This window comes from Phaseolus vulgaris, chromosome 2, assembly GCF_051622355.1.
Source record: "Phaseolus vulgaris cultivar YP4 chromosome 2, ASM5162235v1, whole genome shotgun sequence".
Lineage (NCBI taxonomy): Eukaryota > Viridiplantae > Streptophyta > Magnoliopsida > Fabales > Fabaceae > Phaseolus > Phaseolus vulgaris.
This window is the reverse complement of record NC_143499.1, coordinates 30,967,225-31,018,524: the sequence shown is the minus strand read 5'-3', so window position 1 is coordinate 31,018,524 and position 51,300 is coordinate 30,967,225. Positions and strand designations below refer to the sequence as shown.

The following is a 51,300-nucleotide window of genomic DNA, read 5'->3' as shown; positions in this document are numbered from 1 at the left end:
AATATACGATTCAAAAAACATCCTAATGTCCTCCATAACCTCCAACACATGTATGGTCATCTGCTCGTGTACGTAGTACAGTCATCGCAGTTCAAACACAACAAGAAAAGCAAGGGTAAGCTAATGAAAAAAAAATTCATATCTTATCCATTTTTTTGCAAAAAGAACCAATCAAACAAATCATTTATAAATATTTCTTTAGTCATATAAAATTTCAATATCAATTTCATCATTGACCACACATGGATCTATTTTCAATCACAATCATTGGATTTCATTTCAATCCCACTTCATCTTCCGAAAGACTCATTAAGTATGCCCCTACCAGAGACTAACACCTGATCCAAAGATTACCAGCGGATCTAATAAAAAAGATCAGGTAAGTTCAAACATCCAATACTGAGTGTCTACAGTGGGACCCGGTGTGTATGAACTCCCTTTCGGCTTCTCACCACATGATATCTTAGTCTACATTACTTAGATCATCAGTGAAGTCAGAGGATTTCCGTTAAACATAGGCTTTTTATACTTAATGTACCATCAAATAACAACTCATACATTATCCCAAATGTATGACATCAATTTCATACGATTTTCATCATACAATATCATTCAAAAAGTGATCCACAACATTCAAAAGTCTATTTGACATAAAAAAATAACTCTTTAATACTAAATCATCAAAACCTAACATTTCCACAAATTTAAATAATATATAAACAAACAACCCATTATATAAACACACAACATCCCTGCAAGAGAAATTGAATATTGGGATCACGTCCCCTCCGAATTCAGATCTTCTATCCTAGGGTGCTATTAAAAAATAAATTTAGCTTCCCTTACCTCAATTGTTTGCTTTCCAAGCAACTTTTAGAATTTTATTCCTTACAGTCTGGATAAACTTCAAGATTTACGGACCTAAAGCAAGTTATCCAAACAGAACACAAATTCAATATATAGTAGAATAAGTTGAGAGGATTAAACTTCTCAACTGACCCATCAAGATTGATGACTAAATCCTAAGAAAAAACAGAGAACAAAGGATCTTTAGAGTAAAAATGAACTTACTCTGTTTAAAAATTTGATCGGGTAGAAATGTTCCTTAACTCCTCAGCTACAGCGTGGTATGATCAGATTCTAAAATAGATGAGGTATGAAGTGAAAAATTAAGAGAGAAGGGAGAGAAGAGAATATGGAGAGAGAGAGAGAGAGAGAAAGCAAAAAGAAAGAAAAATGACCCGTGGTGGTGGGGGCGGCTTTCTCTGCACCTTTATTCTTTCTTTTTTTTTTAACATTCTTACATTATCTCCAACTACAAAAAATTTTGTCCTCGAAAATGAACTTACCAATATAGAGATTAGGGTATGATGCTCGTATCTCCTCTTCAATTTTCCAAGTTAAATCTCTAGAGATGAGATCCCATAATACTTTCACCATGGGAATACTTCTTCCACGAAGTTGTTTCACTTGTGAATCTAAAATTCTTATTGGCTTCACTTCAAACGACAAATTTTCTTTCACCTGGATGGATTTAGACTCAAGAATGTGGTTGGGATCAGGTACATACTTTCTTAGCAGGAATACATGGAAAATATTGTGAATGTTAGCTAAAGGAGGAGGCAAAGCAATTTCATAAGCCACATGGCCTATTCTCCTGAGAATTTGATAAGGTCCCGTGAACTTAGGAGTCAATTTCTTGGATTTGAGTGTTCTTGGATTTGGGTCTTCCACTGCTATAAGATTGAGGTCTGAAATAAGGTTTCTTTCTATCTTCATATTTTGGTATGCTTTTAGAAGGTCCTCCCACTTGAGGCTTAACAAGTCAGCTACTATTTTTCAAACTCTCCACTACTTTTGCTTTCTCCACTAGAGCAGGGAAATCTCTAATGGATATAGGAATCACCACTTCTTTAAGTTCTTGCTTCAACCCAAACTCAAATTTTCTACATCTCCAAGCCTCAGTCATGGTCTGGGTGTAGAATCTAGATAGGTGTTTGAACTTAGTAGCATATCCAATGACTGAAAGATTTCCTTGTTCCAGCTGCATGAATTCAATTTCTTTTGCATACCTGACACTATCAGGAAAATACTCCTCTAGAAATCTTACTTTGAAGTTCTCCCAAGTAGCATCTTCACCTTTGTCTTCCATCATTTGCTTCATGCCTATCCACCAAAACTCAGCTTCTTCAATAAGCATATTGATGGCATAAGATAACTTTCTCTCTTCAGGGCATTGAGTAGCTTCAAAGATTCTTTTTATGTCTCTCACCCACTGGTCTGCTCCATCTGGATTTACCTTGCCATTAAATTTGGGTGGACTGTGTCTCAAAAAATCCTCCAGACTAAAGGTATGAGGTTGTTGATAAAGCTGAGATGCTTATGCTGCTAATCTAGCTGTTTCTAATTGATGAAGGGCGACGTGATGTTGTTGTGCCATAGTAGCACTCTGTTGTTGCAAGGCTGTTGCCATCATCTCTATTGCCCGAGCTAAGTTGGGCATATCTACTGGTGGAGGAGGAGTAGGTGGTCTACGTGCCATCTTCTAAGCACATATAGAATTGGATTGGAAATTACTAAAAATTTCCAACTACATATTTAAGACGAAATAACTTCAAGGAATTAATCATACGAAACAAGTAAAAACCAATAAAAACTTATCTCTAAAATGTATTTTAGCTACTTAGAATTAAGATAGAAAATAATCTTGATCAAGTCAAGAGTGTGCACCCTCACCACTCTATCAAGATTCTTTTCATTCTTAATACTTTCATATTTATTCATAACAATTAACTTGACTCGAACACAAATAAGATTTCAAGAAAAGAAACTTTGTCAAACATCTTGTTAGAAACTTTTTACTAAGTCTTGAGGCTAGACTTAAACAAAAATCTACATGCATGAGAAACAGAATAAACCCACTACCCTCAGGTTATCCTAAGGATGAACTACTCTGATACCATTAAATGTAACACCCCATAATTTACATATAACTATTACAATAAAAGTTCTACCAGTTTCTATACAAACTTGGAGTTTTTCAAAACATTCCTAATACATTATTAGGATTTATAGAAATACAAATATTTACATATCCATAGCTCAAAATAAAACTCTGAAACCTCTAAGGCACTCCTGCACCTGTATGGTCATCTGCTCGTGTACATAGTATAGTCATTGCAGTTCAAACACAGCAAGAAAAGCAAGGGTAAGCTAGTGAAAATAGAATTTTATAATATAAACACTTAAATCCAAAGAGAAAACCAAATTACATGATCAATTTCTCAAATTATTCAATTTTCTTCAAATCTCTACAATAAAACAATCACATAGATCTCATATGGATCTACACATCCAGAATATTCAACAAACAACATCTTCCAGAAGACCCGTATTGAGTAAGTCCTACCAGAGACTAACATCTGATCCAAAGATTACCAGCGAATCCAACAGAAAGGATCAGGGTAAGTTCAATACAACCCAAGCCGTGCATCTCATATGTCACTGTGTGCATGAACTCCCTCATCAGCTTCTCACCACCTGATATCTTAGTCTATGTGGCTTAGATCATCAGTGAAACTCGGAGATCTCTGTTACCACATAGGCATCAATACATAATACACAACAACATCAGTCCAAACATTATCCCAAATGTATGAATTCAATTCCATACCATTTTGTCATACAATATCATTCAAAAAGTGATCCACAATATCCAAAAGTCTATTTGACATAAAAAAAAAATAACACTTTAATAATTAATCATCAAAACCTAATATTTCCACAAATTTAAATGATATATAAACAAACAACCCAATATATATAAACACACAACATCCCTGCCAGAGAAATTGAATATTGGGACCATGTCCCTTCCACATCTAGATCTTCTAGCATAGCGTTCTATTAAAAAATAAATTTAGCTTCCATTACCTCAATTGCTTGCTTTCCAAGCAACTTCTAGAATTTTATTTTCCACAGTCTGGATAAGCTTCAAAATTTACGGGCCTAATGCAAATTATTCAAACAGAACAAAAGTTCAGTATATAATAGAATAAGTTGAGAGGATTAAACTTCTCAACTGACCCTACCAAGATTGATGACTAAATCCTAAGGAAGAACATAGAACAAATGATATTTAGAGTAAAAATGAACTTACGTTGTTTGAAAATCTGATCGGGTAGAAATGTTCCTTAACTCGTCAGCTATAACGTGGTCCGATCAGATTCTAAAATAGATGAAGATTGGGAGAGAAAATTAAGAGAGAAGGGAGAGAAGAGAATATGGAGAGAGAAAGAAAAAGAAAAAGAAAAATGAAGGCACATGGAGTCTGTAGCTTTTTTTTTAGAAAAAACGCTATTACAAATTTGATATAATTTTATCTTTTAATTACTTAAATAAATAACTTTTTAAAATTATTAAAATAGTTAAATTTTTTCATTTTAAAAAATTAATTAAAATTTAGTTATATTAAAAATTATATTATTTAGTATCACTTCAGTTCAAATATATTGAAATTATGTTAGTTGAACATAATTTTTTCATAATAAAAATATATCACTTTAACATAATTTATTTATTTTGATAATTTTAAAAAAATCTATATATTTTAATAATTAAAAAATAAAATTACACAATATCAATATCTAGGATACTTTTGTAAGAAATATACCTTTTAATTTCTATTATTTTAAACAAAAACCATGTAGAAATAATAAACTTCCACCTCTTTTCTTAAGAATAAAACAATTTAATTCCTTAAGACATCATATTTTAAAAAGTACTCAAGAACATGTATTTTCATAACAACTAATAAACGCAAACATATTTATTTTTACCTTCCCATTCTCAGGAATAAAAAATTTAAACAATCACTCTTATAACTAAAAATTTAAGTGAAAGAATGGTTAGGAGTTAATATAACACCTCATATAATATATTTTAACTATACGTTACATATTCATCTAAATTAAAGTTATTATACTTAAATATTTAACATTTAAGTATCAATATAAAGTATAATTACTCTAACACAAGCTCACAACACGTAAATATATATATATATATATATATATATAAAACACAAGTTAATATAATAAAGTAAGTTCTTATATTAATCTAAATTCATCTCTTAATAATGTAATCTTTTTATGTAACATCTATAATAACAATAAAAAAATAATAAGTTATTTAACATTAGAGTTAATATAGAATATAGTTATATTCATCACAAATTAAACAAACTCTTTATATTACTACATATATCAATTTACAATGAATCTAAGAACAAATTTATACAAAATAAAAAATATATTTTTAATACCTATACTAATCATGACTTATTATAAATTAATATGTGAACCAAAACATTTATATCCATAAGTAGATATGAAGAATCAATAATTATACAGTAAACAAATTTATTAAATAAAAATTAATTTACCGTATTGGTTTTGTTTATTTCTTTATATTTTTATTATTTTAATTTCTTATAATATAACGATCCATATATAATATTAAGGAAATAATAATTATCAAATTAAAATTATACGCAATTATTGTATGCAATATTATACGATATTGTACGATATTATACCCAATTATATGCAATTAATTTAAATTTAATAATGATAGAATGTCATGATGAGTGGATCTGCCTAATTAGGTTGTAATTTGAAAAGAAAGAGAGTCTCATATATTTCCTATATATGAAGTTATACACATAAGAGAATAAAACATCTTCTGTCTTTGTACATACAATTTTCTTATGTATAATTATTTAAAAAATTTGCTTTAATTTTTATTTTGTTTTATTTTATACTGTTTAAAATATATATTTTTTTAACTCAAAGAAATATATAAAGTAATAATAAAAAAAAGTAAAAGTAATTATTATCTTTTTAATAAATTTGGATGAAAGAAAGTCACCTATTATTATTATTTTTATATAATTTTTGTATTCATTTCAATGGTGTGTATATATCTGAATCGGATGTCATCATGTGATTTTTGAAAGTGTCAATTCGTTGCATTGAGTTCAGATCATATTAATATGAGTTTTTGTGTATCTGGGACGTCACAAGTTGGTACATTGAGGGTGAGAGGCAAATACCGAGTGTGGTCTAAGGAAGTTACCAAGTAGGCGAATATATGGCTAGTTTAGAATAGCATATCTGATTAAGATATTCATAAGACAAAGTTGAGATTCTTCAATACCTATTTAACTTCGCTAAGTAGGTGAATATCTTTTTATTCGCAGATTACCAAAGTTTTCAAAAAAATAATAATTATGATTATACCAATGTAGGTATATATGGAAAGTCAATATCTAATCTTGGATATGTGGATAAGTTTCTAGAACTACAAGTCAACCTATATTTAAAATACAGAACACCACCTTAAATGAATGAGTTTGTGTGTCTTTCTATTTGCATTTTTTTTATCTCATTAATGATGTGTTTGGATTCAATAGGAGATTTGAGAGAGTTGATTTTGAGTGATTTGAAAAGAAAGTGAAGTTGTTTGAATTAGAGTATGTTAGTGTAGATTTGTGAAGAAAGTTTATTAAAGTTTGTGAATGATGTGATAGTTGTATGAAAATTGGTTAGTGAATTGATATAGATATAATAAATTTAAAATAATTATAAAAAAAATTAATATAAAAAATTTAAAAATTAATAAATAATAATAAAAATACATATTAATAATTAATTTTTAAATTAATTTTTATTTATTATTTTAATTATTCATTTTATTATAATATATATATATATATATTAAGTAGTATACTTATATTTATATTAAAATATAACTTTTATATATAATCAATTTATATATAATAATTTTAAAAAAAAAAACAACTTTCTTTCCAAATATCTTCACTTCACTAAAGAAATTTTGAAAAAAATAAAAATGCATTTTTTTTTCGTGATTTGCTATATTTTTTTTCTTTTTTTTTCAACTTTCCTTCAATACTCCTATTCATCCCTTTTCTTTACCTTTCTCTTCCTAAAAACAAACACACCCTAAATGTGGAACTCCTAACTATTCCCTTAATTCCTCACCAATTAAAAATTAAATGATGCCGGATATATATTTGCAAAAACCAAAATGTATAAAATTTATAATATAGGTCAGATAAGTCGAATTATAGCAATAAAAGAACTGATTTTTTACTAGTTATAGATACAATAATATGTGTATGTTTATAAAAGCAAAAAAGACAGAAGAGAGAACCATTGGCAACAAAATAACACTTGGACATTACAAACTGATAACTTTGCAAAACGGTGCCCAATGGGGAACACATTTACCATATGGAAGCAAATATGAAGACTAAGAAAGAAGAAGGAAAAAAAATAATACATGTATTTTACCATTGTACACATTAATTTATTCGTAATGATATGTGTTTGGTTTCTGCAACTATACAATGCAGAATACAAGATATGAGAATTAGCTTTTCTGGATACTCTTAAGATTCCGTACAGTCATGACAAGCTTTTGTCTTTCACCTTCTACCTCCGCAAAATTGAGGCTCATTTCTAAGTATCTCTCTTGCATCTCTTTGAGTTCGCTTTCCATTGATTTGTTTCTTTCCTTCAACAATGTTAGCTCAGTTAATATGTCACCATGGCTGCTATCTGCAGCATCGTTTATGCAGATTCCTGCTTCTTTCTTCTCTGACAACTTTTCCTCACTGCCATGGCCAGAAAATAATCAATAACTAAACTATTCAATGGGTTGAATTCATGAAATTTCAATTTTCAAGAGTAACGTAGACAAAACTGAGAAGGTAAAATAGTAGTCAAACCTCTTGAATAACAATTTAGCAGCATTGAGATGCTCAACTGTACTCCTTAAGTCTCCAGATATCTCACTGGAAGTAGTAATACTTGTATCCTGAACAACCTGTTTGAAGAATTCAATAGCTTCATAAATCAAGAATTCAATGATGAAAGTCTAATGTCGATGCCATTATTTGTATTTCAGACTTCGTGAAAAGAAACAGTTTTGTTCAATGAGAAATGAAGAAATGAAACTTCTCCAAAAATATAGTTAGACTGTACAAATGAGTATACCTTCTGCAAATCAATACTTCGGTTGAACTCCTCTACTTTGTTCTCCAGCTCCTCAATTTTGGTCTGGAGTTCCTTTTCCTTCTCCAAAAATGAAGTTTTTGAAGTTTTCAATGTTGTTTCCTTTGTCTGTATCAAGCCCTGCAATAAACAACCCCACCTCAATTACCACAAGTAAATTAATTTTCTCCCTAGAAAGCAATTAAACAAGAGTTTAAAAATGGATAGAAGATGAAATTTTGGGCATGAAGCATTTGAAATTTTACCTCAAGCGTTTTTATTTTCTCCCTCAGACTGGCTATTTCCTTTGAATTCTGAGTAACTGAAGCAGTTTTTTTGTTCTTTAGAATATTTGTAGTTCCATCGGTAAGTGTTGCGCGTGCATTACTTTCCCTAAACCTCTTATCGGAGCTGATTAAAGCATCATCTTTCTTCTTCAATTCACCCTTTAGCTGGAAAACTTGCTTTAGCAGTTTTTCTTTCTCCACTTCGTCCTTAGAAAAAGAGAGTTTCAGGTCATTGTACTGAGCTCTAATGGCCTGCAACTCTGACTGCAAGACTCTGACCTCAGTTTCTTTTTCATCCTTGATATGTATCATTCTGTTTAGCTCATTAAGTGACCCTTCTGCTTCCTTCTTCAGCAATTTAATTGTTCCCAACAGTTCATTTCTTTCCACAGTTCCTTTCTGTAAAAGTGTCTCAAATTCGTCAACTGATTTCTTCGTAAGTTCCAAGTCAGTTCTTAAAATTTCTTTATCTTGTACTTGCTCAAGTAAGCATGAAATCTCCATGTTAAGCTTTCCAATCTCAGCTTTTAGTAATCCGATCTCATTAGAGAAATCCTTACTAACTTGTTCCTCGTGCTTCTTCTGATTTTCAAGCTGTTTGGACTTGTCCTCAATTTCCAACAACATCTGTTGTATCTGCACTTTCATCATATCTATTTGGTTGGAAAGTTGGTTCAGTTTCACCTCATACTCAGCAGTAGTTGACTCAAGTTCTTCTTTCACTTTATGCAGCTGTTCCTCCTGTACACTTCTCTGTGCACGCACTTCACTCGCTTCTGTCAATGCTTTCATGGTGGCCTTCTCGTTCGCATCGAATGTGGTGGTCATTTGTGTAGAGAGCCTTCGGAATTCTTCTTGAAGCCTCTCAGCAGTTTGAGCATTTTTCAGTCTGGTCTTTCGCAAAGTTTCCTCGGCTTGAATAGCTCTTTGTTCTTGTTCAACTTTTTCACGCGTCACTGCTTCTAGATCAGCTTCAAATCCTTGAGCTTGCTTCTCCATTTCCTCTTCTAAATTTCTGATATGGGTTTCAAGTGCCTTGATGGTAGCTAGAGAATTTGTGAAATCTTCTGATTGTTCCTTTAGTTGATTTTCCAGATTCTTGATGTGAGTTTCAATGTCATTCATTGAAGAAGGAGAAGATGAACATTCATACTGCATTTTTAGCTGTTCTTGCAGTTCGCTTTGCTCCAGCTTATGTGCAAGGCCATGGTTTTCCTGCTTCAATATCTCATAGTCCAGTGCAAGCTGTTCCATCTGCATCTCTAACTCGTCTTTGTCTCTCCTGTACATATCTATTTCACCGTAGAGGTCTACTATTTTCTTCTCAAGTAAGTGTGTCTCCTTGGCTTCCGTGTGTTCCTTAACCAGCTCCTCCAATGCTTTCTGTTCTTCATCATCATCATCATCCGTTTCACATTTAGAGAGGTTTATCTTTTTCTCCGGGGAATTTTTATCCCGCTCGTTTGCACAGGAATGGTTACACTTACACATATCACTATTTTTCTGCTCCAACATTTCATCCAGGTCCTGCACAGCAAGAACTAGTTCGGCATTAGATTCTTGCATCTTCTTTAACTGTAACCGGAGATTTGCATTTAGGCCCTTCTCATAATCCAATTCTTGTCTTATTTCTTCTACAAGAGCATGAAGGTCTCCACCTTCCAATTGTGACCTGTTTCTCACTTGGGCCTCTTCCATGCGTTTCTGGAAAGACCTTAGACTCTCACATTCTTTCTTGAATGCATCCCTTTCCCCTTTCAAGGCAACAATTTCCTTTGTAAGATCCTGCCCTCTTTTGCATTCCTTCACAATTTGCTTCCTAAGGGTCTGTAATTCCAAGTCCGAAACATCCACCTGCCTGGCCAAAGCAGATACTTCAGCGTTGAGACTCTCAATCTCTAAAGGGGAAGGTTGTTGGGAGCGTTCCTTCAGAGGAGAATTATGATATGTTGCATCATCTATACTTAGCCTGTGCTCCGACCCGGCTGACCAGTCCCAGTGTGATCTCTGATGTACATCATCCATTGATGTTGAGGCACTGCGAGCAAGGTTTTGAGGTTCTGAAGCATGGTGGAGAACTGGATCTGGGAGAAACCCTTTGGTGTTGAGGTGAATGTTCTTTTTTCTTGGTCCAATTTCGCGGGGTGTATCAAGTCCAGAGCTGTCATCAGAACTTGACAATGTGATATCAGAGCCACTGGATGTTCTGTAATTAGAACTCAATTCAGTTCTATTCATAATTGCTTTGGCAGAGACATCCTGTGAAACAACAAAAGACATGGATACATTTGTACGAAAGGCCATGTCAGAGAAAAGTTATCATATAGGGTGAGACATAAAAGAGTGACAATAATTGTTTAGCCCAAGAGGGTGAAATTCTTACTTCTGAAGAATAACTTTTGCTGGTTTCATCCGTATCGCCATTGTTCAATTGGCTCCTTGAGCTCCTATCATCGGATTTCAGATTGGAAACTTGGCATTCATCTTCCTCTCTGCGAATTTTATTGAACAAGAAGAAACCGCATCATCAAAAACTGAGCTCAGGCAAACTCTTTAACCTGAAAGGTAAAAATAATAACATAGCAAAGCAACTCCCTCCTTGTACCTTCGAACACCGTTTTCTTGCAGCCTCTGAATGGATACCTGTTTTTTAAGCACCAAATAAAATTTACCTAGATCAACATTGCTTTGACTTATGGTTTACTCAAGTTTTTCATTAGCTTTTCCCTGAATTTTCAAGTAACTTTAACTCTGGACCACAACTCGTTTGGGAAAAAACAATCTGAAAATAAGAGAGTGAATACTAACATGCAAAACAGCATCGCAATGAGAAATCCTGATGGGAAGAGAGACAGATGAGGGCTTTGTGGCTTCCGCATAATTAGCAAAGTTTATAGAAACCTCCCCAATGGAACTAGCTTTTGGTAAACCCTGCATAAACGCGGAAACTAGATCACATTAAAAAAAACAATTAACAGTAAATGACGGAGAGGGAGAAAAATTCATACCGTTGAAACCAAAAAGTGATATATTCTATCACTGACTTTCCCTGTCTTAGCCTCCTGAACAAACTTCACAGTTTCATAAACCGGATTTTCCCATCTGCAAGTTCCATCTCGAACTGTAGCTTTCTCCAATTTCGTAGTTGGCTTTCCAATGTCCCCTGGAACTATAGACAGCACCAATGCATCCATTCCAGATTGAAACACCTGAAATTGAATTATCAAACACGATAACTCATTTACCAGGTTGATTCCCATCCCGTTATAATTCATCACTACGAGTACACCGTCAAAATCCAGATTCTATTCCAAACTTCCATTTTCATTTTTCAAGAAAACTAAAAAAAGGGTTAAAAAAAGTGTATCTTTTTCTTTAGATCACATAATGAAGAGTCTCAAGATACAATTCTGCTCCAGACAGATAAAACCACAATGGCTGATAAAACTGTCCCTCAAGCATTGAACTAGTTATTGTATATCTTTGAGTAATAGACTGGTGTGGTAATTGATCCACAAGTTTGATGGTTAAACATGGAGTCTGTTTTTTTCACTCAATTCAATCACAATTCTGGAGAAGAATAAGAAGAAGAAGAAGGAAAGTTGAAACTGAGAAATATGAAAGTGACCTGGGTGGCATGGAAATGCAGCTTGAAAACTGCTTTGACCCTGTTCTTGTCGCTCCTCCATCTCGCAGAACGAAACATCCTCTTCACTCACTCACTCACTCACTCCACTGCACGTGGATTCCTTGAATGTGGCTCAACTCATTGGGCCAAAGCGAAACAGAGAGAAGGAGGAAGGGAAACAGAGAATGAGGTGATAAAAAACAGAATCAGGTGGATCTGATGTTGTGTGCTTCGTTGCTCCTCTGTTGTTGTCGTCTCTGTTTGCAGCAACGGCTTTTAAGAAACAGATGATGACATACAGAAGTAAAAATATGTTTATATTTATACATTGAATTAAAGCGGAAGCTTCTGTTTCTAAAATATGGTAATTTTTAATTTCATTAAAGCAACAATTCGGTGGAAAAATGTTTATTTTTGGTAAAGAAGACGATGGTGTATTTTTTTCAGTTATATATAACATTTCACGGACCTGTGCTTTTATGGGACCGGACAATAACGTATCTTCTTGTGTTAGCATATGCCCATAATACCCTTTTTTGTCGGTTTCCTATGAAATTGAAAAACAACGATTCGGCTGCGTATGGAAATGGAATGGAGTGGTGCATAAGAATCTAACTGATTATTATTATTAACATAATATAACGAAGAAATGAAGGCGTAGGAGTAATCCATGGGAAAAGAAAAATTGTCTTGGCCTTGAAAGGGAAGTTAGACAAATTTTCTTTACAAACCTCAAATCCTCCCTGGAATTGGCTCCTTCTAAGAAGTGGTTCATAATGTAAGTAGCAACAAAAATCTCCATCGAGACAAAAGTATATGTGGTGCACTTCAACTATTCACATTTTGATAAATATTATTTTGAGTTAAATTAAAATTTATTTTTAATATAATATAATTAAATTTATAAACCGATTTTAGAAGATTGAACTATATATAAAAAAATATTATATTATTCTATGTATTTTTGTTATAGACAAGAGTTTTAACAATATCAGATCTAAAACATTCAAAATAGTCAAAATAGTCAAGAATATGTGTATTATTGGTTAGTGTGTAATCTGTTTTTCTTTCTTATGTATTCTTGGTTAGTGTGTAATCTATTTTTCTTTCTTATGTATTTTTAGTTAATGTGTAATCTGTTTTTTTTCTTGTATATTCTCTATACTAAAATCTCCACACTATCTTCTTTGTAGTTGGCATTGTTATTGACCTAATTCAATAATAAATATTGCTTTCTATTTAAGGTTGATTATTCATAATCTTTTGATTTGTGTTGATACTGACATTAATATCTTTAAATAAGAATATCAGTAAACAATTTGTTGATACGCGGTATTGATAAGCTCATGAGAGTAAAGTAGAACTTGGGAAAGATATACAAAATTAAGATTCACTCTTTTTAATTTTGGTCAAACATTATTACATGTTTTTGTAAAAGTCTACTCCGTATTGTTGTTTTTTACGACAATAATCATAACTAGATTTTAAGTAAAGTGTAAGAATAGCTTAACGAATATTTAATAATTAAAAATAATAAATGTTTATAACTTAATTATTTTAAATCACATTTAAATCCTTAATTAACAATTGATAGCACAAACATAGAAATATAAATAAAATTGACCGTACTTTAATGCTAAAAGTTATATTTATTGAGTGTAAGTTAATCTAATTTTAAAAACAAAAGTACTGTTAAATGTTGTGTTCATTAACTATAATATAATTATCAGACGAACGGTTTTCCTGTCAATGAAATTGATTATGACAAATTATTCTTGATTATATATTTATTGTGTGTTCAAATTTAATAATTAAAAGCATATATTAAAATATGCATTAAAATACTAAAGAAACTTATAATAGAACCTGGTATTCTTAAAGAGCAATGGTGATTGTAAAAGAAATTAGTAATTAAAAATGTGATTCAAATATTACTTTAGAATTAATTTAATTTAGAATTATGTTTAAAATAATAAAATAAATCTCTTTTTTCTAGTATTAATTAGAATATCATGATTTTTATCAAACAAACAAAAAAGAAATGTAGTTCACAAAAAGCAATGTCGCGATTTTAAGAAATTAAAAAAAAAAACAATATCGTATTTTTAATTTGCACCAGTAGGTATGCCAAGCTGTTTTTGCTTTTGTTTCATATGTTAAAAGTTCTGCTTTTTTTATTCAAATTCATATTTCGTGTACTTTGAAAAATTAATTTCTTTAATTTTGTCAACATTTATTTTTCCAAGCAATTTTATAAAAGCATAGTCAAATATTAAACACTTCTTTTGATGAGATTCAAATCATGATTTATTACTTTTGGTGGAATGCCGATTTCTTTTGATAAACCCAATTTATGTTTAATAAAGTCATGTTTTACTTATTTATTTGTTAATTTATATATATTCTTGTAACTTTCAGTATATATATGTGTGTTATATTTGTTTTTTTATGTAAGGTAAAAAAACTCATATTATAAACGATATTTACTGCTGCCTAATTTTTTTAGGGTTAAATATGTTTTTGGTCTATGTGCTATGATACTTTAGTTCAAACTTTAGACCATTTAAATATTTGTAATATGAAAATGATTGAAATAAGATATTATTTTGTATGTGAAATTGATTCAATTTAAGGTTTGACTTCATCAACCCATTAGAAGTAGTTACAATAGTCATCAGAATGCAACCAAAGTAACAACGAATTTTGAAAAACAAATAACAATCTTTAAAAAAATAAACTAACAATCATTTTGCATACAAAATGACATATTTCAATTATTTCTCATATATACACGAATGATTTAAAGTTTGAATCAAAAACAAAAATTAATTTCGTACAGATACAAAAATCAATAATCAATTTCGTACATGATGTAATTTTTGTTCCCTTTTTTTATTGGTGTATAGATATGTTGGTTTGTATGAGGATGATCTCATGACATATTCAATTTAAGTTGTATGATTGTTTGCCCGAGATGTCTTCCTCTGTATTAGCTAGAAAAGTTATGAATAGGCAGACTTAGGAGTAAGTCTAATGAGGAAAATTATGGTTGAGTTCATGTATAAGGTTGGATCACCCGTAAAGTGATTCATATTTATTATTTTTTATTGTCGATAAAAAAATTATTTTTTTATTCATAGAAATTAATTCATGTTAGGTAATTTATAATAATGTAAGTATTTTCTTTAATGAATTGAATTAGATAGCCTTTGACTAAAGAATTTGTATATAGTTATACAAGTGTGATTAGGATGACATAAAGTGTGACTCACTATTATAAATGGATTCTTTTAGAAGATTATATAATCATCCAATAATCCTTTTTAGAAGGTTAAGTACTTTTTAATTAGCAGAGGACCCAGTGAAGTAAGTAGATTTGTGTAATTTCTTTATTTGTTCTTTGTTTAATTAAAAAAAACTGCACCTTTAAACACATATCCATAAATTAACAATATATGGTGGTGATAGCAGACGAAAGTCTACGTTGGTGAGTGGGGTTTGTTTGGGGTTAAGAGAATAATTACTCCTACAAAAGAAAAATCCAACTCTCCAATTAATACCATAGTTTTCTTATTTCCTCTTATAATAAATTGAAAACGACTCTTCAACAAAATTTAACATTGTCTAATGTAATGTAGCTCAAAAAAAATGCTAACCAATCCTCCCCTAAATGCTTACTCAACAACAATATAATATAAATAAATTCTAAATAACTAAGTATAGAACATAAATTACTATCTTTATATAATAAATTTCTTGAAATTTTACGATTGTCAGTGTAAAAAAAATTGGTTTAATAGTGCATAACTGTTAATCACAGTATTTTTTAACAAATTTCTTCATAAAAAAATTAGGAAAGAAAAAATAAACTTCTATATAAACTAAAACTAATTGAAATCTTTCGTAAAATGTTTTTAATTAATTGATAAATTTTAGAATATAAAATTAATCCCTTGAATCACTGCTATTAACTCTTTTTCTTATCAAGTATACAAGTTTAACATGATTTACATATTTGTCGATGTTTTAGCTAATAATAAATATTTATTTTGTCTTGCGTGTATCGATTTAAATTCTAGGTAGATTTATTATTTTTTATTTTAATTAAAAAAAATGTTTTTTTTACGTTAACTTCAAACACTAATATAAATATATATGTCAAATAAAATAACAACAAAACCTCACTTTGTTGAATTCACATAAAGGATGTTAGTTACTTAGACAGTTAGAGCTAGATTAAGGGGCAAGTTATGGTGCAGGAGTGTTTTCAGATTCCGAATTATTGTATATATAATTTAATTTTAATGAAAAAATATTTTTAATATGATATTTTGAATAAAAATATGGTCAGTTAATAAAGTTTGCAGCTAGCTACTTATGCAATCTACATTTATTTGCAGAACTGATTGTACAATATGAAAAACTATTAAAAGAAATTAACTTCCCAAAATGGAAGTCTTTAATATTTATAGTTAGGAAAAGAAAATCACCACTATTGATAAAAAAAATTCTGATTTTTTTGGATTATTAATGCTCATTATTTATTATGACTGTGAGGATCTAGTATTCAAGAGTTATAAATTTAAGACTTAATTTTATTCAATCTTCCAATTAAAATATGTAAATATAACATGGAATTTAAAAATTTATATTTTAATTAAAATTATCTCTTACGTGAAACTAAATTTAAAAAAAAAACTTAAAATTAACATGACATAATAAAATGAAAAAAAAAATGAACATCTCATATAATAACAATTAATTTATTTAAACTTGCTTAATAATTTCTGAATATATAAAAGTTCTATAATTACGTTCACTGGTTAAATTTTGCGAACTATTAGAATATAATTTAAGAACTAGTTTAACTGTACATTAGAAATAGTTTTATTATTGAGATGTTATATTTAAACACTAATTTGTATTTTTTATATATTAAAAAGCTAATACATATATTATTTCAAAGGTGCTCACTTTAAAAAGACGGTCATTTACCGGTTTTAAATGAATCTTTATGTAACTATATTGATGCCCAAATTTTATGCCTACACTTCATACTTTCTCTTTTGTTACTAAAAAATGGGTTTTTTTTTCAAATTCTTTTAACAATTTATTAATATTAGAATTAAAATAATGCACATTAATTATTGATGAAGATGAAAAACCTTTCACTATAAAATTTCTCTAGAAATAAAGAAATTTATTCGTATAATAAAAATATAATGAAAAAAAATCAATTAGAATAGATAAATGGTTTAACTTTTGGTACACTATTATTTAATTATAAATTAATATTTATAATTATTTAGGGGGCAACAAAGAAATCATATTTAATGGCATTCAAATTAGCCCAAAGACTTTATTTCTGTTACACCAATTTGTGTATTTGTTAGTTTGAGGAAGGTGATATTAAGGTTTGTTTGGGGCCCAGAATTATCCAAGTAGTATCTAGGTGATGACAGTAGTAAGTGCTTAACCATATATACCACATTGAATACTTTTATTTACTCCCAAAATACTAAAGTTGTTAAATGCTTGGGAAGAAATTGACATAAATGATTTGTGTGCATGAGTAACTAGTTAGATAGTTGCAGAGATGGTTGATTTTGTTGTACATAATAAATAGTGGTGAAATTTGATGGTTGGAGAGAAAAAAGGAAGAAGCGGAAGATGGAAGTTGAGGGCGATTTAAGTGAAAGTTGGATTGGTGAAGAGAGGTAGGAAGGAGGTGCTTTGGTTTGGTTGGCCACTTAATTTACTTGCCTTTAAAGCTGGTAATGCGCAAGGTGTGATGCTGCTACTAAACTTTCAGATGAGTCAATGAATTACCAAAGTTTGCAGGGTCCAATTTCAAGCGTGCATCTGCAGTCACAACTCACCAGATTGGAAGACAACTCAACCGCACCATCGCTTTACACATACATATATTCTACTTCTATTCTTTACAAACATTAACATTTTTGCATCTCATCTATTCATGCCCAATGGAAAACGCCTTATTACTTCATGTTCCAATGCCCAACATCTATGTGTTTCTTTTCATTCTCCAAGTGCTGCGGTTTATAATCAATCCATCCACCCACATGCATACCTTCACCTTACCTAAGTATCTCTTAAAGAAAGTGAACTTTTTAAGTCTATCTTATATAATATAAGATGAGACGGTAAGGGAGTGAAGATATATATATATTAAGTATGGTTTTCAACTAACTACAAAACTTAGCGAACAAAATTTTCGGAATTAGAACAATAATAAAAGGTAATAACAATGTCCGTGAAAGGGTGGGTAGAATGGTAGCTGTATGACTGTCTATAGAGTCAACCTACAGGGAAAAGAGGAATATTCAAAGGGTGATTACAGGAAGAAGGATTAAGAGGAAGAAGAAAAATATCACAAAGAGGTCATACCCAAATCTTGTCTGTCCCTTAGGTCATACCCAAATCCTGTCTGCCCCTTAGATCATACCCTGCGAGCCTCTTATTGGTTGTACGTATTATGCTGCTTCTTCTTATACCCTCAGTGTGCATGCCCTCATTAACGTGTAAACTTTTTCTAATTGTCTGGCCAATTACCAAAAATCCCTGCTTTTTAGTTCTTTTTCCTTTGCTGCCCTTTGTGTCCGTAACAACATAAACTTAAATCTACTTATTTATTATAAATTTATCTATAATCGATTAGGGATCTTGAACACACTTCACTTACGTTCAGACTTTTCAACTCGTATGTTAGACTATGACCGATAGTAAGATAAGTCCAATAAACTCTCATTAGAATAGACTCGATAACATCTTAATAGACTTTAGTCCTAACTTAATTTAACAAAACAGATTCATAAGTTGAAATTTGCACTCATTTATACCTATATCATAAAATAGAGGAGGTCTAATAGTCTCTTCTTCTACCCAATAATTTCACCTGTGCAGTTTTTTGGCCACCTGCTTCTTCTTTTCCTACAAGCTGAACTCCAAGTTCTAGATGTATATTAGAACCGTGTGTTAAAGTTTCCAACTATTTTTGTTAATTCGTGGCTAATTGCCCAAGTGTATTATAAAGACTTGAAAAAGACTTGATTTTTTAGAAGAAAAAAATGGGAAGCATAAAGAAGTAGATGCTATTTTATAATGATTTTATTTGTTTATTTTGCATAGCATCATTACGCGCAGGCTGGTTGGTCCCATTGCATATTTTCAACGAGAATGAAGCCTACTCTGCTTTGTTCATGATGATTTCCACTTTTCAGCTTTATAACAAAATTCCATTGGATGCAAATTTTATATTTTATTGGTTCATTAATTCGCATCTTAAAGGAACCCCTTTCAGGCATAATATTATCAGCAAATCATCTTCTGAAAGAATCAGCAGAGAAATGAATGGAAGGGCTGAAATAAGATACATGGTTTTGCAGTTTCCACCAAACTGCATTACTACGTAGGAACTAATTGGACATGTGAACTAATTGTGACAAAGATTAAGAAGTTGCCTGTTACTTAACTTTGTCTGGTTTTGTCGTGTAGATAATATACCTTGCTTAACCATCATGTCAGGGAAGGTATATCTACAAAATTTCATGATCAATCGAAGTGAATCACTGACAAAATGTATCAATCTGCTGCTAACAAGTGCTAAAGCAATTTCTTCGCTGTCATAAGAGTATGTAGAATCATATTCTATAAAATGTGAAACTTTGGTTTCATCGGATGCCAAAGTTAATTTTTTTATTTTGAGATCCTTTCCTTCCAGATCAAGAATTTCAACTTCTAAGATATTGATTATCTCCACTTGAGCAGTTAAATTGTGAAGATTAGGTGAAACAAACTTCCTAATTTGAATGTTCAATTGTGTATGTGTACATAAATTTTGTTCTCGAAACTGGATTGGAACTACGAGAACGATCGTCTTCTTTTTGGTCAGTCTACCTTTCTTTCCTTTCACTTGAATGATCTCTTCATACTTCTCTCGCTTCTCTACTACTCGCCTCAGTGAACTCCAAGTTCGGATGACACCTGCAAAAAACATTCTGACGTTGAAGTAAGATTTCGGTGTTCGGCACTTAGTGCTATTAGTACTAAAGGATGACATATCTGATTCTTAGAATTTGTGCCTATTTATATGATTATCGTGACCCTTCGTTATTATATCAGATTAAGATTTTAAATCATGATTAAAAATATATTATTTTATGCTTAATTGTTGACTAATCTCGTTAATTCTCTATTTAGATATAATAATTTCAGTTGTTTTAATCGACCTTGACCAGATACTGAGCCTCCAGTTATGATTCCTGACCAGTACTAACTCATATCAGTATCCAAATTTGCTCACTTTATTGATTGTTAATTACTGTATGAATTTTAAGATCATGTTCATTTTTTACTACTATTAATAATTCTCATTTATTTTACCAAATTATTTATGAGCTCACTTGGGTGTAAGGAAAATAAAACAAGTTAGTTGGAAGACAAAAAATATCCACCCATCAATATCAGAAGTAATTGGCTAGCTCTGTTTCTTTGATTTACTGTTGTTAATACTCTCGTGAATATGGCTGTGTTAGTTTAGGCCATTCACTTTATCTCTTTCAGTAACGTGACTACAATGAGATCAAATGAAATCTTCCACGTATTTGCTCCATCATGCAGCCTAGGAAGATATTTATGTTCTACTTTATTTTTGTTTTCAGTTAGAAAAAAGACAAGGTTGAATGAGAGTAAGTGATTATAATGGAGAAGAGGGTGTAGAGTGCAGAAAAGTGATGAAGTTGTTTTGCATGTGTGCACAGAGGAAGAAGACATGACAAAAGAAGGTGTTCACATGAAGCATGCAAGTCCATGTCATATATACAATCTTACACTTTATTATACTTAAAAAAATAAATAATATTTTGTTAAAATGTGAAATATAAAGAGATAAATAATTTTAAAATTATAATATTAATTCATAATTATAAGTTAATGTGAAGTTGTCGAAGTGACATTTTAATATTATTGAACCATTAGTTTCACAGTACACTTAAAAGACTACTACATAACACATATCTCAGCTACTTGCACATCCCTCCATTACATATTAAAGCACATTAAATGTTTTCACATAAAATATATCACGTTTGCTTTCTAAAAGGACATGCTTTAGTCGAACTTTTCTTTTTAAATTTTAACGATATTTTCTAATTTAACAATTTTTAAAATTTAAGAAACAATATAATGTGTTTAATGTTATTTAACATTTCTTTTATAAATAATATTTAGTAACTATTTAACGTTTCAGTCGTCTCCAATGTAATTTAATTTAAAGTTAATTTTCATAGACATATTAGAAACACAAATGGTGAAAGCCATGTGCGCTCGTAAAAGAGTGAAAGTAAGAAAGAATATATGCAAATCCAATGTAAAAAAGTGAAGGCAAGGAAAGGGGAATGAAAGATAAAGGAAAAGAAGAAGAAAATGAGAAAAAATAAATAAAAATATCACACAGTATTTAGCCAAAGGTATAAAGAATTCACGTGATTAAAGAAATCCTATGACTATTTTTTCCTTTAATTGTTTTTAATGGGTACCCCTACATTCTTCATCTCATCATCACACATTAAAAGAGGACGAGACAGATGTCGATTTTGGGCAAGAAATTTATTCATTTCACGGATGTTATAGCCAGATGTACTTTAAGGCTTCAATTTTTATTTCCAAATACTATGGTTTATGCCACGAGAGGTAAGTGGTCAAACTAGAGTAATCAAACTATTTTTTTTCCACTAAAACAATTGAGACAACAACGTCAAAATATAACTACAACGAATAAATACTAATATTTACAACAGAAAAATTAAAAAAAATAAGAAAAACATAAAAAAAATTAATTATTTTTAAAAATAAAAAATTATAAATTTTTATAAATAATTAAAATATTAATATTTATTGGATTTAAGGTGAAACACAATTGTCAAATAAACATCAATCAAAACAATTTTCTTTCATACACGAGATACTTAACAATATGAGCATTTCTCTTAATAAAATCCAAATATTGATTTGCTACATTGTGCTCGCAAAAGTAACATCTCTGATGAGTTTTGTTGGTGGGTGTTCCTAGACTACGATGGATTTTTCACATTTTATTTTCCTTTCTCGTGTTCTTGTTTTTGCCAACCACGACTTGTTTAAGACTATTTCTTCCTGTATCCCCCTAGGTTCTTTTGGCACCTCCATACACAACATGAAAATATCTTTTTAAACTTTTTGTGTCACCTCCATAAAATAACTTTCGGATTATGTAATCCATATATGCATTTAAAAGAGACTTCCGGAGAATGTAATCCAAAAGTTAAAAAAGACTTTCAGATTACATAATTTGGAAACTAATCATGCATCTGAAAAAAGACTTCCGGATTATGTAATCCGAAAGTTAATTATGAATTTAAAAAAAGACTTTCAAATTACGTAATCCAGAATATTATGGAGGGGTATTTTTGAAAATATGAAAATGTATGGAGGTGGGAGAAGAATATATGGAGGTGCAGGAAGAAACAGCCCTTGTATAATCTGCAATTTTGAAATTTGGATTACGGCCCAAAATGCTTTTGTTTGTGCATCTTGTATTGGGCTGGGCTCGATCATGGGAGAAACACATTGAGGAGTTACAAACAATTTATTTATTAAATATAAAAAAATATTAAAGATCTTCCATATATTATTGATAAAAAATAATAAATATAAACTCTACTTTATAAATCAATTTTACAATATTAAATTAAATTTAAATAAAAAACAAAATACAATGAAATAAGAATGCGAAAGATGTTAGCAAGAAAAAGAACAAAAATATCCTAAATCCTAACACAAAATAGAAAAAAAAAATATTAATTCATTAGCAAAGCCTTGTTGCACTCAACATTTACAGAAACCCTGCAACACAAATGCAGAAAAGACCTAACAAGTGTTTTGTGATGTCAATAAGAAATTGCACAATGTTTATTGAACACAATGAAGTAAAAGTGTGATCCATCATAGCATGCTCCTAATACGATTATAATTTTTGAAATGTGATGAAGAAGAATTCAGCAACACCAAGAGAATGAAAGTGTGCAGTGGTGAGAAAGAAAAGCGTAAAGCAAAACGTGAAGAATACGGGAAGAGAGAGCAAGAAAAAGAATCAGATATAGTATGTTATTGTTTCTGTGTAAAAGATACAAATAAAAGGTAATATAAAAGAGGCATGGGCTAACAAAATAAGGCCTAGAGAAAAGCGTTACACAAAGAAAATATAGGGCCCAAGAAGAATCCCAATAATATGATTAACACCCTCCCTCAAGCTGGGAATATATATCCTTCATTCCTAGCTTGGACTTAAGGTTCTTGAAAACAACAGGTGCCATGGGTTTAGTAAGAATATCTGCAGTTTGAAAGGCAGAAGATATAGGAAGCAATTTGAGGAGACCGATATTAAGTTTTTCTCTGACAATGACAATCGATCTCTATGTGTTTGGTTCTCTCGTGGAAAACCTGGTTGGATGCAATTTGAATGGCTGACTGATTATCGCAGTAGAGGGTGGCTGGTGAAGTGAAGGTGAGACCAAGGTCTTGAAGCATGTAGGTTAACCACTGAAGCTCACTAGTAGTAGCTGTTAGGGCTCTATATTCTGCTTCAGAGGAGCTCTTAGAAATTGTTTGCTGCTTCTTTGATTTCCAGGAGATCAGAGACTCACCCAAAAAAACAGAAAAACCAGTTATAGATTTTCGAGAATCAGAACAATTGGCCCAATTTGAGTCACTATTAGCTTTTAAATGGATAGGACTATTGTTAGAAAGAAAAATACCAGAACCAGTGTTGCTTTTGAGATACCTTGATATTCTGAAAGCAGCTTGTTGATGAAACTTGGTGGGTGCAGAGACAAATTGGTTGAGATTGTTGACACTGAAGGCAATGTTGGGTCTAGTGTTTGTAAGGTAGATTAAGCGCCCAATAATTTTGCAGTATGCTGAGGTTTTGTCTTCATTGAGAGGAATACCTTCGGTTGACGAGAGGCGGGAAGAATGTGTCATAGGTGTAGGCATAGGTGCACAATCTTGCATTCCCGTTTCATGAAGAAGATCTATAGTGTATTTTCGTTGAATAAGATGAATTCCAGAACTGTTGCGGGCTACCTCGAGGCCTAAAAAGTAGGTGAGATCACCCAAATTCTTGATCTTAAAGGTCTGGTCCAGCATGTTGGTTATGTTAAGAATCTCAACACGATCATTCCATAAGCACAATATCATCCACATAAACAAGAATAATAGTAATGTTAGTGTCATGACGTTTTAAAAATAATGAATGATCAGCTGAAGATAAAATGTAGTTTTGTGAAATTAAAAAAGTTGACAGCTTTTCATACCATTGTCTTCCAACTTGCTTAAGGCCATAAAGAGACCACTGAAGTTTACAAACACTGTTGTTAGGAAGAAGAAGCCCAGGGGGAGGCTGCATGTAAACCTCTTCATGCAAGTCTCCATGTAGGAATGCATTATTAACATCCAATTGTGTAAGAGACCAGTTATATGCAGCAACAAGAGTAAGAAGGAGACGAAGAGTAGTTAATTTTGCAACTGGTGCAAATGTATCCAAGAAATCAAGACCTTCCAACTAGGGGTAACCTTTGGCAACCAAGCGTGCCTTGTAACGGTCTACAGTCCCATCTGATTTATATTTAATTTTATAAATCCATCTACAACCAATAGTCTTCTTACCAGGTGGAAGGGAAGTAATTTGTTTGATTGGCGTCAAAAGCATCTAATTCAGCTTTCATTGCTAGCTACCAATAGGTTTGTTGAGAGGCTTCATTATAGTTGTGTGGCTCCATATGAGATGAAATAGAAAGAATAATATGCTTAAAACCAGGTGATAAAGCATGGTATGAAACATAATTTTGAAGAGGATAGTTAGAACTTACATTGTGTATAGCTGGCAAATCAGTTTGAAAATCTTCTAAATAAGCTGGAGGTCTCCTTGATCTTGTTGAACGCCGAGGGGGAGTATCAACAACATTTTCAACAATTGTGGTGGCAGTAGTTTCAACAGTATAAGGTGTAGTAGAAAAAGAGAGATCACATTTTGAATCATAATTGGGAGGTAGAGGTAAAGACAGATTATTTGGATTCTGTTGAACATCAATAGTCAATTGATATGGAAAATTAGTTTCATGAAAAATAACATGTCTTGAAATCTCAATTTTGTGATTTTTAAGATTGAGAAAAATATAGCCTTTGGTGTGGTGCTGGAAACCAAGGAAAACACCATGAACAGAACGTGCATCTAATTTCTTTCTATGTGAAGTGAGAGTGTTAGAGTAGCATAAACATCCAAAGACACGTAAATTTGAAAGATCACAAAGATTACCATTTAGTTTTTCATAAGGAGAAATTTTTTGTAAAAGGGGAGTAGGAGTACAGTTAATTAAGAAAGTTGCATGCTGCACAGCAAAGTTCCAAAACAAATGAGGTAGATGAGCTTGAAAAAGTAATGCACGAGTCACATTTAAAAGATGTTGATGCTTGCGTTCAACAATGCCATTTTGTTCAGGGGTTTCAACACAGGTGGTTTGGTGAATTATACCTTTAGCAGAAAAAAAATCTTTCATAGCAAATTCAGCACCATTATCAATTCTAATAGTTTGAATAGTAGTTTTAAAGTGGTTTTCAATATAAGCAACAAAACTGACAATATGATTACGAACTTCAGATTTATTGTGCAAAAAAATGGTCCACATAAAGCGAGAGAAATCATCCACAATAGTTAAAAAATACCGGAACCTTGCATAGAAATAACAGAACACGGACCCCAAATATCCATGTGAATCAACTCAAAAGATTTTGAAGAACAGGAACTGCTTAAAGTAAAAGGAAGCTTATTCTGTTTAGCAGGATGACAAGTATCACAAACATCAAGCTTCTTAGCATAAATATAAGGGTATTTAGTGTTTAAAACCATCAATCTTTCATTTGAAACATGTCCCATTCTATGATGCCACAAATGTATGTCCTTAACAGTACAATGTAAAGCAGGAACAATATGAGGCGCAACAGTATTTCTAAAAGTATAATGTTAAAAAACATACAATCCAGTTCTAGCATCAACTAAACCAATCCTCTCTTTGGTTTGAGTGTCCTGTATCACACAGTTTATGGATGAAAAAAATTAAATTGCAGTTGAGATTAGAACACAATTTAGAGGTGGAAATCAAATTAAAAGCAAATTGGGGAATGTACAGGACATCAGTAAGGTAGAATTTGAGATTAAAAACAATCGTACCAGAATTTTTAGCAAAAATATTTTGGCCATTTGGTAAACTAATTTGAACAAGAGTTATACTTTTATATGTATTAAAAGCAGATAAAGAGGTGCAAACATGATCTGTTGCCCATGAATCTAAAATCCAGTAATTTTCAGTTTTCTTTATACTATTGGAAGCATGAATGTTACCCATGGGAGATTGGTCCGTTGCTTTGTTTGTGAGATCAACAGTGAAGGATCCCACCTGTTTCACATGAGTTGGATTTGTTGGAGTGTTGCAGGAATGTTGCTTGAATAGTTCGGACAACACTTGATATTGTTGTCCAGAGAGATAAAAATCTCTATTTTCCTGTTTCTTTTGAGAATGCTCAGAAACAACTTCATCAGTAGTAACAAAAGTATTAATTTGACCAGTTTTACCATTGTAGAATTTGTACCCAGGAGGGTATCCATGCTTTTTGTAACAAGCGTCAACCGTATGACCATTTCTACCACAGTGAGTACACATTTTTCTGTTATTTTTATAAGTCCTATTATCTTGTCCAGGAAAACCAACTTTACGGAAACACACATTCTCAGTGTGGCCAGTTTTTCCACAAAAACACAAACACCAAAAGCATTATTACGATTGGAACTAACACTATTAATATTGGTTACAGAGAAGTTGTTAGCCAGTTGACGTTCTTACTGAGCCACTAAAGAAAAAATATTGGGAATAGGTGGTATGGGTTCCATTAAAAGGACATGGGACTTGATGTTATGGTATTGTTCATTTAACCCACGCAAGAATTGCATAACTTGATCCTCACATTTTCTTTGACTAATAATCGAAGCAACAGAACAAGTACATTTAGTTTGACAAATGCACACAGGATTGGGTCTAAAATTGTCTAGCACATCCCAAATGATTCTAAGTTTAGTAAAATATTTTGTAACAAACAAATCTCCTTGATTTAAAGATACTACTTCAGATTGCAAGTCAGAAATTCTAGATAGATCTCCCTGGGAATATCTAGTTTTTAAATCGGTCTAGACATCAATGGTCATATCCATCCATATAATACTCTGTCTAATAGGAGTAGAGACATAATGCACTAGACAACCATGTTGTTACACCTTTGCTAAGCCGAACACGTTGGTTCGTTCTTAGCTGGGCAGGGATGTGAACCAAGAATGAATTCCACTTTGTTCTTTGCACTCAGCGTCGTCACCACTGATGTGCTCCAAGAATGATAGTTTGTAGAGTCGAGCACCGGTGACACTAAGGGGGCAGCAGGATTTTCATTTGGATGTAGGTAAAGGAAACTATTCACCGATTGGCTCTGTTGCTTTGAATCTCCTTCCGCCATACCTAAAGAGAAAATCAGAAAAAAAAAAAATTAGGGCAAGAAAACAATTTAGAGAAAGAAATTTCAAAGTGCACATACCATAATACGATTATAATTTCTGAAATGTGATGAAGAAGAATTTAGCGGCACCAAGAGAATGAAAGTGTGCAGTGGTGAGAAAGAAAAGCGTAAAGCAAAACGTGAAGAATACGGGGATAGAGAGCAAGAAAAAGAATCAGATATAGTATATTATTGTTTCTGTGTGTAAAAGATACAAATAAAAGGTAATATAAAAGAGACATGGGCTAACAGGATAAGGCCCAGAGAAAAGCGTTACACAAAGAAAATATAGGACCCAAGAAGAAGCCCAACAATATGATTAACAACTCCTTCTCTATTGTAAAACGGATTTGAAGAGTCAAAAGTTGGATTTTGTTAACCATTGTAAATTACATATTTTTTATAGTGTTAAATCACTCATCAACATTATTGATGATATTATTGTTGTTTTTATTCAGAGAGATAAAGCAATACAACTATGCACCATTTTTTTATGAACACTAGACTAGAGAAGACTTGTTTATTCTAAAGAAGTCAAAATAAGAAGCATAATTTTCTCAACCAAATCCCTCATTTCCGTAATAAACAACATTTTCATTCCCAACACATGTGCTATAATTTATATGTGAAAAATTATGGAGCTTTTTGTCCCTTTATTATTGGACCTTCCTTCCTCGTTTTCCAAGATAGAGAAAAAAGTAAATTCATGCAAGTGTTTATTTCAAGACATTTATGTTTATTTCTGGAATAAAATTCTTGGAAATATAACTCTGAGAATGATATTCTTTAGGAAAATGTTTGGTTGATAAGTACATTTTTCTTGTTTGAGTTTTCTTATATTATCGCTAATCATTAGTTTGAAAACAAGTAACAGCTTCTGGGGATATATTGACATTTCCACTTAAATAAAATTTATTTTCCATCAAAAGAAAATATTCAGCTTCTTTATAAATTAAAATTAACATATATAAAAAAATTAAATTAAATTAACTTATAAATAAGTTTAAAAAATTATACAAATTACAGTAAATAGGTTTTGCAGAATAGTTTATGTATAAATTAGTTTTAATATATGAAAAATAATATTTTATTTTCTATCTTTCCTGCTAAAGACATATAAACGAAACCGTTTTCTAGACATAACTTATCACAATAATAAAATTTACTAAATAGAATAAGGAATTAAAAATAATCTTATAATAAAAGTGATATAATTAAAATAGCATTTTAATATTTTATCTATTAAAATAAATCAAAAAAAAGTTATCCAAGTTTTATTATAAAATATGTATATAATTTTAGTTTTTTTTTTCTTTGCCTTTTCTTATAAATTGGATTTCATCTTTTATGAGATTGATTATTAGAGTTCATTTTTTGGATTCGTAAAACCACCCAATCCATATTTTTGTTTAGATTAAATTCTTTTTTGCTTTATTTTTTCTTTTGAATCCGTTTTTAATATTTAAGTTTAAGGTTTAATAATAGTATTATTTGAAAATAACAAGTTTTAAAAAAAAATATAAATACTTAAAAAATAAAAAATAACATCTAAAGAATAATTTTCCTAGAAAGACATTTTATATTAAATAGTTGTAAATAAAATCTTATCAGATTTTTCTTATTTTTAAGGGGTTTACCAATTTTCTATCTAAATCTTCTCCTGTAGTCCCATCCTTACAACATAATGAAACAGATACTTTTCTTCTTCAAATGTCACTCTTAGAAAGACAACTTTTAAAAATGACAGCTTAAACATACAAAATTTTAAGTTTACTATCATTGTAAAATATTATAGATATATTTAATCATAATTTCCTTTTTTAATTAATTAATAATTTGTTGTTATATTTAATTTTAGATTTTTAAAATACGCTACATATTTAAAAGAGACAAATTCTTCTATACCTATATATATATATATATTGAATTTCTCATTATAATTATATTTAGTATACACAAATTTCTTCTTATTTTATTTTTATTTAATATTTTATTTTATTAATTTATTTTGGTTATTTTGTCATTTTGTAATTTCATAGTTAAACAAAACAGTTTTTTAGTTTTAAAAATTTATTTTATTTTATTTATTTTATAATTATTTAAATTTAAAACTAAAAAATATTAATATTAAATTTGAAAAAAATTGTTTAAAAAACGTGCACTACATTTATTTTAAAATAATGAGTCAAGTAAAACTTTGAATTGAAAAGTTATTTGATTGAGAATCACTTTAATTCCCTTAGGTACAAAACAATGAGAGGAGTGTGAGAAAAAAAAACAAAATGAATGCAAATCACAAAAATTTAGTTTTTTTTTTTTCATTCTCACCTATTTAAAGGTATTTCTTATTAAACCGATGTCTTATTTTGTACTGATAAATCAATACATGTTGCATAAAATATGATTGTTTAATGGTTAATGTTTCTCATTTTTATTTCTTTTACTTTGTTTTTTATTTTTATACCACGAGTGGAGGTAGAAGAGGAAAAAAAATATATAAACAAAATATTCAAAACTGTTACTTGAATACACATGGATAGATGCGAATATACAACATTGTTGGAAAGAAGAGGAAAAGGATTAAAAAAATATATATTTTCTTAGGGTTTCTTAGTGGAGTTTTTCTTCTTATTCTTCTTTTTTTCCCTTTTCATTATTATATTTCTCTTTTTTAGTTTTATATTAATAACAAATCAAAATTAGTGATTTACAAGTATTGAGTATGAGACAGATTACAAGTTACGTAATTGCGTTGATATAATTATGTTCATTGTCTTATAATTTATTTTTTAATTCAATATATATTTTTTACTATAACTTAATTATTAAAATTGTATGTTAAAACTCATAACTGATGAGCAAAATGTTTCTATCTTATTTTTTTCTTAATGATATTTGATATTAATCTGAATATTTTTATCTGAGATCAGTCGAGACTTTTAATACAATTAAGATAAGTTAGAAATCTTTATCGCTGTCAAAAAGAAAACTTAATTATATACATTTTTTAAATATTAATTAAAATCTCGAAATGGTTAAATTAAAAAATTATTAATTTTCTACTTTAATTATAATTAAGCATAACTTAATTTATGGATATCAATAATTTAATTAAATTTATAATATTATTATATATTTAAATTCTTCAAATAATACAATATAAAATTAATCTTTTAAAATTATATTTTTAAATTTTAATTTAAAGATTTAATTAATAGACCAACTTATCCCACTCTATTTATGACTCTATTTATTATTTAAACTCAGATCTATTCTATCACTCAATTATCTCATGCATGTTTGTTTATGTGGATATGTTATTTACAATTAAAGACATTAAAAAATATCAATTATTTGAATCTAGGATTTTGTAGGAAAAGAACTGATGATATAAGTTTGAAAATTATCATCTTCTTTTAAAATGAAGAGAAACAAAAGAAAAATCATGTTAGCATGGGATTATTTTGAATTTATCTTTATTAAATAAATTTAACTAACATAGATATTTTAATAAAATGAAATAATAATAAAATAAATTTTGAATACAAAAATATATGTACTTATTTATAATAAATAAATTATATAATAATTATTATTATAAATATAATAATACTATTTACATTTAATATAAAAAGATTTTTTAATTACAATTTTAAAATTTATGAATATTTAAATTATTTATTTTTATATAACAATTGACAATTTTTTCATATATTCAAAATTTTAAATGTACATTATTTTTTGGTCAAGTAACTTGTATTTTTTTTGTCAGAAAATAATTATTGAACTATGTCAAATTATACTATAGCTAATTTTAATTTATCAAAATTTATACAAAAATATATAATATTTTATTATTATATTTTTTAAATACAAAGGTAAATTGTAATCTTACATTTTACACTTAAATAAAATAAAAATATTCTCACAACTACCATCACTTAACTCGTCAACTTCAATAAATTATCCTTTTTAAAAATTCACTTTAACGTACCACAATCCAAACACACTAATTTTTTATATTTTTCTCTTAAATCTTCACACATTCACTTAAATCCTTATATTTTCACTTCTTACTTTAAATAAAACCTTAGTATTAAACTTGTGAACATGATGTGTCTGTCATCATAACCGTAAAATTAAATTAAATACGCTTCATATGTCATGTCCAAAATAAAGTATTTTCTAACTTTTTAAACTAACTCCATATAATATCAAACAATCGATAGCTTGAGAGTATATAATAAGTTCTCTCATTTTCAATTTCTTTCTTTCTGTCATCTCTTTTCACATTCAACTCAAATAAAATTTTGAAAATTACCTTAAGTAGGTATCTATATATTTATAAATTAATCATAAACAATCAAACTGAAAAACCTCAACAACTAAAAAATAAAAACAATATTAGTTTTATTATTGGATTGAATTAAATTTCATATACAACCGATTTTTAAAATAGATCAAAATTGAACAAAGTTGATAGTAGTATACACACAATTTTATCTATCAGATTATCATACTATCGTTTTTGTATCGGTAGATATTTATTAAAGTACTATATTAGTCTTTTCTTTTTATAGTATAAAATAACAAAAAGATAAAATATAAGAAAAATCAAACTATCTAATTTAATAAATTTATCAAAATAATAGAATAAAAATATATGTTTATATATGTAAATAAAAAAAGTAGTATAAAAATTTGACTACAATATTAGAAGTTGAACGTTTAAGTCCCAATTTATGACATGTGGCTGTGGGGTTGAATTTACCATAACATAGTTATGTTGAAACATAAATATTCTAACCCGGTATTATTGGCGATAGAAATTATTTTTTAAGAATTTAATTAAATTTATATTAATTTGGGGCTGGTTAATTTGGTATTATCAAACATATATATTTATAATTTTCTATAATTTAATATTATTTATTTTTTACATAAAATATTATATTAGTTAGTGAGTTGTATATTACATGGTGAATTGTGATGAAATATTCAATATTTTTAAAATTACTTTTATTAAATTGATATTTTAATTAATATGTGTAAATTAATTTTATAATGCGATTTATATCAAATGGATTTTGAGTTTTGAACATGAATATGATTTAATAAAATAAAAAAAATTATTGATTAATGTAAAAAGTTATATTATATATATAGATTATGATATTTAATAAACATTTATTTTGATGAAGATTGAGAAATAATAGAAATAGGTCATGAAAAAAAAGTTGTTCACTATTAACCATTAAGAAAAAAAAATGAAAAAGAAAGGAATGAGAAGAGATAGATGAAGAAAAAAAGTTAAAAAAAAGAAAAAAAGTTAAAAAAAAGAAAAAAAGTTAAGAAAAAAATATTCACATATAGACTCTCATGGATCAAAATAAATGTCTTTTTATCTCTATTATAATTAAATATGTAATATGAGAATAATAGTTGGTAAGATCTCATGATGATTGATGATATGCATTGTTCATTATTGTATGTTTTTATTTTACATAACATCCTAACTAACTTACAATAATATTATATATTTTTTGTTTTATCTATTTTTTAAGCTTGGTTTACATCAAAATATATATATATAAATTATCTAAAGATTATAATGCACATAAAAGTATAGATAGAAAAAACTTATATTTTTCAAGGAAATAAAGTTCCACTATTCCACCATTTAATTTATATATTTTAACTTAATAATAAAAGCTTATAAAACAACTTATAGTTTCTAAAAACTAAAACAAAGTATATGAAATCACACATACAAAGTATAAATAAATAGATAAACATATAACCTAATATAAACCATTACTAAAAAAATATTAAATAAAAACTAAATATAACAAATAACTATTTTTTTGTTTAAAATTATTTTTATTTAATAATTTTTAAATAAAACATTTAAAAGAAATCCTAAGATAAAAAAAAATTATTACTACGATCTAGTTTCGTTCAATATTATTTAAAATTTTATAATCTACTATCCACAAAGAAAATAAAATAAAAATTCTATTTATTTATAGTATTTAATTTGCAAGAAAACAAAGATTCTCTATATTTTCTTGTTTTAAATTTTGTTTAAAGTATGACATGAAGTTTGACGTTAAAACATGAAGAAAGAGTCGTATGCACATGTCATTGTGGTATATGAGATTATAAAGTGAATGAATCTAAAAGCGCGTCACTAAATGGTGTAAAATATAAGCAACCGCTTATAGAGTCAAATTTTGAGTTTTATATAATCATCTTCAATTGTCACAAAATAATCACTAGATGTAGGTGTAATTAGTTTTTGGATTTTGCTAACATTAATTTTAAAATTATTTTACTTCAATACAGATATGGAAGGGAGGGGTGATTTAAAAATATATTAATCAAAACTGATTTACTTTTAATAAAAAATTACTTAAATTAATTTTTAAAATCTCTCACCTCCCTTATAAATGAATCAAGAAGATTGAATATAATCTAATAACAATATATAATATATGATATGTATTAAAAAAAGTGTTATAATGAACAAGAAAAGACAAAATCATAGGTAGTAACTAACTAAGTAACTACTATTAAACACAAGAATGCCGTGAATATTCGCGTACTTGTGTTTGGGCCCAACTTGAAACTTCGCCGCGCCCTTACGTTGTTGTGCAAGACGAGGCTACCCTGTCACTCACAACCTTGTTATTTACAATTTTCAACCTTTTGTCCAATCTCTTCAATCTTTGCTATGCTATATATTTAACTTCATAACACTCCTCATCTTCATCCATTGCATCTTCCACAATAAGCAAGACATCATGGGAGAAGAAGTCTCAAACAAAACAGAAACAGAGTCACACTCTGCTGTTGTCGACTCTGTTCCTCCTCTTCAGGAAAAAGAATCAGATAAACCCGACCCTTCAAATGAGAACGTAACTTCTCCTTCTCCACCTGTTCAAAGTAAATCTCTAACTCTTATGACTGTCTCTCATCCCGCTTTCTTTTACTTCTTGGCACTTTTCCAGAGAGACTATAATATATGGAAAGCAGAATCTGAATATGAATTTGTTTACTAAGCTTAACAGAAACTCACTTTATGCATGGCTTTTTTTTTTCCTTCTGGTATTTAGTCAAATCATAAAGGATGCTTCTTGCTAGTGTTTCTATAAACTCTTCTTTCTTGGTGATTAGCGTGTAGATTAAAAGTAGAATTGACGATCATGACGCTCTGTTTCTTTTTTTTCTTGACTCTTCTCTTTATTTAGTTTGTTCGAAGTTAATAAAGTTTGAAGAAGAATTTGTCCGGTGGCTGTACTTCTCATGTGTTCAAAAGGGTTTTCTCATCATATTACATATTTCTTATCTCTAGATTTTATCTGCCTCTTTCTTTTGAACCTTTTGATTTATCTAGTTTGTTTATCTTTTTGGGTACCTGTTTGAGTTTTTTTTTATTCTTTCTGCTTTGGTTGTCATGAAAATTTTTTCCCTCAGAATTAATTTCAAGGTTTGTTTGGTATTGTCAACTGTACAATAAAAGGAAAGTAGTTTTTCTTCCAGGAACTGCAACTCTTTATTTATCTTTGGTGGTAGAATATTATAAAATGGGAAATCGAGAAGAACTTTAAGACAATTTTATTTTTTTTCAAGTTAAGACTTTTGCTGTTAAAATTCCCTTCTGAAGCAGAACATATTTACTTCGTGTTGTTTTAATGCTTCTATTATATTCTTCTATGTGTGTATGGTAATTTACATCATTAGGCATGCAGTATTATATATTTTATCCAACTACTATTCATTCTCTCCATCGTGTTTTTTTCAGAGGTTGAAGATCATGCTGCTGAAAAGGATACAGAGGATTCAGTCAGCAAAGGTCATTCTCTAACAAATCTTTTATGTGCTTATTGAAGGTTCAAGAGAAACGTAACCCTTTTCATATTGTTTCACCAGATGTTATGCTTGCAAGAGTTTTAACAGAGAAAAGATTGGCTTTAATTAAAGCATGGGAGGAAAGTGAAAAGACAAAAGCAGAGAACAGGCGAGTTGTCATCTTAAATAATCAGCTAATAACTATTGATGATAAATCTTCATGTATCTAACATAATCCAAATCAAATATTATTCTTTTTTGTTCATTCACTAGAAACATGCTTCATAAGAAAATGCTTGTTTACCATTTTCACCTATAGTTTGGAGTTATTTGGTTCCATTGGTAAATGCAATGTTTCATCATTGAAAAGGGTTTCAAATATCTCAATTCTTTGGTAACTCTTTAAGTTTATCCATTACTTTGTATCACCTCTGACTCAAAACTTTTTTCAATAATTTTATGGATAAATTTCTTATATATTATTCAATTTTCTCATTGATCATTCAGGGCATACAAGAAGCATTCTGCTGTTGAGTTGTGGGAGGATAGCAGGAAAGCATCAGTAGAGGCAGAACTGAAGAAAATTGAGGTGATTAACTACATGTACAAAGACACTAATAATTACATTACTGAAACAACTAATTTTAGAGATAAAAATAGTTAGTTATTATTTGATTAAATTAGAGATATTTTAAAGACTAAAAAATTATTGATATCTAAAGTAATTTTTATTAATAAAAATTTATAAACTATTTTTTAAATTGATATTTATTAATTATCAAAGTTTTATCTACTAATATCTTAAATTCTAAATATTAGTAGTTAAAATCTTAGTAACTAATTTAGATATCAATTTATAAATTATTTTATAAATTTTTATTAACAATAAAAACTACTTTAGATATTAATAATTTTGTAGTCTAAAATAGTGTTTAATTTGATTAATACAATAAATGATTATTTTTTTATCTAAATTTAGTTGTTATTTAATGAATTTTTTTATAGTGTTAACCTTATTTGAACAGTTGATTAAAGTTGAAAAAAATTGTTTTGAACAGGAAAACATGGAAAGAAAGAAGGCTGAGTATGTTGAAAAGATGAAGAATAAAGTTGCTGAAATTCACCGGTTAGCTGAAGAGAAAAGGGCAAATGTTAAGGCTCAGAAAAGGGAAGAATTTCTGGGAGTAGAGGAGACAGCTGAAAAGTTTCGAAGCCGTGGAGTTACACCAAGGAAATTCTTTGCATGCTTTAGTGCCTAAGTTTCTTAGGCATATGAAGGAACAAATTCTCTTTAGATTTGTTATATGTTGTTACACATTTTAATATTGCTTGCTGTGCTGTTTTTTCCTATGTACTGTTTGAAGCTGTTGTTCATTTGAAGAAGACAAACTAGCATAGAAATAAGGGAAGAAGAATTTGTCTCCCATAATTTTTAAAAATATTACCAATTTACTCTTATTATGCTATTTTAATTCTTTCTTAAAATAGGTGCTTTTTCATGTAATTATAATTAGTTTTTTGCCTTTCAAACTTTGTCTTCAAACAATTGCATTTAAACCATATATTAATCGTATAATTATTTATTTACATTTTATCAGTATTCAATCATTAGTTTTACATGATAAGAAGAAAATTTGATATAAGAGTAATTGGTTTAATTGATCTAGAAGTGAAACTTCTTAAAATTTGTGATTTTCAATCAATTTAAGTAAAAAGAAAGTGTTATTAACATTTCTTATTTAATTTATACTTATTCCCATCCTATATAGTATTACTCTTTACTACCCTATCTTCAACATTGTTTCATAATTTTAAAAGCCTTCGAATAAGTAAGTAATGGGATGTTTTCTTGAAATATTTTGCTTTAGGGGAGAAAGTTTAAGCTAATTATTTTATAGTTAAAAGATATAATGGTTATATATATAATATAAATTTTATATTAAAAGGTGATAAAGTAAAAACAACAACTTTGATTTGATCAATTTTTTGTTTTGAGTATTTTTCTACCTCAAATATCTAATTCTTTTTGTTTGTCATATTGGATGCATGTGTAGTTTGCACGGTTGCATGTGACATTTGAGTCCAATAAATGAATATTTGCTGGTCTAGATCTCTAGTTATATATTTAGTCTGCAAACTAGGTTTTTTGAAATCAAATTAGGACTTTTAACTTTTTAGATATTTTAGAACAATTCTTTTAAAGAGTAAAGAAGTTAAGATAAGGAAAATTAATTTAATTCATTGTTTTGGAAATAATTGATATTGTGAGAATAAAACTAGAAGAGATAAAATCCTAGGACAATACAATATTTGGATTTTAGTTTGTGATGTTAAAATTGAAATTTAATTGTACGATTAAGTTTGAAGATTGTAAATTCTGATGATACCATGAGAGGTATTGTTGGCAAGGATTATATGAGATGGATAATGTATTAGGTTTATGTAAACCATTTTGCTTAGTAATATATTAGTTTAGATTGAGTTATTGATGTTGCTTTAATTTAGTGAGATATTTGATATTGGAATGCTATATTGTTTAATAGATTAAATTCAATTGAATTAAAAGAAGTATATTTAAGTGCTAGATTAAAGGGAATTTGGTTTAAAATTATTTATTTTAGTTTTATTAAAAATAAAGTGTTTCAGTACCGTCAATATAGTCTTACATCACTTTGGAATCGAAGTCAAGGGTAATTTATATACTCATTCTTTCTCCAACACAACAAAGCACTTTTAAGGATAAAATTGTGACAGAGCACCGACTTTTAAAACGGATAATACTTCAGATGTGGTGATTAACTCTAGCGATAGTTGAACCTTTGAGGGAGGATGAATGAATTATAATGCTACATAAATATTTTAGAATGAAATTATGCATTTTAAGAATGTTAATTTAATAATAAATTAAAAGATGATAATTTAAGAGAAATCACTTTGTGATTCAATCTTAAAATCCCAAATAAGTGGAATTAGTTATTAGCAAGAAGGTAAATCTATGTTAATGTGATGCAAACACAATTACTTTTAAGCATAGTGAGTTACCTATTATCCATAACAAAAGTTATATATATTTATATAAATAATGTTGAGTTGATAAGTGAGGTGAATATTATTGATTAAATAATAGTATGTACATTCATTACTTTTATTTAATTTACCTTATGAGCTATTTATAGTATCGTTTGATATATTAGTGAGAATGTTTTGATACACAAACAAATGACCATACAAAATAAAAGAAAATGGTTTAAATATTTATATTTTCATATTTTTTTAATCTTTCTTATTTTGAATGTAATATATATGAATCATTTTGTAAATATCAAGTTTGAATATATAGAATCATAAGATTGTATATCTTTAATGTTTAATTTGAGGATGTTAGACTTGACTTTGTGTTTTATAGTTTTTTGCATTTTGATATGTCTGAATCTAGCTCTATATTTTTAAAAGGTTTACTTTGATTATTTCTAACTAAAACGTGAAATTGATTAATAGAATTAACTGACACGTCCATTAACTTTTTGAAGGTATTAGTTAAGAAAAAAAGGAAACTTTTTTTAAAGAATAAAGTATATAAATGAATGTTTTTAAAACATTAACTCTATTAATCAAAATCAGAGATTTTATGGCATTCGTGCTACTGCATTTTATGTCAGTGAAGTAAGGAAGTGCGCACCACTGCAGAGCCTTTCTAATTTTAGCAGAAAACATTTTAAACCGCAATTAACTGCCTTTAATAACCATGGGTTAATCATCAGAAGAGAAGCTGAATAAAGAGATGAAAACTATTTACAAAATATTTGAAGTACGAGGCTTTTGAAAGGACCAAGTTCAATGGTTGGCAATGTAACGGAGTTGGAATAGAACATTCATTATAGTTTCTTAAATAGTTTATAACAATTGATACATTTGATGAGTAAAGAGAGTTCAAGGTACCACTTTAGCCAAACGCAACAATAGATCATTTTTGCGCACTATATGTGAAAACGGGTCATACTTCAATAGCAATATAGATCATAACACCTTATTAAGATCAGCAATAAACACGGAATGATGAATACATCCTTAATGTGTATAAAGTAAAAAAAAAAATTGTTAACAACGGTAGAAAGTACCAATAAGAACCTCTTATGAATGTTTTTCACTCAGCCAATTGATCGTGTTTGCTAACATGGTTCGTCGTGTGCCCTTTTGTTTTAGAAAAAACACCAGAAGATGGACTCTGGCCATCGTTACCCTTTGGCCTTAGAATCGTGTATAAGTATAGATAGAAAGAATGCCTTGAATTTGCTATGGCCATTGTTTACCTCCAACTGATTCTGTACATCCCAAACCAGAAGCAGTTTGTTAACAAATAAAAAAGCCCATACCCAACTGAACGACATAAAGACTTTCTAACCACATGTTTTATGTCAACAGATGAGCTATATGAATTCATTCACCACTCGCCACTTGTTCATCGACTCAGGAATTATTTAAATTCTGAAAAAGCTCCGGAAGATGGGCATTAGTCAGCTTGGTCCTCTTAGTGATTTCATTCTTCTTCTTAGGTTTAGGCTTTGTTGAAATGCCTTCCATTTGCGCTGCACTCCTCCTCTTTGCAGTGTTAGTAGCAGGCTTCATTCCATTCTTTTGTAGATCCCTCTCTATGTCAATCATATCACGAGGCAATTCAATCCCCCGGAAAAGCTGTTTTAGGTCATCATCCACCTTCATGGGCACTTTAGGATCATTCGGGTAGGCAATGTCCTCTTGCGAGTCAAAGTTAGATAACAGCCAAACCTCCCTTGAAGCTTTCAAAGCCTAGAGAAACCAATAACTTTTATAAGGTCTTGTTCCGTGAGAAACCAATCATTTACTAAATTTTGACTCCTCACTGCCTCTAAGAAAATCACCTCACCGCTACAAACCATCCAAGTATTAGATCTTGCAAATCAAATTTTTGAAGTAGTTCCATTCTTTGAATATTTCAAAAAAAGAATACCACAAAGTTCACTCATGTACTATTATCCCAGTATCATGTAAACCTCTAAGAAGCAGAGACACAGAATGGTCTTTCAAGAAAAGAACAGAGACAAACTAAAGTACGCAAACGAAGGAGACATGGAAAGACTAAACAAATAAATTTCAATTGCAATGTTCTACAAAATGGAATACCACTCTAATAAATACTTGGTACAAAACTGAACCCCCTTCAGGTAAGACATTCAAAGTTCAACTTTTTGCTCAAGTATCGGAGAATTCAAAATCCCATATACGAGAAAAATCAATTTCCATACCAGCCATAATGGAATAATTCAATATTGGCAACTCGAGGTTGATAGAAAGGGGTAAAATGATTTTAAAATCTCATTCATGTGCAGTTCTAGTGAATAAGCAAATTAGTCCATAAATCAAGATCACATTTAGTTCACCCAAATTTTCTAGTTTGGCACCTACCCTTAACTGACATGAACATATTTTAAAGTTGTAAGATTCCAAAGTTTATTTAAAGTTGCAATTTTGACTTTCTATCCTTACGTTTTATATACTCACAACAAGATGGTATAAGCAAAAGTGCTAACCATATTTGAAACTCAATCTTTTTCAACTATGTCATTCATTGCTTTCAAAATAATAATATATAAATTTAAAGTAGGAAAGACAACCTCTGTATCTATAGTGGTCTCTTCAAGTTATGCTAACATAGCACAATTTTATGTAGATTTAAGGTGTGGAAATCTCATTGTGGTGGAGTTTTTGTAAATTAGAGAAAACTTTATTTTAAATAATTTATTATTTTTATGGCATCCACAATATGAATTTGCCTAAATAGAGTTTCATTGCATGAAAAAGCAAAGCTTTCAAGTACAAACTTCAAAATAAACGAAAAAAAATGAAAAGCTATTTAGAATGTGCTTGAAAGCACAAATAAAGGGTGAAATATACACTTGGACCTGTTCCTTTCCTTGAAAGAGCTAAGACCACAGGGTAGGTATAATATAACTAGTTTTTAAACTATATTTACACTATTTTAATTTGTCCATATAACAGGTAAACCTACCATCATAAAAGAACTTCACACCTCTCCTGCAAAAGCATTTGATTTTTATTCTTAACAAAATGAAATTTAAACCTAACTCATCCCTAAAACCAACTTGTAAGGTGAACTTTGCACTCACTTGTAGACTATAATTTGACTTTGTCTTTAATCAATATGGGCTTTTCAACACATTCCCTCATGGCAAGGACGTAACATCTTGAGCACGGGACTAGGGAAAGCCCGATAACAGGTGACACGATGCTCACATCTTGTTAGGATAAACTCTAAATAACTTTGATAGCATTTTAAGAAGGTGAAATTTAAGTCTAACTCAACCAAAAAAACGACTTGTAAGCTAAGATTTATACGTACTTATATACTATATTTTGATCTTTTCTCTAGTCGATGTAGACTCTTCAACACTTATATCCATCCTTGATATTGCTCATAACATTTGATTATTTAAACTTCTTTCACATGTACAGTGATTAGTGATTTTAGCACAAATGATTTATCCTAAAATTCAAATATGCATGGGAAGAAATCAAATCTGTGAGATATGAATACCTGCACAACGAGCCAAGGCAAATGTGGTAGTGAAAAATATATCTATATTCAAAATCCCACCAGTGCAATTGAAAAATGAATGCCAAGAAAAATTCAAGCAAAACAATTAACTAACAAGAATAATTTACCTGCAAGTCTTCCATCACAGTTGGGTAAGAATCTTTTAGGTCAACAACAGCAATGCCCTCTGGAAACTTACGTACCAGGAAAAGCAGCTGACTTTTGTCCCTAACATCATGCTTGGACTGCAGAGAAAAAGCAATGCCAAGTATCACAAACCAAACTACGGACCTAAAACTGAAACATGAAAGGTACAGTACATATACACGTTGATAAAAGTTACCTTGTAAGAGAATTTTTCCCCATCATATTTTATTTTTGGGTTTTTCCTCATACTCTCAAAAACATCTTTATTAGCTCTCATGTCCACGTAACACGCTTCATTTATTTGCTCCATCGTTAAAGCCTTTCGGGTCTGTAAAGCAAACATAAGCACAAACACTGAGCATCAATGACACTCACTAACCACAATTTAGAATGATCATCAGACACAAAGTAACTTACAGAAGGCTAAAAGAAAAGCATACTATGCACCATGCATTTCCCAATAATCAACAACGTAATATTAAAAATAGCCAAAATGAATTCAATTTTTCAATAAAATATTATCATTAATTCACTTTCATTGTGATTTGCAATGTACTCTTAGTGTGAATTCTGATAAAGGCTTTCTATTTTGAATTTCTTAACTGTCTTTAGGACACTGGTAAAGATCCTTAAAATTAAACATTTTTTTAGAGACCACAAACGTCTTTCACGATAAACAATTTTATTAAAGTAAATTAGGACAATTATGTGTACTGAGTATAACCCAGTTGCATACTTAACACTGCTGATTAAGCATTTTTTTATAGACCACGGGTATTTTTCACTTTTCACGAGAGTCAATCCTGTTTGAGTTCGGATCACTATAAAGTATAACGAAACTGCATATTCGACACTGGTCATTGTGCATTTTTTAGAGAGCACAAGACGGGAGACGACAATACTGAGTCCGTTAGGATCATTGTGGGTTCTAAGAACATTCTTTTAGAAATCACAAGTATCTTACATGAAAGACAAAACTACTTGAATCGGTCAGGATCATCAAGGGTTCTATGTTTCAGCTGTATATTCAACACTGCTGATCAAGCATCTTTATTTAGAAATCACAAAAATCTTTCCCGAGAGACAATCCAACTTGGCTAATACAACCATGGGTGCTACGTACAACTTAGCTGTATATTTGCCACTACCTATTAAGCTAGAACAACTTTATACCAATTGATCCATTCGGTCTTTACTAAACATGAATAAACCACAACACAGATTTTTTAATCATATAGAAAAGATGGAATTGAAGAATTATATATACCTCAAAAAGGAGATCAATAACACGCTTCATCTGAGCCCCTACGGGGGCTTTGCGTATGCTATTAACATGTTGAAGTCTTTCCGTGTCGGTAGAGAATTTGACAGCACCTGGAGTTCTTCCATTGTTTGAAGCAGAGGAATTCTTCTCTGGCTGCCTTTTAAACCTGTTTGCCTTCTCCTGAAACGCCATCTGACAAAAAAAAATTGTAGTAATGGCAGAACAAGGTTTTACTCTCGGATTTGCAAATCGATCAACACCACTCTGAGATTTTTTATTATCTACTTTTCTTTGTCTATAATTTGGGGAAAATGCTTAATCAATATATGTTATTGTTCGTGGATCGAAATTGGAAAGGGAATCGAACAGGTGGTGAATGAATTTTGAAAAAGGTAGAGTAAGAGAAGATTGAAAGATATCGCAGGGAATTGGATTGTAAGGTGAAGAGGAGAAGATTGACAGGTTTTTCTCCTGCAGAAATTGAATCAACGCGGACATAGGAAGGTTCTCTTATAATACTACTCCATTATTTCGGCGTGTGCCAACCTCTTGTTCTATTTAACTAGGTTAAATCCCTATATTTTATTATGTAGACAAAAAAAAGATTTATACACTTTTGATTTTATCTATAATTTTGTGAATATACAATTTTTATTTATATCAAATTTTAATTGTACATTTTATTTTATCTTCTAATGTTGAAATATTTTATAATATATAATTATATGTAATTTTTTTTAAACCAATTTAATAAGATTGTGTTATTGTACAATTTCTAATGTTATATAGTTTATATAAAATTTTAGTTGTATATTTTATTTTAATGTTCATTGTATAAATATTTTATAATATATAATTAAATGAAAATTTTATTTTATAAATCGTTTAATAAAGTTGTATTATAGTGTACTTTGTAATATGTTATTTAAAGTTTACTGTAAATATTTTATAATATATAATTAAATGCAAATCTTATCTTATAAGTCGGTTTAATAAGGTTGTGTTATAGTTCACTTTTTAATATGTTATTTAGAGTTTACCCTAGCGAGTGTTTGTATTTGTGTTGCAGATCCCACATAGATTAAGACATTTTATAATATATAAATGAGTGTAAAATTTATCCTATAAAAAAATTATTATAAAATTAAATTATATTTAAAGTTTACTTCTTAATATTTATTTTTTTTAAAATAAAATAATTTTTATTGGTTAATAATATACCATCCGACTACAATAACATAAAAAAGCATTAAAGCTTATATTATTAGTATTTTTTTAAAGAAATCAATGAGATGTTAGGTGATTTAAAATAACAATTTAAAAAAATATAAAACCTTGTGTGCAACTGAATTTTTCCAAGAACCTAAATTGTATATTCGTAGAACTATAAGAACCAAAAGTAAATTTTTTTAAAAAATGAAAAGTAAGTGCCGGTGTTATTCTTGTACTCTTTTAAAATTTTATTTTTTTTACTTTCTTTATTATTACCAGTGAGAACACAACATTTTTTATTTTTAATTTTTAGTATTATATATATATATATATATATATATATTTAAATATAAATTTATGTGTATTTGTATGGACGAGATATATGTTATTGGGTTTCAATATATTTGAGGAAGAAAAGAGATAAAATAAGAAAGAAAAAATGAAAAAACTGCTATACATTTAAAACTGCTTATGATAACTGTTTTAGATAGGAGAATCAATCCCTCTACTCTCCTGTCTGTTAAATGATCACAAATAAAATAAAATTTTAAAATTAAAAAACTGCTTATTTAATAAAGAAGAATATCAGTTTAAAAGAGTAAAGTAACTAATCTCTTCCCTACGTGAGTTAGGTGACAACAAAATAAAACTTATGTACCAATCTCTCCACTCTCTTGCAGTTAGGTGACAACAAAATAAAATTAACGTATCAATCTCTTCACTCTCTTGTCAGTTAAGTGAGAACAAATAAAATAAAATTTTAAAATTAAAAAACTACTTTATTAACTTTTAAAATTATTAAATGTTTAAATAATCAAAATAAATTAATAAAACAAAATATTAAACAATAATAAAATAGAAAAACAATTTAAAGTCGTTAAAGTGAGAAATCCCTACCTTTATATATAGGTAATGATTTAACCTATTTAACTAGGTTAAATCCCTATATTTTATTACTTAGACAAAAAATATTTATACACTTTTTATTTGATCCTATAATGTTGTGAATATACAATTTTTATTTATATCAAATTTTAATTGTACATTTTATTTTATCTTTTAATGTTGAAGATCTCATTGTAAAAATATTTTATAATATATAATTATATGTAAATCTCATCTTATAAACCGGTTTAATAAATTTGTGTTATAGTCTAATTTTTAATGTTATTTAGAGTTTATATTAAATTTTAATTGTATATTTTATCTTCTAATGTTGAAGATCTCATTGTATAAATATTTTATAGTATATAACTAGATGAAAATTGTATCTTTTAAGCCGATTTAATAAGGTTGTATTATAGTCTACTTTGTAATATGTTATTTAGAGTTTACCCTAGCGAGTGTATCATGTAAATATTTTATAGTATGTAATTAAATGCAAATCTTATCTTATACATCAGTTTAATAAAGTTGTGTTATAGTCAACTTTTTAATGTGTTATTTAGAGTTTATCCTATTGAATATTTGTGTTTGACTATTATTACATCATTATCATATCATTCTTAAATATATAGTATCACACATAAATTAGAGGTCTCAGTTGGAGACCCCACAAAAATAGAAATATTTCATAATATATAGATGAGTGCAAACTTTATCCAATAAAAATCTTATCCAATAAAAAATTACTATAAAATTAAATCATACTTAAATTCACTTCTTAATATAAAATTAATATAAAAGAAGTACACTCTTTACTAAATTTGACGAACCACTAAAAACACTTGATTTCTCTAGTAATAATGTACAGTTCCTCGGTGTAAAACAGTAAAATTAATATACAGTTCAAAGAGCACCTTTACACCAGTTGGATGAAACAGTTATCATTCACTTTTGTTTTAAGAAATATTTAAATAACGATTATTAATTTGACAAAAAGACAGAAAATAACATTTTTTACAGTAGGAGTGAGACTAGGTATCCAGAGTCACTCTAGATAGATATATCTGTATTTTTTTTGGTATCGTCTTTTTATCGTATAAATTAGTTAAACGAGGACAATCCTTCTCGATCCCGAATTCCCAATCACTCAGCTCTGAAGTCTGAAGGTACTGAAAGTGGAGTTGTTCACGGTCTCAGCGTTGGAGCAGTCTCGGATCCAGAATCGATGGCTTAGGGTAATTGATTACTCGCTTCCAGCAAGAAGATTTAGGATTTTTATATCGCATTATATTTTTTCTCTGATTTTACTTTAACATGTTTATTCGAGCCATAATGAAAATCTTCTTTTACTCGCCATTCTACTCTGTTAATCGCCATAATAGAGAGTCTAACCGAGAAACGAAAAATTGTCGTGTGTTGGTTACGTCGTCTTAGGTTCAAACGTAGTATCCTAAAGCTGAGAGGCTAGAGTCGTCTTCAGTTATCTTTATTTTGTGCGGAATCTGTAATTTACTCATACGATCATGGTTGGATGCATCTTACATGCCGTAAATTGTTGTGAATATGCAATACTAGGTACATAATATATATATACACACACATGTGTGTGTAGAGAGAGAGAGAGAGAGAGGTTAAGTACAATCACAGCAGAAACTGCTTATTCACTTAGTAAACTGTAATATTTTAGTTTATGGCTATTTTGTGTACACGCCCTGTAATAATGTATAGAGATAAATTTCAAGAGATGGACAAATATTTAGCTGTACTATTGTAATTGTTGTGTCTGGTTCTGTTCTATATTTCGTTTCTCATTGACTTCAATTGTGGCCATTCATAACTAGTGTAATTTTTTCAACTAATCTTGAATTTGGTGGGGAATCTGTTTTAAAATTTTCTCTCTTATTGTATGTGAAATTACTATTTGACTACAATAGTAGAAGACAATGATATTGACATATTAAGGTATTTATTTGTTTCATAATCTAGTGAATGTCTCATGTTTAGATGCCACTTGATTGTATATTATCCAATTTTCCTTCTCTGGTGCTTTTTAATTACATGACTGTCTTTTGTCTCAGGAAAGCAATCCTGGATGGTAACTACTATCTTGGAGGTCAAGTCACAGCTTCTAATATGTGCGCTGATAGTGTGTCCTCCTTGATTCAATGAATCAAATTAGAATGATCTTTTTTGGTTTTGCCAAATTGAGGGAATTACTTGTTAAAAGGAAAACTTTTTGGGCTTTGTCTGATGACACAAATTTGAAACTAGGCTGAAAAGTTCTCTTAAATAACATCGTTTCTGAGAATGGGTAAAGCCCAAGATAAAATGGCTGAAGCAACCAATAGACAGATTATCAATAGCACAAAATGCAAGGTAAGTGCAAAATTTTATAGAATTTATATTTTGTTTTCAGGATGTTGTTTTCCACATTTTAGCTAAACTCTTATCACTCACCACTTTGCTGATGTTTGATAATTTCAGACTGCAGAGAAATCAAATGAACATCCTGAATGGTTACCTGATGGTTGGATTGTGGAATCCAAAACTCGAAAAAGTGGTGCAAATATGGGATGTGGGTATAAGGTGGTAACAGAATCTCTTTAAGTATGATGCAAATATTACTGTTACACACCTTGACAACTTTGATTAGGACATCTTCTGTCATTTTTGTATCTATTTTCTATTCTTATAGGCTGCAGTAAGTTCTTGTTCTTCCATTTAAGGCCAGTTGCGGTTAGTTAGTAGATAGCATTGCTAGCAACACACAATTGCCAGCTTAAATCTATAACGTGCACAACTCCTTAGATCCAAATGTGCAACATGGATAAAGATTTCTGTTGAAGCATCTGTAGTGGAAAGTTTTCCTTGAAAATGTGAATCAAGAATTAGCTGGAAGCCCAAGAGATCTTTAGCTGCTCAATGCTTGGGTTGTTATTAGCAGGATTATCACAGGATCAACCAGAAATATATAGAATATGTGCTGATTCTTACTTGCAATTGTGTCTATTAGTATGTAGGACAAATGCAGTTTTTGTTCTCCTGATCTGCCTGGCTAGTGATGAGCATTGGTTTGAGCTGGTTTTTGGGACATACATTTCAATGCCGTATTCAAAATATTTATAATGGTTATACTCATTGGTAAAACTGTAAATACTACACTCTTCAATTAATGTGAACATATGATTATGTACCTCTTGATATTGTAATCTCTTGCTCTGTTTTGGAGTATTATTATTTGACGTATTAATTGCATAACAGCAATGTGGGTTTATCCTTTGTCTTGTATGTCCACTCTCCTCTATTAATTACTTTTAAAATGGTAAAGTAAATTTTTTAGTAATATATGCAGGTGAGCCTGTTGTGCATTTGCTGGTTGCCATTAATGATACATCTCATCATCATGCTGTAAATCTGTGTTTCTTTTTGCAGTGTTACATTGATCCAACTGGATGCAAATTCTACTCCAAACCTGAGGTGTTACGATATCTTGAGACTGTAAACAGCAACAGTCACAGTTCCAAGAAGGAAAAGATGCGCAAAAGCAATGTTTGTATCTCTTTGTCTCTCATCTCTATTTTTCTTTTAATTCTTGTTTACTTTATAATCAAAACTACTGTTTTTATTTTATCTTGTTATCGTCTATTAAACTGTTGTGGTACATGCACAATTGGTTATTCGCATAATAGGAATTTTGTGATGAATGAAGTTGTAGTGTCATGAGAATTAAAGATAATTAATTCAGGAGTTCTGTTTACTCTATCTTTGTGATTAAAAGACCAAGCTGTAACTTTAACTTGAAGATACAACCTTAATAAACAAAGTGTATTTGCTCAGCTGTGAAATGATGATGCAGTCTGTAATAAAAGATTCACTGGAGATGGAATACCTGCATTAAGTTCTACTTAAGTGTCTTGTTCACTCTTTTTGTGTGTCTTGTTGCTGTGTTTGGATTGAGCTTCTTTCACTGATATTTTTGTTAAGATGTCTTTCGTCCTAGTTTACTTTCTGGACTTTCGTATATACTTATTACTTGTATCTATCTATTTTGGTAGTCTGTCATTGGTGTCATCAATGCCTTAGTACTATCACTATCATCCTGGGTATTTTGGAACATGGCTATAACTAATTATCGTGTGTACTATAGCTGAAATTGTTAATGAAGGGCTTCTTTAAATTCTCTTGTTGATTTCATGGATCTTGTTCATTGCTAGGTCTAATGTTTATGACATAATTGGAATATTACAGTATTACTTGTTGAACCATCAATCATCTATAAAAAAGTTACTCATTGTTGTATTTCCGTTCAGCCTATAGACGTTGAAGCTACAAAATGTTTTCTTAACTTGTTCATTGCTAGGTCTAATGTTTATGACATAATTGGAATATTACAGTATTACTTGTTGAACCATCAATCATCTATAAAAAAGTTACTCATTGTTGTATTTCCGTTCAGCCTATAGACGTTGAAGCTACAAAATGTTTTCTTAACTTGGTGCTGGCAAGCTTTTTTGAATAAATACTATATGCTATCCCACTGATTGAAAATCCAAATTTAAATAATAAGTTGAGTACCTTATGATAGGTGCTTCTCACTTCAAAGTAATGATTAGGTAATGAAAATGCCTTGGATTTGAGAGTGTGGCATGCTAAAAGATTGAATAACTATCTTATAGCAATTGTTTTATGATGTGGCAAAAAATACACTTTAATTAACATGATTTTTAATTCCTACAGCAGGTCATGTAACATTATACTCTGCATGAATGTTTTGGTGTCAAAACAATTATTGTAATACTATCCAAAATTATTAAAATGAACAAAGACTGGAGGTGTGATTTGGAAGCTCTAGTGCATACCTTCAATTGGCAAAACAAGGAACAACGTGATTTCAATGAAGCACTAGCTTATAGCACGTTTGATGGACACTTGCCCATCCCAAACGTGATTTTCCTCAGTCAAACAAACGGGAATTAATCTAATGAACTTGTGTTTCTTTATGAGCAAACTTGATTCTGATCCTAAACCACAGTTTTATTAAAAGCAATAATTCTCTTGTGTTTACATTTAAGCACTGATATATGGTGGAATAAAACACGTGATACCCATCCAACTCTTTTATCAACTTGTGCATTTGAGGATTGCAGCTCTTGTTATTACTTGAACCATTTTCTCTACCTTTTTATCTGACCAAAGCCATGAAATAGGACAAAAAGTAGTTTCCTTTGATTAAATTTTAATTTTAATTTCAACACAGATTTTGTTGTACCTTTTATTTATAAATTATAATATAGATATTATATTTTAAAATTCATATCATGATCTGTTTTTCAGTAATTACAAATTTAAAAGTGACTTTTTTATCAATATCTTATGGAAACATTCATATCGTCAAAAATCACTTATGAAGTATAAGTATCCTAAAGCATGTCATTATATGCCCATTACTGACCAAAATCAAGTTTGCAAACTCCAGGCACACGTTAAATAAAATGCAGGGAGATATCAAAATGTTTCTTCATAATAAACTAGTAACTTAGTAAGTTTGGCATTAATTTTTCATTATAATGGTTGATAGTAAACAAATTCACTGTGCAGCATTATATGAATGTCAATCTGTTATCATTATCTGAATGTAACTTTTGTTTTAAAACTATTTAGCAAGGTAGCTCTGGATTCAGTAAAAGTATAATAGATGTGTA

At 29.6% G+C, this 51,300-nt stretch overlaps 5 protein-coding genes across 9 annotated transcripts in view; 2 read left to right on the top strand and 3 right to left on the bottom strand.

Moving 5' to 3' along the window:
- Positions 1 to 7,147: 7,147 nt before the first annotated feature.
- Positions 7,148 to 12,418, bottom strand: LOC137811400 (uncharacterized). The gene is made up of 9 exons (XM_068613132.2): positions 11,994 to 12,418; positions 11,374 to 11,574; positions 11,174 to 11,296; positions 10,971 to 11,008; positions 10,749 to 10,857; positions 8,345 to 10,624; positions 8,082 to 8,219; positions 7,814 to 7,911; positions 7,148 to 7,699 (listed from the first exon to the last, which is right to left on the bottom strand). The coding sequence occupies exons 1-9, from the start codon at positions 12,069 to 12,071 to the stop codon at positions 7,456 to 7,458; spliced, it is 3,309 nt and encodes a 1,102-aa protein (XP_068469233.1). The 5' UTR covers positions 12,072 to 12,418; the 3' UTR covers positions 7,148 to 7,455.
- Positions 12,419 to 24,781: 12,363 nt separating this feature from the next.
- On the bottom strand, positions 24,782 to 26,767 carry LOC150029109 (uncharacterized). The gene is made up of 4 exons (XM_090297939.1): positions 26,375 to 26,767; positions 26,084 to 26,133; positions 25,773 to 25,984; positions 24,782 to 25,581 (listed from the first exon to the last, which is right to left on the bottom strand). The coding sequence occupies exons 1-4, from the start codon at positions 26,765 to 26,767 to the stop codon at positions 24,782 to 24,784; spliced, it is 1,455 nt and encodes a 484-aa protein (XP_090154065.1).
- Positions 26,768 to 34,248: 7,481 nt separating this feature from the next.
- Positions 34,249 to 36,956, top strand: LOC137811399 (remorin). The gene is made up of 5 exons (XM_068613131.2): positions 34,249 to 34,592; positions 35,452 to 35,502; positions 35,580 to 35,667; positions 36,006 to 36,087; positions 36,557 to 36,956. The coding sequence occupies exons 1-5, from the start codon at positions 34,451 to 34,453 to the stop codon at positions 36,755 to 36,757; spliced, it is 564 nt and encodes a 187-aa protein (XP_068469232.1). The 5' UTR covers positions 34,249 to 34,450; the 3' UTR covers positions 36,758 to 36,956.
- Positions 36,957 to 39,480: 2,524 nt separating this feature from the next.
- On the bottom strand, positions 39,481 to 44,057 carry LOC137811398 (transcription initiation factor IIE subunit beta). Its single transcript, XM_068613130.2, has 4 exons — positions 43,505 to 44,057; positions 42,434 to 42,565; positions 42,219 to 42,335; positions 39,481 to 40,304 (listed from the first exon to the last, which is right to left on the bottom strand). The coding sequence occupies exons 1-4, from the start codon at positions 43,691 to 43,693 to the stop codon at positions 39,966 to 39,968; spliced, it is 777 nt and encodes a 258-aa protein (XP_068469231.1). The 5' UTR covers positions 43,694 to 44,057; the 3' UTR covers positions 39,481 to 39,965.
- Positions 44,058 to 46,594: 2,537 nt separating this feature from the next.
- Positions 46,595 to 51,300, top strand: part of LOC137811397 (uncharacterized) — an 11,405-nt gene continuing 6,699 nt past the window's right edge. Inside the window, exons 1-4 of one of the 5 annotated variants that reach the window (XM_068613126.2) lie at positions 46,595 to 46,833; positions 47,677 to 47,974; positions 48,083 to 48,184; positions 49,031 to 49,147. In XM_068613126.2, coding sequence (XP_068469227.1) covers positions 47,906 to 47,974; positions 48,083 to 48,184; positions 49,031 to 49,147 — 288 coding nt within the window. In that variant the 5' untranslated portion in view covers positions 46,595 to 46,833; positions 47,677 to 47,905. Of the gene's footprint in view, positions 46,834 to 47,676; positions 47,975 to 48,082; positions 48,185 to 49,030; positions 49,148 to 51,300 lie in introns of those variants that run through there. The other 4 variants (XM_068613125.2, XM_068613128.2, XM_068613127.2 and 1 more) reach the window with 4 other exon arrangements.

What these genes read in the sequence shown, in the direction of transcription:
- LOC137811400 (XM_068613132.2), bottom strand. Translation starts at nt 12,071, where the DNA reads ATGTTTCGTTCTGCGAGATGGAGGAGCGACAAGAACAGGGTCAAAGCA. An exon ending in TGCATTTCCATGCCACCCAG is followed by an intron (nt 11,575 to 11,993) that starts GTCACTTTCATA and finishes ATTCAATTTCAG; the next exon opens with GTGTTTCAATCTGGAATGGA. An exon ending in AGAAAATAAAAACGCTTGAG is followed by an intron (nt 8,220 to 8,344) that starts GTAAAATTTCAA and finishes TGTTTATTGCAG; the next exon opens with GGCTTGATACAGACAAAGGA.
- LOC150029109 (XM_090297939.1), bottom strand. Translation starts at nt 26,767, where the DNA reads ATGTGTACTCACTGTGGTAGAAATGGTCATACGGTTGACGCTTGTTAC. An exon ending in ATTCATGGGCAACAGATCAT is followed by an intron (nt 26,134 to 26,374) that starts GTTTGCACCTCT and finishes TGTGTGATACAG; the next exon opens with GACACTCAAACCAAAGAGAG. An exon ending in GTTGATGCTAGAACTGGATT is followed by an intron (nt 25,985 to 26,083) that starts GTATGTTTTTTA and finishes GTGGCATCATAG; the next exon opens with AATGGGACATGTTTCAAATG.
- LOC137811399 (XM_068613131.2), top strand. Translation starts at nt 34,451, where the DNA reads ATGGGAGAAGAAGTCTCAAACAAAACAGAAACAGAGTCACACTCTGCT. An exon ending in TCCTTCTCCACCTGTTCAAA is followed by an intron (nt 34,593 to 35,451) that starts GTAAATCTCTAA and finishes TGTTTTTTTCAG; the next exon opens with AGGTTGAAGATCATGCTGCT. An exon ending in AGAGGATTCAGTCAGCAAAG is followed by an intron (nt 35,503 to 35,579) that starts GTCATTCTCTAA and finishes TTGTTTCACCAG; the next exon opens with ATGTTATGCTTGCAAGAGTT.
- LOC137811398 (XM_068613130.2), bottom strand. Translation starts at nt 43,693, where the DNA reads ATGGCGTTTCAGGAGAAGGCAAACAGGTTTAAAAGGCAGCCAGAGAAG. An exon ending in GGGAAAAATTCTCTTACAAG is followed by an intron (nt 42,336 to 42,433) that starts GTAACTTTTATC and finishes TTTTCTCTGCAG; the next exon opens with TCCAAGCATGATGTTAGGGA. An exon ending in CTGTGATGGAAGACTTGCAG is followed by an intron (nt 40,305 to 42,218) that starts GTAAATTATTCT and finishes TGGTTTCTCTAG; the next exon opens with GCTTTGAAAGCTTCAAGGGA.